At 41.4% G+C, this 70579-nt stretch overlaps 4 protein-coding genes across 6 annotated transcripts; 3 read left to right on the top strand and 1 right to left on the bottom strand.

The window, feature by feature from the left end:
- The first annotated feature begins 558 nt into the window (after positions 1-558).
- Positions 559-13804, top strand: slc22a17 (solute carrier family 22 member 17). Its single transcript, XM_063912792.1, has 10 exons — positions 559-1026; positions 2185-2714; positions 6601-6704; positions 7925-8079; positions 8303-8468; positions 9022-9146; positions 9700-9805; positions 10003-10226; positions 10976-11087; positions 11758-13804. Exons 2-10 carry the CDS (start codon positions 2241-2243, stop codon positions 12032-12034), a joined length of 1743 nt encoding a protein of 580 aa, XP_063768862.1. The 5' UTR covers positions 559-1026; positions 2185-2240; the 3' UTR covers positions 12035-13804.
- A 5009-nt stretch (positions 13805-18813) lies between these two features.
- On the top strand, positions 18814-28877 carry LOC134884108 (myosin-7-like). The gene is made up of 39 exons (XM_063912772.1): positions 18814-18831; positions 18917-18958; positions 19254-19465; positions 19578-19721; positions 19803-19959; positions 20052-20079; positions 20171-20276; positions 20363-20455; positions 20617-20680; positions 20776-20874; positions 20951-21054; positions 21136-21274; positions 21390-21508; positions 21596-21745; positions 21822-21992; positions 22092-22401; positions 22492-22562; positions 22633-22838; positions 22998-23121; positions 23211-23347; positions 23426-23681; positions 23776-24018; positions 24214-24390; positions 24475-24620; positions 24709-24799; positions 24895-25284; positions 25564-25690; positions 25783-25901; positions 25988-26184; positions 26319-26502; positions 26606-26771; positions 26874-26998; positions 27093-27401; positions 27484-27687; positions 27769-28065; positions 28148-28252; positions 28326-28421; positions 28516-28650; positions 28754-28877. Exons 3-39 carry the CDS (start codon positions 19262-19264, stop codon positions 28772-28774), a joined length of 5814 nt encoding a protein of 1937 aa, XP_063768842.1. The 5' UTR covers positions 18814-18831; positions 18917-18958; positions 19254-19261; the 3' UTR covers positions 28775-28877.
- A 1430-nt stretch (positions 28878-30307) lies between these two features.
- LOC134883825 (uncharacterized) lies at positions 30308-41915 on the bottom strand. Its single transcript, XM_063912262.1, has 6 exons — positions 41635-41915; positions 38862-38968; positions 38591-38762; positions 37027-37075; positions 36082-36324; positions 30308-35972 (listed from the first exon to the last, which is right to left on the bottom strand). The coding sequence occupies exons 1-6, from the start codon at positions 41736-41738 to the stop codon at positions 35943-35945; spliced, it is 705 nt and encodes a 234-aa protein (XP_063768332.1). The 5' UTR covers positions 41739-41915; the 3' UTR covers positions 30308-35942.
- On the top strand, positions 39908-65258 carry LOC134883826 (receptor activity-modifying protein 3-like). 3 transcript variants are annotated; one of them, XM_063912267.1, is made up of 5 exons: positions 39908-41756; positions 43386-43724; positions 57404-57433; positions 57580-57739; positions 62474-65258. In XM_063912267.1, exons 2-5 carry the CDS (start codon positions 43607-43609, stop codon positions 62727-62729), a joined length of 564 nt encoding a protein of 187 aa, XP_063768337.1. In that variant the 5' UTR covers positions 39908-41756; positions 43386-43606; the 3' UTR covers positions 62730-65258. The 3 variants fall into 3 exon arrangements, with proteins under 3 accessions (XP_063768337.1, XP_063768333.1, XP_063768336.1); XM_063912263.1 differs by having other exon boundaries at positions 43354-43724; XM_063912266.1 differs by lacking the exon at positions 39908-41756 and having other exon boundaries at positions 43300-43724.
- The last annotated feature ends 5321 nt before the right edge of the window (positions 65259-70579 follow it).

Genomic DNA, 70579 nt, shown 5'->3' with positions numbered 1-70579 from the left:
ATCCAAATACCATCCTAATGTTTGCTGTTTATTCTTGGACTGGTGCAAAGTGTTGAGTTTGTGGCTTTAGCTAATATAGGTGTGCACTATATTCATATTAAACTTTCTATGCACATTTTACGTTTCTCTATTTTTTCATCATTTTGTCATGCCTTTTGTTTTTTAAATAAATACAAAAACATTGAATAAATATTCAATTGAAGTAAGACAATAATGTACATGGTCGTTTGGTTGAAGTTAGTAATACATACAATACATAATTCTTCATGTTAGCCTATTCACCTAAATTTGTTATATTCTAGCACTCAGACTCGTTTTTGTTTAATGGCTTTTTAATCAAGAATGTAGTTAAATGTTTCCCTATTTTAATGCTTTAAATACACCTTTATTCCATCATAGAGACGAAAATGGTGAATGTAGAGACTTACATTAACCATTTTCATCCCTATGGTCAATAATTACATGAACAAAATAAGCAGAATGTGAAACACCAACTCATAATAAACGATCTTCGGCAGCAGTGAGACGAGGCGACGTCGCTCTGCCGGTTTTGGCCGAGTTTTGTCGAAGTGTGCCGCCAGCTGCTCGTCTCTATAAACAGGCTTCTCCCAATGCAGTTTTCCACCCGCTCTTTGTCCGTGACCGGCTGACCGACGACACGTTCCCCTTTAAGATGATGTCGGAAACAATTATGCCTTATTTAATTATTTGCTGTAATGTCGGCAGGCAGAAGAAATGGACTGAACAGCAGCGTTGACGAGCGACGGTGAGAGGGCAGTAGCATCATCTCATGTGAAAGTGGCTAACAGGAGTCCGGTGTCCTTGCGTGTGTCAAAGGCAGCAGCGGTGTGTATTAGAGGCTACGACACTTCTCCGAGGCGGACATGTATTACCATATGACAGACCAGGCGGAGGAGACACGGTGACTGCGGTGAAAGTACTCCCCTTTACCCCGCAATGTGTTGGGCGCTTGGAAGAGACAACGGACAGTAGCATTTTGGCTCACATTTGACAACACTTCAAAGGGTATGTAACAGTATGCGTCTGTTCTTAAGACAGGCAGACCCTGCATGTGTTTGGAGCTGGTGTTAGTCTTGTCAAAGCTGGTTCGAGTCCCCTCCACTCCCTATGATTTTAATGTAATTCCCCTCACACTGCCTCTTTCTCTTCATGTTTGTACTTCACAGAGGCCAGCCAGCGCCTGGGTGTTAATTCCTCCCACGTCCCTTGTCACCCCATCGTGTAAAAGCTCTTATGTAACCCATTGGGATTCCTTTTTTTTTGTTTTGTTGCAAGACTTCCTGGCCCTTTGCAAGGCAACAACACTGGCTGATAGAGGAGCACCATGTGCACCGACAGAGGAAAGCACAGGCTGTTCACATTCCTGCCCTCAACCGGGAACACTGCTATAATACAGAGAGGGAAGGGCTCCCTCTTCCCTGAAAACACCCATCACTTCAGGGGTTTTCTCTAACCACAAACCTTTTTAACTATACATGTCCACTTCTGTCTCCTCATGTTCCTATAAAGGCTACTGACTGTGATAGCAACACTTGACAGCACACACCCTCTTTAGTGGAGTCAGCTTTGATTTCTTAAAAAGCTGAAAACCAAATAGCTAGAGTTTTAGAAACGGTATTTAAACATCATTGGTTCTGACATAGGGCTACAGCCAGCCTTGAATATACTCATCATCTCAGCTCTTTTATTTAGTCTGAAATTGGGTCACACATTCCAGTGGTTACATGAGAAGTGTTCAGGTATGACCTCATAACCCCAGTGCTAAATTTACTCTCTGTGGATGCACAGAATTGGATTAAATAAACAACCTCCTCCTGTGTGGCACATTGTGCTTCTGTTCAGTAGAAGTGTGTGGACAGATATTTGCTCAGTTTTTAAAATAGTGTAGTCTCACTGTGAAAGGACTCCAGTGTGTCCCCTCTTAGTCTGCAAGTGTGGGCCAGAACGCTGCCTTACTGTGAACTTTCACATCAGTGTCGCTCCTCAAGTGACGTGCAACACTTGGTCCAGCAGACACATGGGTTTACACACCCTAGCATCTTAGCAATGCCATTATGTCACTAGTACTGTAAGTGAGCATGATACAGGGACTCTACATTGGGAGCAGCATATTCTGTTGTTTAATCTATAAAGTAAACCTGTGTTCTTCTTCTTTCCTCACAGTTTTTCCACGTCTCTCTACCTGAGGACCAACCGTCTCTCCCTGTTAACAACCAACGATGACATCCCCAGACTCTCCCCCTCTCGTCTCCCCATCCCCATGTCCTGCTCCCCCTCCATCCCTACCTTCCTCCCCTGTTCCATCCTCCCCAGCCCCATCTTCCTCCTCCCTTCCCGCCCCGCCCTCCCTGCCTCCCACAGGTGAGGTGATGGTGCTGGCTCTGGGCAGGAAGAAGCAGCGAGTCCTGATTGCTCTCTCCATCCTGCCCAACCTCTTCCTGGCCTTCTTGCTGTCTTCCGACCCGCTCATCACCCTCTCCTCACCCCACCACTGCCACCTACCGGGGCCCTTACCATCTCCCGAGGTGCTGAACGCCTCCCTGCCCTGGGAGAAGGGAGGGAGACCTGGGGACAGCGGGGGGCTGTCTCACTGTAAGCAGTACGTCAACGGCAGCCATTCAGCGGTGGTGGACTGCGAGGTTGGCTGGGACTACAACGTCACGGAAGGGCTGAGGAACAACATCGTTACAGAGGTAAAGCTCTAACCCTGTCATTATGGTCCTAGCATAGTTTACTGTTTTGCCTTTCGGTCCGGGGGGGGGGGGGCTCACATTTTTGTTTATGTATGAATTTAGATCCTTAAAACGCTGAAACAGTAGTTATCCGCGGGAGGGTCTTGCTGAGCATGCAGCCTCCTTTCTTGCAATGCCCTGCTAAACTGAAGCTGTACATTTTTCGGATTAGTCGGACAAAAAGTCTTATGCTGTTGGTTAGTACGGTAGATCCTTGAGCCTTTAATTGCTTCTGTAAGGTTTGTGTGGGGACATGAGTTGTTCTGAAAACTCCTTCCTTTAAAAAAAAAAAAAGTCAGAGATTTGGGTGATCCCTGATACCATTTTCCTACACAAAGCTCCTGTTTGCTGTGATGTGCGTAGTGCCTGCGTGTGAGGTCGTCATATGAGACTGTTGTCAGAAATGAATCCCAGGACAGGATGATGCTGTTGTTCTATACACATCGCTGCTGCACCACAGAAATACTCATGATCAGTCAGCTCCTCACCTCTGCTTCACACTCGCTACATTAGCTGCTTGTTGGAAAACACCTGAATATCCGACTAACCTTTTGTCCTCCATTCGACAAGGCGATAAGGCTGTGAAACCACGTTGAAGAATGCCCGGTGACTCATTCAGAAATGTTTGTTTTCACCTATGTCACTGAGTGGAACCGAAAGGGCCACGAGAGACAGATTTGACTGATTTCTGAAGTTTTTCTTTAATATTTAACTTAAAAAGAACAACGCCTGCTCTTGAGAGTAAGGAAAGATAGAAAGTGTATTTAAATGAATGAACAAATGATCTTAATCTTAAAGGTCGCGCTTCGGAATATGAGTTGCGTCAGTTTTGTACTTTCTGAACCGAAAGAGTGGTCCATAGAAATGTCTCGATTGTGTTTCTGTTAAACTTAGTTCTCTTATTTTAAACAGCAGAAAGGAGGTTGAAGATAAGCTACAGTGGAAGGGTACATATTTAGTCACTATGAAATGATCCTAGCTTTTAATCGCATTTTGTCTCCTAAAAAACAGCAGGAATTTCTTCAGGTTTGAATAATAACCCTGTATATGTTATATTTTCCTCTTACCCGCATAACTAAGCAGTGAAAGCTCTGCAGGAGGACTCCAATTGAGACATGTGTATACAATCTATTCTGGTTTTTACTGGACATCATGTTTCTTAAATATATAATATATTATAGATGTAAGTCTGATTTTCACATTCCTAGCTGTTAAAGTTAATGAAAGAAACCAGCTTCTGTGTACATGTATTAGAATGACCATTATACCGTATGTACTGTAAACAATGGTATAAACACTGCAAGTCAATTCTGTGTTGATGCACTAACGTGTCACTTTGTACACTGCTTGTTTAACTTGCATAGATGGGAGTCAGCATGCATTTCAGCCTATAGCTTAATTCAATAGTAGAGTCCTTGGCTTGCTCTTGTTAATGTCTAGAGCAGAGCCACGGAGGCAGGTCACTGAGTTGAAACTGTGTGTCTGTTTATATTTCTGGTGCCTACTGATGTGGGGACCACACCCAGCCCTATAGTCCGTGGTATTAGGGCAGTTTTCTGGTAATCCACCCACAGCACTGCAGCAAGCTGAGGAGACATAAACACTGCCAAGGGAAGCAAACTGTGCTCTCTTATAGACACGCAGAAAAATAGCATGCTTACAGTCTCGTCCTCCCCTTGTACTGCGTACTGAGCGGCACATGGACACTGTCATATTGTGTCTCTTAAATCAGGTTTAGCTCAGAAAGTATTTTTGCTGTCATAAGGATCTGTTCCTCCGTGCTGAGCTGGCAGTCTCTGAGCAGGAAGCCGGAGGCGCTCTGATCAGCTGCTCCTCCATCAAGAAATACTGTGTCGCTGCACGAGAGGCAAACTCCACTTTGCATCTCCGTGCTGATCCAGGACTGATGCACGGACACTTCCTGTCATCGTTATGCCAATTTACATAATATTGAAAATCAATAAGCAGGACTGCTTTTAATGGCAGTGTTTTAATGGAACACTCATCAGGTTTAACACAACTCCTTCTCAATAGATGTTTTATCCAATAAATTAACTATATTCTATTCTGAATTTAATTGGAATGCAATACGTATTTAACGGTACTATATTTTTCCAAAAACTATGCTGAATGAATTATTGTGTTGTGCAGAAACCCCAGAATTATAATACGCAGTTTAAAGAAAGAAATCTGTTTTATACAATTAAAAAATAGTATACTAATTCAAACATTCCCTCCAATCTCGTGACTCGTATCACAATTGCGTTATCAGTGAAAGATAATCACACTCAGATGGATTTTGCAAAATTGTTAGGCCCTAAAGGGAATGCAAAATTATATATATCATAAGATTTTGTTCCTTTCAAGTGAAAACGTAATGCAGTGTTTCATTTGCTCTGATATAAAACTGTTATTGTCTAGCGTCTGAGTAATGACACATTTAGTGGAAAATAACAACCGAACATGATTTGGCAAAGTCTCGGCTGAGCTTATCTCCCAGCCAAGGTGAGGCCCAGTGAGAAATGTTAAAGGTTGCCATGGTTGCGGGTTTCAGTCCCTCCCAGAGCAACGTTACCTGATGACGACTGAGCGTCACCTGTAGAACCAGTCTGAGGAGTACACCAACCTGTGTGTTTGCATTTCACCTCTTCCTGTTGTGCACTGCATTCCTCCCTGTGAGCACAGGGCTTTGTTTTGCTGCCCTTTACTCGCCCGGTGTGCACTGGCTCCGCGCCTCAGCAATAGGCCCGCTGATATTATGTGACAGGCTTTTATGTTTCTGTGCACGGGCTCCTACAGTATTATGTAAGGCCTTTTTATGACCGGCCCTCTGCTCCCCTCTCTACATCATTAAAATCATTTTGCTGCAGACATTAGCAGAGCTCAGCTGTTAATGCAAATCAGTGAGTCAGCTTAATGTGATTAAAACTTAGAGGGTTTTTTACACACTTTCTGACTTTAAGTGTAGAAGCAGTACAGCCACACAGTTAATGCATGTGATACTGCTAGTACTACTGCTAGTACTACTATTAATTATACTAGTAATACTATTTTTTCATATTTGAGTTGTATATTACTTTGTTATAGTGTCATGGTTCATGGCTTTGTATTGCATCATTCTCTCAGCCTTCTGTGATCCAAGTGAACACATAAATATTGATCAAAGCACAGAGGTATAAGTGCTGTATGAAAGTGTTCTCTTGCTCTATCTCTGTGAAGTTATTGAATCGTAGCAATATATTATGTTGACTAAATGAAAGCCTTGAGCTGAGCTGCCTTTTTGAATCCCAACGATTAATGAAGTTGCTTTGATTTTCCAAAGGCATATTTCTTCATGAGTAATTCAAGCTAACAATACATGTGAATGCTCCGTGGTGTTTTGAAAGAGAGGAAGGCGACACATTACAAACTCTCTTTTGTGAGCAAAGAGCTTCTACTGGTCTTTTCTTCAGGGAGACACAAACACACGTCTTCACAGTTAGGCGCAAATTAAGTGTGAGCTTTCCACTTTTGTGTGTGTTGCTTAATTTGTTGTACAGTCGTCTTTACTTTATTACTTTATTGGTGTTTGGTGTAAAAAAGTAAAGTGTAAAGTGAGTGGTTATGCTTCTCAATCAATGTTTTTCTGTCATTGACACACAGAACATACAGTTGGTTTGGCACCTCACCTTGCACCTTAGTCTTTACACTCACTGCATTCTTAATACATGATCATCAGAAATGTTGGTAGAAAGCCCATGCTTGGAAAGGAAAATAATGTGCGGCATGATTTCCTCATGACTTAATGTGTGTGTGTGTGTGTGTGTGTGTGTGTGTGTGTGTGTGTGTGTGTGTGTGTGGGGTCCAGTGGGATCTGGTGTGTGGTCAGTACTGGCTGGTCCCAGTGGAAGAGGTGTGCTTCATCCTGGGCATCCTGACTGGCTGTCTTGGCCTGGGCTATGCCGCTGACAGGTAATGCACACACACACACACACACACACACACACACACACACACACACACACACACACACACACACACACACACACACACACACACACACACTGACATGTTCCAATATAGTTTATTCTGCAGACATCTGTGCTGTTTAATCCCTTTGTTCCTCAATCTGTAATCACTTCTCTTTATGTAGCAGTTTCAGTACCTTACAACACACAGACACATGAACACAGTACAGTACAGAGTCCAGTCTGCAGAATGAAAATAAGATAGCTTTAGTACCAAGAGGCCCAGTTGTCATTTCCTAAAGATAAGCAAGATAAACCACAGAATGGATCTCCATCACCTTTTACTATACATGAGCATGAGATAGTGCCTTCATGAATGTGCAGTGCATTATAATGCTAGCTTTAGGGCATAGTGCACGGCAGTCTGCGTTAGTCACAGCCTCTGATAATTGTCATAATGGCTCCAGCCTGAGCCTGCTGTGTTGTCAGATTGAACATCGCAAGGGGGAAGCAGCAGTTTTTAGGGGGAATTGTGAGGGAGAGGATGCCAGTTTAATCAGCTAACAGCCTTCATCAATTTGCTGACCAATTGAGCTTAGCGTCTGTTTGTGAAGACTGGTGAATTACTGCTGCCTCCTGGTGCAAAGGAGAAAAGGGGACAGTGGTAATCTGCAGGCTGGATATAAAGTGCTGCACCTGCATGGAGCGGGAAAATGGCTAATCATCACATTTACTTATCAGCAAGTGAGCTGAGGTGAAAATGCCTTTTCATATATTGTTATTTATCGTTCTTTTTTTTGTGATTGCAACATCTGTTCCCAAAGTCTTGACGATACACTTAGGTGATGTTACACATTTAAATCTTAAAATTGTATTAAGTCAAAAATGAGAGGCTGTCTATATTACATAAATGTAGGAAGGTGGTTCAGTTCTAACAGTGTTTCTTATCTATTATATTCGCAGTAGACTGTTGTCCTATGTTCTGTTCTCCACGCTCTTGCTGTTAATATTTAAGCATGGGAAGTGTTTTTGCTCTTGCGTAATCAGCACTTACAAGATCATTTATTGCTGTTGCAAATCTCGGTTCTATGTTTTTACCTAAATTTGGATTTTTATGAATTGCTCTTTTTATTATGCAAATTACTTTCAAATAGCAATATGCGTATTGAATGAATCCACAAGTATCAGATGTCTTTGTTAAAAGTGTGTGTCCTTTCCCTGCAGGCTGGGCCGGTCTAAGACTCTGCTGGCCTCTCTTACCCTGTCGGTGGTGTTCGGGGTGCTGGTGTGTGTCTCTCCGAACCCCTCCATCTTCATCGTCATGCGTTTCTGTTTGGCGGCAGCTAGTGCTGGAGTCTACCTCATTCTGTACATTACACGTGAGTGTTTCAACATTTTATTCATTGTTAGTGGAGAAATCACACAAATAAAAGTACAGTTTGTAACATCTGAGTAAGTTAAGTTGTGTTCTTACAATTTACAAACCTAAACCAAACAGCTTTTATTCAGAGCCTGTTGTGTGGGAGAGGAGAAAACCTTTTTGGATAATTTGACTTAAAGTGAACTGACATTAGGTCAGTAATGATGTGGTGTGACGTTCAGGTCTGGAGCTGTGTGAGCCGTCTCTCAGGCTGCTGGTCACCATGCTGGCCGGCCTGATGACTGTTGCTGGAGAGCTGCTGCTGCTGGCCGTCGCCCTGGGCTGCCAGTCCTGGAGGGGCCTGCTGGGGGCCGGCGCCGCCCCCCTCACACTCTTCCTCAGTTACGGGTACGAGTAGCTGCGTAGGATTATTTGTTTGTAAGCTTCCTGTGAAATTCGTAGCTTTTTGATCATCAGTACTTTCCTTTCACGTTTCAATGTTCTTCTCGTCTGCGTACCTGTATATGGACACATGTTTTATTTCCCTGTGAAACTGGGGAGACAGGAGAGTGAAGGAACCTGATAGTCTTTTGATGAAGTGTCCTGATGCCAGCTGACTGGCTGAAAGCTCTGTAGGATGGTATTGATTCCAATGCTCTCGTCACACTGAAGCTTTCAGTTCATGTCAGAATGCATTAGGAGCACTTTGTTTAAGGTCCCTGGTCCCTCTAGGACATCTGTAACAAGATTAGCCTTCAAAGCAAATTTATTAGAGCTTAAAGTATGATTACTAGCAGTAGATTGCAGGTTTGGAAATAAAGCTGGATTAAGAAGGAATTCTGCTAATGTGCAACCTACATTTGTTTTCCATGGAGCAAGAAGCAAATGTGGGTTATAAAGCTGGTGAAAGGTCAGCAGAGGTCAAAGCGTGAGCCGCTCATATGTTTTGTCTCTTCTGCAGCATTCCTGGGGTGTTTCCAGAGTCTCCTCGCTGGCTCCTTCTGTCAGAGAGATCTGCAGACATGAACTCCTTCACCGACAGGAGAAACTCCAACCGGGACCTGAGGGACGACGAGAGCTTCACAGGTGTGTGTGTGTGTGTGTGTGAAGAGTTTAGATTCGTATTCTCCTCCACAGAAAGAAAGCAGCTTACATTTTCCTGCATCACTGCTGGGTTCAGTTTAGGAAGTGTGCGTTATTTATACGTTACTTGATGCAGTGCATATCAAAAACCATGAACCTATCACACACGGCACTAACAGAGCAGGTAATGATGCTCAGTTACAATTCATGATTTATTAAAGACACATGGAGTTAGAATAAGGCATAAGGCCCTGCAGACACAATGATCTGAGGTGGACTTTCACTGGGCCATGAGATACATTTGGGGACATTGGTTTTACTTGCCCCCATAGTTCACCGCTACAAGTAATGTCAACAGATGCAAACTATTTCACTATTATTAACAACCTCTGTTTGACAAGTAGAGATTACCACACTGGTTTAACTCATGTCCTCTTGTACATGTTTCTCTGAACATAAATGAACACTGACAGTGAGCTATTGATTCAAAGAGAATCCAGGTCAGGTCATTATTCTCTGTCTGTTGTTGTAAATGACTCCTGTTTTACTGCCGCAGAGCTGGACTCAGAGCCGGCCCACTCCTCACGCCCCCACCTGTCCTACCCCGAGCTCTTCCACAGCAGGAACATCTGGAAGAACCTGTGTGTGCTGGGCTTCACCTCGTAAGTCATCCCACACTCGTGACAGTAATTTAGCAGCGCTGCAGTTTCCACTTTAGTTTGCGTTGCACTTTTATAAGAGGAACTGCTCTCCTATTTCATCCTCAAAGTGTTTTGACTGATTATTACCCCTTTTCTATAAATAACTCCTCATAAACAATGACAGCTTATTCTTTGTTTCTCCTTCCTTCCTCCTTCAGATTCATCTCTCACGGCATCAGTCACTGCTACAGCTCTTTCCGAGGCGACGTCAGAGGCACGGCCCCCAGCTTCTACTGGACGTACCTGCTGTCCGTGTGCGCGGGGGGCGGCGCCTGGCTGTTGCTCTGGGCGACGGTAGACAGGTGCGGTCGCCGTGGCATCCTGCTCCTCGCCATGACAATGACGGGGCTGGCCTCTTTGATCCTCCTGGGACTCATGGAGTGTAAGCAGGCTTTAGTCGCAGGACATTGTTTTTGCCAATAAACCTGGAGACGGATGAAGAGAACTATTAATAGTCTGTATGACACCATGATGCAACATCAACACGGACAAATATTTAAGAAAGCAACATCTAGAGTGTAGATAGAGTGTTTCAGTCTATCCCGGGACTCTCTGATGTAGCTGTACAGGACATGGTTAGGGTGACAAAGTGACTTCCTCTTATCCTAATTGGAATGAAGGTAAAAGTTAGCTTGATAGATGTGGTCATTTAAGATCTTCTAACCTGTTGGGTTTCATGCATTATGAAACTGATCCAAAGCAAACCGGTCAGATCTGTTCATGGAAAATTATGTTCCAGTTGCTTTGTCTTTCCTCAGCATGATGTCCAAACCCTCTCACAGTTGCCTGTCTCAGTCTCCTCCTTGTGGCTGAACATGAGTATGACACCCAGTTTATGTAGGACACTGCAGTGGCAGCAATGTCAAAGCTGTGTCAGGTGCTGAGCTTTAATCATGCATCAAATGCTGGGGGGGGGGGGTGAAGCACTGGGTGGTGGTGTATTTCGGGTCACCTCTTTTCACCGCTTTCTGTGTCTACTGTTAATTACAGCAGTCTGGAAGTTGTAGAGAATATTTTCAGAGTTGTAAATCAGTTCATATCAACAGGGCAGCGTGATGTATCTTCAATAGTGCTGCACTTCAACTAGGTAGTCCCCAGCCGCTGATGCTTGTCCTTCCTCCTCCCTTTTAGATCTGAGTGAGACGGCCATCACAGTCTTCTCAGTGCTGGGTCTCTTCTCCTCCCAGGCCACCGCCTCCCTCTGCATCCTCTTCACTGCAGAGATCATGCCCACTGTCATCAGGTAACACCGCTACACTGATTTTAAAAGTTACAACACTCTCCTTGTTATTTAGTTTAGTAAAAATATCTGATAAGGAGTGTTTGTTCTGGTTAAAAATGAGCCTGCTCAACCGATTCATGCTGAATGAATCAAGACATGAAAAATGCAGTACATTTCCATCACCGTATCTATTAGTAATGAAGAGACGTTTTAAGACATCTGAGAAACGTCTTCATTGACAGGGGTCACTTTCTGACAGCTTAGCTCATCATCTTTTGGAACAGAGGAAACGCCTGTTCAGGGAATTTCCACTAGTTCATTTTCTTTAAGCCATACTTGAATATTTCAATATACATATTTCATTTCTTCCAGAGGTTTGATAAGAAATTCGATATCCTTCTTATGTCTGTCTGCCAAATATGAGGTTACAGCTAGGAGGTGGTTAGCTTAGCTTAGCATAAAGTCTGGAAACGGCTAGCCTTGCGTTGTCCAAAGACATGCTTAAACTGAAGATTTGCATTTCTCAAAATATTGAACTATTCTTTTAAAGAAATACACAAGAGGGCAACAATACACATGTTTAAACTCCGTATGACCATGTTTTAAGCCGTTACAAGACAAATCATCCACCTAGATGTTAACCATGAGTTTGTGTGTGCGTGTGTGTGTGTGTGCGTGTGCGCGTGTGCAGGGGCAGTGGTGTGGGCATAGTGCTGGCTCTGGGCTGCGTGGGCCGCCTCAGCTCCCCGCTCATGGACCTGAGGAACCACTACGGGTACTTCCTGCACCATGTGGTTTACTCCTCCCTGGCCCTGCTGGCCGTGCTGTCCATCCTGCTGCTGCCCGAGAGCAAAAGGAAGCCTCTGCCGCAGTCCCTGGGAGACGGGGAGCAGTACAGGCGCCCCCCGCTGGGCAGGAGGAGGAGGGACAATGTGCCGCTGCTAGCCACCCCCAACCCAGAGACCTAAAACACTCCTTAGGAAGAGTTGGACGGATCAAAATCACCCACTCTGCAGCTAGAACATTCACATCCATCATGCAGAGGAGGAGAGAGCTGCACAGATGATTGGACAATGAAGGACGGTGATCAGACTCTAAGCTTCCTAACATACTTTCCTCAAGTCATTCCATGCGGTTGGGTCAAGCTGCCATTTCTTCTTCACCATTCTCCTCTTCCTGCCATTCACATGTGTAGACCTCACAGCGACACATGCAGGGAAGTGTCCATCCTCATCTCCATGTGCACACCAGCATACACTGCTGCATCTGTGCGTCTGTCGTAGAGATGTTAGCTGCTTGATCAGGCGCTCCAGACCAGAGGGCGCTCGGAGAGTAGTCGCTAATTATTCCTAGCATTTGAAGTAGAACGTTTTTTGTCGTGTTTGATATGTACGACAACACTAGAAGTGCTCGAAGGTGTGAAGAGTCAGCTTTGTGTACTTTCCTGTGACACCTGCGGTAAACTCTCCCATGTGGTTCTCCCAACAGGGATGGATAGCAGTTCTCCAACATATGTTGTTTGAGTGTTGGTGCCTTGTAAATACTCTAGACCTAGTTTCTTTAACTTGTAGGGCATATGAGTTAAAGCAGACCCTGTAGCTGGAAACTGTACAGTACACTGTACAGGGAAGAAGCGGTGCAGAGGACTTTGAAACCTTTTTTAAAGATGGTGGTTCATTCGACCAAAATCTTGAAATTTAAGGGACAGTTGTATGAACCAACTATAATCCATTTTGGCATAATGGTGAAAAACCTACACAAAAAGGCCTTAAAAAAACAAAAGAGTTCATGTTCAAACTGTGTAAACCAATGTTCTGATCTGGCCTGGAGCCGGCGATATTTATGTCTTATTTATGTTATTAATCTTAATCAGTAAATGATTCAGAGGCCTAGCATTTCTAAGTATTAAGATAAAGATTGTTAAATTGGGCTGGCTGCAAACTGTCACAACATTCCTCTCTGCATGTTCGGGAGCACTGAAGGGCTTTTTTCTGTATCTCCTCAGAAGCTAATAGTTATTTAATACCTCTCTAGGTGACCAGCTGTAAGAGAATAGACGGGTATGAACAGTAGAAGTTTAAATATGACTTCTGTAACCAGGCACATTTATTGTACTGTATGTCAGCACTAAAATGTGTACGTTTTGAAAGAGGTCATCGGTTATCTTGCCTGAATGTTTATCGATGCTGGAGAAAAGGCCTGGTGATTATGCTCAATGGGAGCTGAAGAGGGCCCCAGAGATCCCCATAACCCCGACTCCTCAATCACGCACCGAGGGAATACTTTTGAATGCTTTTTTATTTTTGAGTGTGCTGGCTGATATTTAGTTACATCATGACGGAGAATTACCAAGGCATGGCAATTTCAGTGCTTCACAAACAAATCCCAATGTATGCTTGGGTAAATCCTTCCCTGGGTGCGTGCTTTTTAGAGAAGCGGGAGTCATTTGGACTCTGACGTTGGGGACTCACTAAAATAATTATGAAGGACACTTTAGCTGATGGCTTCTTCCTCCGTCAGCCTTTGTCAGTTTTCTTCCCCTCTTTGTATGTTGCACTCGATAAGTCCTAACACGTATGAACTGATATTTATTATCACTCTGTTTTACTTGGCTCGAGTAGTATTATGTCTGACACCACTGATGACCTGTTAAATGATGTGTTATGCAGTTAACTATATAACCTAATTTAATGTAAAATAAAACTGGTTGAATAAACGAGACATGGGCATTCTTTGGACCAGAGTTGTATGATATGCTTGATACTTAACTGACATTATTTCCAGTTCATTCCTCTTGTGTGTTCCCTCTTCCCCCTGCTTGATCTTGACTCCTCCCACTAGGCACTAAGCAGGTGAGCTGTTCCCTCTAGGTGTAAGGGGGCACGGCCTGGGGAACAAAGGGGGAGGGACTTGTTTTGGAGGGAGTTTTGAGACCGGAAAGAGGGAACCCTGGCAACTTGACAGAGTGAATTGAGAAGAATTTAGCTTACTAGGTATGGTGTTACCTCAATGTACTTAAGGAACACTGAGACAAGTGAACTCTGAGGACTGAGCAGCAAACCCTCATCTCGACTGCCGGTGAGTTCCATTTATTCATTTTGGTGTTTTCTTCTTTTTCCAATGCTCTGTTTTGCTGCCGGCCTGACTAATTGATGATATAAGAAAAAAAGAGATATGGCACAAGCTGAAAACTAAAATCATTATCAGGTGAGTATAAAAAACATCAAATGTATCAGGAAGGAAATCCATATTTCAAAACAGGCAGGCAGCAAGTTAAAAGCACACACTTTGATAAATGGGAAGGCCATCAGTGGAAATAGTCTGGTTTAATCCTGCAGAGCTAATGAATTGGAAACAGGTGTGTGGGAAGGTAAGTCTGCAGGTCTGATGAGTGTGGGTGGGAGGTGTCAGGTGAACAATAAGCCAGAGTCTGAGAGCATCTGGTGGAGGGTTTGAGGAACGTCTGGGGATTTAGACATTTGTAAGAAATTGGTATTGTTTAAATCGAGTTCATCATGTAACATTTAAAGAAGTATTTTTCCTTTAATTGCAGAAATGTGTAATTATTGCTATAATTGAAAGTTATTGTACATTTCTTTAAATCGTTTTTTGTTCTTTTTAATCCTTGTTTTATTTTGTGGTCCCTTTTTATCTTACGATTGATTTGATGTGACTGTGTTTATGTAAGCTCAGCACCAAGGCATTGACTACTGGCATTTCCAGCAGTGTGATGGCATTACTAAATGATAGAGGAACAGTACCGGTTAAAACCACAAGATGGAGATGAAGAACACAGCACAATACTCACCTGTTATTCCCGAGGAACGTTTTGTCGCACACTGAAATGCTTCTGTGTGTTTTTAAGAAAACTCTGCTTGGGGAACCAATGTAGGATCAGTTGAGCATGTAGATTAACTTACACGAGCTGGACATGTGCAAACCAATTTTTCTGAACCGTAGGCCTACTGGAAATCAGAGTTATAAAGTGAGGAGTGGTTGACAAAGGACTCGGATCTCTTATTCAAACAGCCTATTTGCCACAAAAGAAGGGCATCTAGAGCACGGAATGAACTATTCATAAGCATGTTTTCAGGAGTGTTATAAACTCCTGAAACTGCGAACGTTTTTCCATTCAGACATCTCTGTGCACAAGTGGCCGCTGATGTCAGCATGCCGTCTGTCTTTGTCTGCAGACATGGCAGCAGAGCAGGAGAGACATTGTGACGAGTGCAAGACAGCTGAGAATGAGCCTCTCAACACAGACTGGTATGTTCCATCCTGATAGAAAGAACAATGCCCTCAAGGTTAGAGGGCTCCTCTCTGAGCACGAGGTGCAGATCTGTGAAAGTTAGAGAGCAGGGCAAGATGGGTCATCATACTTTCTCCAGTCACATAAGAGCCCATCAACACCTTGTAGAGGGGCTGAACACTTTCCCCGAAGGCACTTGACCTTTACTTGCCGAAGCAATAAATCCAAGACCCCAGCACTGAGCTCAGGACCTTGTTATTTACATTGCAAGTGCTTGTTAGAATTCAGAAGCAGGCGTGAAGTGCCATGTGCCAGTTCAATGAATGCACTCTTTCTTTTTCCTAATACATGAGCAATACAATACACGAGTGGCTTTAGGATGCCAGACTGAAACATCTTTACATGCATGGATTGCTTTGTGTTTAACGCTAATTTTAAATGTTGGAAACTTCACTCACTGGCCTACAATGTTCGACAAAATACGGTACAGAGAAAACCTGATAATTCCAGATGATATGTACTGATTGTGTTTGCGCAAACTTAATCACCATTATTTCATCGGTTTCTCCACCAACATCTTTCTCTTTCAATTTTTTTTTAGGAACCCATTGGAGACAGACAACCCAAGACTAAATTTCCCAACACCCCTCTTCCAGTTTCAACAAATCATCATACATCGCTCCTCAGCTTGTCCAATAAACTGTTAAATTAATCACACAAGGTGTTGCTTTTCAATGAGCGAGTATGTGGGGAGCAGTTGAAAAGACGGATCAGAGAACAAGACCATGTCTGAGGCTAACTCTTCTATAACAGCTGAGGAATGACAGGGTTAGCTTGGTGAAAGCTAATTGGACTCCTCAGGGTTAGGGTCTGAGGCATGGGGCATCAAGTGTTGAAAAGATCTTCAATATAGAGGTCTTGGAAGAGGTTAATGTCGTCTCCGATGTCTGAGACACGTTTCCACTTTGTAGACGGCTTAACACCTCGCATCGTGCACAAATAGCTGGGTTGATCCTTGTGTTTACTCTAACCACTTGTGAATTCAGAAGATTTACACGTTGAGTTTAGGCTGTCTCCGTTCGGCTCCCAAATTGCTGGACATTAGATGTAAGGATGATAAGCGCACATGATGTCAATAGAGGGCAGTAGATTGTGTTTGGCACCAACATGGATTAATTTCTTATTCACTTTTAAATGTTTTAATTGGAAAATAAAATCAACTTTCTTAAATTGTATTTAATAGCACACACACACACACACACACACACACACACACACACACACACACACACACACACACACACACACACACACAATAGTAATGTCATTGCTGTGTGACAAAGGTCAGCGCTTCCGCCTGAGCTCAGTAGAAGTAATCCCAAAACAATTTCACAGGTTTATCTTTGTCCTCAAGGGTAAATAGAAGGAAACAATGTCAGACCAACAAGAAGGAGTGTAGAGTTCCAGTTTGAGGTAGCAGCGAGTGCCAACGTAGGGTGGTGACCTGATCGTAGAACAACAGCTGCAACTGTCACAATGTTCTCACTGAGCCTTTATTGTTCAAACCTAACCGCACTTAAGAGAAACTCAAGTATGACTGATGCAGAGGCTATTATTGTTTCTAAGTTTCTCTGATTGTTGAACACATCTTTTCTTTGGTTGACATTACTGCCCACGTCCAAAATGGAATCTATATCTGTTGAAGACGCAGCGCTGTTTTATATCTGTTATGTTGGGGGTGTGTAAGAATGAGATGGAGCCAGTAAATGTGATTCTAAGTTTGATACAAAGTGACTCACGGGGTCTTTGCAATCTGCTTCAGTGTGCCAAAGAAGGTTGTTATGGCTTGGGTAGTGTCATGTGGTTATCTCTGAGCTCCACGACAGCAGGAAAGAATGGGCCCTAAACGCCTCTCAGTATGGGTTGTACCTTAAGTGTTTTTACTTTCCGTCTCAGGAGTAACAAAACAGAAGAAACATATCAGCATTTACTGCTCTTGCACTTTCATAAGGTTTGTTGTATTTTGAGAGACTGTGGATTTTCTGAAAATGTGTCTTTTAGGGTTTGGTTGTACCAAGCCCCACGCTCACAGCCTCAAACCATAGTCCGATTATTGACATCATGGTTGCTACATAAACTTGGTACACAGCTTTTGATCCATCGCTGTTTCTTCGTTTCCAGTCTACATATTAAGCTAAGTTTTTTACTTTTGAACATGTGGCACGTGAGGGCGGTATCAATCGATCCTTTTAACTCTCAGGAAGAAAACATATTCAGTCTTTAAACTGTTTGAACACAGGCCTTTTTCCTAATGGCCCAATCTGAGATAATGCCACTCGATCCAAACTCTATTAATCACATAAAGATGATTACAATACAAAACAATACAACCCCCCCCTATGTCACATATGTCTGTTAACCACCTGCCATATCCTTCTAATTCCCATGTTGACAAACACACCAGGGCCCCTGCTGCATTTAAGAAGGCTCGTGGGGCTGTGATGACAGCAGTAGGACGCGGGCAGCTGGGAATGACAGCCAGCGTGTCCCTTGACGTGCTGAGGGATGGTACGCTGGTTGCAGACAAGCACCTGTCAAGACCTCCGAGGTCTGAAGTTGAAAGTGTTAATCTGTTTAAGTCAACGTGGCCCCAGTGCTTCTTGAGGAGGTCTTCAGGTGGTCCACTCAATAGCAGTCATTGAAGGATCTGCTCTGTTAATGGGACAGTTGTGAGAAGCCCCTTGTCATTGATAATGTGTTAAGGTGTTTGTGGTGGGGGGGGTGATAAGTGTGCTGTATGACCCTTGTATTTAAATACAGTATGGTCACTGAAACCTTTGAGAGCAGGCAGCTGTCATACCTAATCTTTTATTAAAGATGAAGGAAGGTCAGCTGAGGTCCCCTGGGAGGCCAGCTAGGCGACCACCCGGAGAAGGAATCCAAGAGAAAAATTCACAAGTTTATCTTTGTCCTCCAGGATAATAGAAGACAGACAATGACACGGTGTGTAGACACACAGACAATGCCTATTGTCATGGAGGCAAAATGGGCGATGGTCCTTTGTTCTTAAATATTCATAAGAAAGTGTTGAAAAGGTTTGGTGAAGCTATTTTATTGTCATCATTATAAACAAATCATATTTCTCTTGAGGAGCAGACAGGATCAGATCCACATACATAGTTCTGGCAAACAAATGTGGTTTAATATAATGAAAAGTAACAAACACATGGATAAGTTTTGTAATTTACTGGCTTTTCAGTCTCTTTAAGGAGAGAACTGAAATAGATGCTGATCAAAGTCAGCTCTTACATTTCAATCCACTTGCCAATGGTTACTTGCCAGTTATTTGTCTCCACAGCTTTAATCTCCAAATACAGATCTTTCTTTTTTTAATTAGCGTCCTTTGTTTCACTGCTCGTCCCTGATTGGTTGGCTGGGTGTTGATGCTCTGCCTCCAGGATGGATATAAAGAGGGGATCAGAAAGCGGGATAAGTTCGGGAACTTGGCAACTGCAGGTAAGTCCACAGACAAGTTATAACTCAACTATTATGTCACATATTGTACATACTACGTTAATATTTCAGTTGTTTCTTTTTCCAGAGACACACCAATTCAATCAACAGTAAAAGGAAAAGGAAACAGGTAAACAGTCAATGTGGTTAACTTTTCAAAATAACTTTTCTCTGAATAATGCTTACTTGAAAAAATAAATCCCAGTTCACAGTCTTGATTATCATAGTTCATAGGAACACTGTTTTCTTATTTTAGGAATTTTTACAAAACTGCCTGGATATTCTCTACAATAATATAGAAATGCATTCAATCACCAACCCTAACTTACAACACATTTCTTTATAAGTCATACACAGATTGTTTATGTTGTACAACAACTACCAAAGGGACCATGCAACCAAAAATAAAATGTGTTGGTTCACAGCCTTCAAGATGGCAGCCGACGCCCTGATGGCAGAGTTTGGGGCTGCTGCTTCCTTCCTGAGAAAGTCAGATAGGGAGCGTCTGGAGGCCCAAACCCGAGTCTTTGACATAAAGAAGGAATGTTTTGTGCCTGACCCTGAAGTGGAGTACGTTAAAGCCCTAGTCACTCTAAGAGATGGTAACAAAGTCACCGTTGAAACTGAGTTTGGAAAAGTAAGTATATTGATACTGACAAACTGAGGTGGGAGAGTGGTTGTTTCATTGTGAACTTGATGAGTTTTTTGACAGTTTAAAGTGAAATATTCCCTGTGGTAAATGATTTCAGACTGTAGTCCATAAGGAGGAAGATATTAACCCTCAGAACCCGCCAAAGTTTGATAAAATTGAAGACATGGCGATGTTCACCTTCCTCCATGAACCTGCTGTGCTGTTCAACCTCAAAGAGCGTTACGCAGCATGGATGATCTACGTGAGTTTGACAGCCGATCTTCTACTGCATGAAATCTTAATCCAATAAATAATGAGGGGTTTTATCTGTCTTTGTCCACAGACCTACTCAGGGCTGTTCTGTGTGACTGTCAACCCCTACAAGTGGCTGCCAGTCTACGATCAGCAGGTGGTCAACGCCTACAGAGGGAAGAAGAGGAGTGAAGCTCCTCCTCACATCTACTCCATCTCTGACAATGCCTACCAGTACATGTTGTCAGGTATGTCAGGCTCTTTGTAATGCAATGCTTTGTAATCTCTGACACCATCCTAGCATGTTAAAAAGGACTGAACATTGTTGTAAATCTTGCAGACAGAGAAAACCAGTCTGTCCTTATCACGTGAGTATTTCATAAGTGATTCCCTTTTGAGTACTGTTTATGTTTTGGTCTTCATGACATGTTTAGTTCACACGTCTGTTTTCTTCTGCAGCGGAGAATCTGGTGCAGGAAAGACTGTGAACACCAAGAGAGTCATCCAGTACTTTGCCAGCATCGCAGCTGTTGCTGGCAAGAAGGATGCTGCTCAGGAGAAAAAGGTTGGTTTGATTTGGAACATTATGAAAAGCGTTATACATTTATTCTTTATTTTATACCTACATTTTTGCATCTATTAAATCTGCAGGGCACCCTGGAAGATCAAATCATCCAGGCCAACCCTGCTCTGGAGGCCTTTGGCAATGCCAAGACCATCAGAAATGACAACTCCTCCAGATTTGTGAGTTTCCTTATTCAGATTTGATTAAAGATGCTCTGATTTTCATATTGTGCCCAACAGTGCCCCAAACTCAAATATCCTCCCTGCTGGGGTAGTAACACATCTAGGACCTTATCTTTTAAGTAAGATTTTTTTAATGGTTCAATCTGATTTTCTCACAGGGTAAATTCATCCGAATCCACTTTGGTATCAGTGGAAAGTTGTCTTCTGCTGACATTGAGACATGTAAGCAATGTGACATAAACATCTCCATTGTGCAGCACACAGCCCTGGAAGAATGTTGTCTATATCACATCATCTCATTATGTATTTTTTGCCAGATCTACTGGAGAAATCTCGTGTCACTTATCAGCTCAAGGCTGAAAGAGACTACCACATCTTCTACCAGATTCTGTCCCAGAAGAAACCAGAACTGCTGGGTGAGTCCTCGATAAACCGTGTATTTGAACGTATAGAAACGCCACAAGCTTGGACTCAAACTGTTTTCTTTAACAGAAATGCTGCTAATCACCAACAACCCCTATGACTACGCCTTCATCTCCCAAGGAGAGACTACCGTAGCCTCCATTGATGATGCAGATGAGCTGATAGCTACTGATGTAAATGATACGTAGTGTTTGTTAAAAGCTCCACATGTAAAGTTTCACAACCATTTACAAGTTACATTTTTGTTGTTTAAGGATGCTTTTGATGTCCTGGGCTTTACCCAAGAAGAGAAGAACGGCATCTACAAAATGACTGGTGCTGTCATGCATTTTGGAAACATGAAATTTAAACAGAAGCAGAGGGAGGAGCAAGCAGAGGCTGATGGCACAGAGGGTAAAGGACCTTTAGTTTACTTTTATTCTCCTAAAACAAGAATGTAACTACCAGAAAGTCGTGCCTTTTTGCCACAAAATGACGTTGATTTTCCCTGTGACGAAATCCATTCCAGATACGGACAAAGTTGCATATCTGATGGGCTTGAACTCTGCTGACCTCATCAAGGGCCTCTGTCACCCAAGAGTGAAAGTAGGCAATGAGTGGGTCACCAAAGGTCAAAATGTGCAGCAAGTGAGTTGACAATGCAAGCAATTAATCAGCGCTTTAAAACAAAGAATGTGACATTTACATTTGAATGGATTTTATGCAATTATTTAGGTGAACTATTCTATTGGAGCACTGGCCAAGTCAGTGTACGAGAAAATGTTCCTGTGGATGGTGGTGAGAATCAACCAATCTCTGGAGACAAAGCAACCCCGCCAGTACTTCATCGGTGTACTGGACATTGCTGGATTTGAGATCTTTGATGTGAGTATAAAAGGTTATATGGACTTGTAAGGATAGAAATACTTTTCTAACGTCTGTCTTTCAATGCTCTTCCTAGTTCAACACCTTTGAGCAACTGTGCATCAACTACACTAATGAGAAGCTGCAGCAGTTCTTCAACCATCACATGTTTGTGCTGGAACAAGAAGAGTACAAGAAGGAGGGCATTGTGTGGGAGTTCATTGACTTTGGTATGGACTTGGCAGCCTGCATTGAACTCATTGAGAAGGTTGGTGCTGAAATAAACTTCAGAATTTATGAAACAAATGTAAGTTATACTTTTTGACTGGTTTACATGCAAATCATTCTAATTGATTCCTTACCCCAGCCCATGGGTATCATGTCCATCCTTGAAGAGGAGTGCATGTTTCCCAAAGCCAGTGACGCAACATTTAAAGCCAAGCTGTATGACAACCATCTGGGTAAAAGTCCAAACTTCCAGAAGCCCAGGGCAGTGAAGGGGAAAGCAGAGGCTCATTTCTCCCTTGTTCACTATGCTGGTACTGTTGATTACAACATCGCTAACTGGCTGGTGAAGAACAAGGACCCGCTGAATGAGACGGTGGTGGGATTGTTTCAGAAGTCCAACCTGAAGTTACTGGGTATCCTGTTTGCTGGGTATGCAAGTGCAGATTCAGGTAAGAGATCTTAAACATCATTCCTTCTCTAGAACATCAACGAGGAAGAAAATTAGACTTACCTTTTATACGATTTCCATACAACCATAGATACAGGAGGCAAAGGAAAGGGAGGAAAGAAGAAAGGCTCTTCCTTCCAGACTGTATCTGCACTGCACAGGGTAAAACATGTGGTATATATGCCTAATTTGGTTTGTGGGACCTTTTAATATGTATTGTCTTGATTTACAGGAGAACTTGAACAAACTGATGACCAATCTCAGGTCAACTCACCCCCACTTTGTGCGCTGCATCATCCCCAATGAGACCAAGACTCCGGGGGCGATGGAGAATCCTCTGGTCATGCACCAGTTGCGCTGTAACGGTGTGCTGGAAGGCATCAGGATCTGCAGGAAGGGATTCCCTAACAGGATCCAGTATGGAGACTTCAAACAAAGGCAATGATTTCGCCTTTTTCTTTCACAAATCTTTTAGTTCACATGGACATCAGTTCTGTAACCTAGGGTCATTTTGGTTCGCAGCATGGGATATATAATTCAATTGTTCATTTGCAAGCATATTTAGTCATTGTAATAATATTGGTCGTATTGTTTCAGATATCGCATACTCAACCCTAACGCTATCCCTGACGGACAGTTCATTGACAATAAGAAAGGAGCAGAGAAACTTTTGGGCTCTTTGGATATTGACCATGAGCAGTATAGGCTGGGACACACAAAGGTTGGTTCTGTTTACCAAGAGGAGGATTTAATGTTAGTATAACTAATTGTTTAAGGGAAATGTCAAGATAAATGTTCTGTGAATTTCAGGTATTCTTTAAAGCCGGTTTGCTTGGTCTTCTTGAGGAGATGAGGGATGATCGTCTCTCTCTCATTATCACCGGCATTCAAGCGAGATCCAGAGGAGTACTCGCTAGAATTGAGTTCCAGAAAATTATGGAGCGCAGGTTGGTGCTTAACTTTTAACACTTACTGTAATCAGACAAGGTGAAAAAAGTATTGACGCTCACAGATGTGGTCTCCAGGGAAGCCATACTGGTGGTCCAGTGGAACGTGCGAGCCTTCATGAGCGTCAAGAATTGGCCCTGGATGAAGATGTACTTCAAGATCAAACCTCTGCTGAAATCAGCTGAGACCGAGAAGGAGATGGCAAACATGAAGGAGGAGTTCATGAAGCTCAAAGAGGCTTACGCTAAATCTGAGGCCCGCAAGAAAGAGCTTGAGGAAAAGATGGTCACCCTTCTCCAAGAGAAGAACGACCTGCAGCTCCACGTTCAAACTGTAAGATCAGTCATTCATTTTTCATTAAACGTACAGAGTTGTACTTATAAAAACGTGAATGAATAACAACATTTGTAAAATCTGATGTCTATAGGAACAAGACAATCTCTCAGATGCTGAGGAGCGCTGTGAGGGTCTGATCAAGAGTAAGATCCAGCTTGAGGCCAAAGGCAAAGAGCTGACAGAGAGGCTGGAAGATGAAGAGGAGATGAATTCAGAGCTGACTGCTAAGAAGAGAAAGCTGGAGGACGAGTGTTCAGAACTCAAGAAGGACATAGATGATCTGGAGCTGACTCTGGCTAAAGTGGAAAAGGAAAAGCATGCCACAGAGAACAAGGTAATGTCAGCCACATACAATTATACCTAGGCTGCAGTTTTAGTGCCTTTTTAAGTTCTGTTTTGGTTTTATAGTGAACAACTTTACTCTTTAAAATCAGTCAGTCATCAGGCAGGTTTGAGGACCAGATACATGTATTTGTTAATCATGTTTCTATATTCCTGATTCTTAATCAGCTGTGATCTGTTTTCTAAGGTTAAAAACATGACTGAGGAGATGGCAGCTTTGGATGAAATCATTGCTAAGTTGACCAAAGAGAAGAAAGCTCTTCAGGAGGCTCATCAGCAAACGCTGGACGACCTGCAGTGTGAGGAGGACAAGGTCAACTCTCTGACCAAGGCCAAAACCAAGCTGGAACAGCAAGTCGATGACGTGAGTACCGTAGTATTTGTGACTAAATCTCAAGTTGTGGAGCAATGATATGTGGGAAATGTTCGAATTGATGTTATATGTTAGCTTGAAGGATCATTGGAGCAAGAGAAGAAAGTCAGGATGGATCTGGAAAGAGCCAAGAGAAAACTGGAAGGGGACTTAAAGTTAACCCAAGAAAATTTGATGGATCTGGAGAATGACAAGCAGCAGCTGGAGGAAAAACTCAAAAAGTATAACTTATCTTTTATAATCTCACACTCAATGCCCAGTGTGCAACAAAGGCTGATTACTAACATGAACCCTTTATCCTTTTTGTAGGAAAGACTTTGAAATCAGCCAGTATTTAGGTAAGATTGAGGATGAACAGGCCATGGGGGCTCAACTCCAGAAGAAACTGAAGGAGTTACAGGTAACTGCACAATTAAAGCTTATTGGTTGTGGTTATTCTCCTTAAAAATGTGACTTCCAACTCCAAATTTTAAACACATGATGATTTTTTTAAAGGCTCGCATTGAAGAGCTTGAGGAAGAACTGGAGTCGGAGCGAGCCGCTAGAGCCAAGGTGGAGAAACAGAGGTCTGACCTGGCCAGAGAGCTGGAGGAGATCAGTGAGAGGCTGGAGGAGGCCGGAGGAGCCACTTCTGCCCAGATCGAGATGAACAAGAAGAGGGAGGCTGAGTTTCAGAAGATGCGCAGAGACCTCGAAGAGGCAACTCTGCAGCATGAGGCTACTACTGCTACCCTCAGAAAGAAAAACGCGGACAGCGTGGCTGACCTGGGAGAGCAGATTGACAACCTGCAGAGAGTCAAACAGAAGCTGGAGAAAGAGAAAAGTGAGCTCAGACTGGAGCTGGATGATGTGGTGTCCAACGTGGAGCAGATTGCCAAATTAAAGGTAAAACAAAGCAACACAAATGAAAAGCATGCTTCTCCTTTTGGGGATTATGCAGAATTCCCCAAGTGTTGTCCCTCTCATGTCTGTTGTGGTTAATATGAAGCTACTGGTTAACTTGGATTAGCACAGTCAAGATGTTATCTTTGGGTAAACCCAGGTTAGCTGATAGCAATATTATGCTAAGCTAAGACCACTTGTTACTGGCTTAATGAAACAGAAAACTCTATTGGGTTGTAGATGTTGTACGAGTTGCTTAATAATATGACTTGCTTTACTCAGACCAACCTGGAGAAAATGTGTCGCACCCTGGAGGATCAGATGACTGAATACAAGACGAAATCAGAGGAAGGCCAACGCATCATTAATGACCTCACCATGCAAAAAGCAAAGCTTCAAACTGAAACTGGTAATCATTTAAAAAACACACACAATTATGTGGCGTTTCTACTGTTAGATTATGTTTAGGAAATAAAGATATACCACCTTTTTATTTTACAGGTGAGTTAACCAGGCAGCTGGAAGAGAAGAGTGCTTTTGTATCTCAGCTGACCAGAGGAAAGCAGTCTTCGACTCAGCAGATTGAAGACCTCAAGAGACAGCTGGAGGAGGAAGTCAAGGTAGCTGTTTAACTACTTGTATAGAATGTAGGGCATAATCAGTGCTAGAAAAATGACGTGACCTTATGTTTTTTTTTAAATCAAAGGCAAAGAATGCACTTGCCCATGCAGTGCAGTCTGCTCGCCATGACTGTGATTTATTGAGGGAGCAGTATGAGGAGGAGCAGGAGGCCAAAGGTGAGCTCCAACGCAGTTTGTCCAAGGCAAACTCTGAGGTGGCTCAGTGGAGGACCAAGTACGAAACGGATGCCATCCAGAGAACTGAGGAGCTGGAAGAAGCTAAGTAAGGATCCAGTTGATTATTAGCATATCATATTGATCCATCTTAGGACAGTTCCAACACTTCTACCTACTTATTTAATTTTATCAGTCATCTAATGTAATCTAATAGTTAGATTTTTGCATTTGTGCTTTTAGGAAAAAGCTGACTCAACGCTTACAGGATGCGGAAGAATCTGTTGAAGCTAGTAATGCTAAATGTTCCTCCCTGGAGAAAACCAAACACAGGCTTCAGGGTGAGATAGAAGATCTCATGGTGGATGTGGAGAGATCTAATGCTGCTGCTGCAGCTCTGGACAAGAAGCAAAGAAACTTTGACAAGGTAAATACACATAAAATAACATCCTGAAGTAAACTCTCCTACACAATAAAGCATAAATGTACAGATGAATAACAGGGCCTTTTTTCATTTGCAATTTTATCAGGTCCTGGCTGAGTGGAAGCAGAAGTATGAGGAGTGCCAGACAGAGCTGGAAGGTTCCCAGAAAGAGGCTCGTTCTCTCAGCACTGAGATGTTCAAACTGAAGAACTCTTATGAAGAATCTCTGGATCATCTGGAGACCATGAAAAGAGAAAACAAGAATCTCCAAGGTTTGAAGATATAATTGTACTTGATTCATATTTTAACATACACTTAAATACATTGGACTGGGTACCTAGGATAGTCAAATGAATGTATTTGAACAAAAACAGAGGAAATTTCGGACATGACTGAGCAACTTGGTGAGGGAGGAAAGACCATCCATGAGCTGGAGAAGAATCGCAAACAGCTGGAGCAGGAGAAGGCTGAGATACAATCTGCTTTAGAGGAAGCAGAGGTAAACAAAACCATTTTCTTTTTAATGTTCACTTCTCTGGAATAACCTCTCTGAGGCTTTGAAACACAAACTGTGATTTGGTGTTTTTTAACAGAGTTCCCTCGAGCATGAGGAGAGTAAGATCCTCCGAGCGCAGCTTGAGTTCAACCAGGTGAAGGCTGAATTTGAGCGGAAGCTGGCTGAGAAGGAGGAGGAGATGGAGCAGTCCAAGCGCAACAGTCAGAGAGCGGTGGACACTCTGCAGAGCTCGCTGGATGCTGAGACTCGCAGCAGGAACGAGGCTCTCAGGATAAAAAAGAAGATGGAGGGAGACCTCAATGAGATGGAGATCCAGCTGAGCCTGGCCAACAGGCAGGCAGCAGAGGCTCAGAAGCAGCTCAAAGCAATCCATTCTCACCTCAAGGTACAGAAGAGACGTTACATGCTGTCTTTCTTCTATTAATTATTGGAATAAAGGATTAAAAGATGTTCAAAAATCTTTTCAGGATGCGCAGCTGCAGCTGGATGATTCTCTCCGGGTCAATGATGATCTGAAGGAGAACATTGCTATTGTGGAGAGACGTAGCAACCTGCAGCAGGCCGAGCTTGATGAGCTGAGGTCCTTGGTGGAGCAGACGGAGAGAGGACGTAAACTGGCTGAGCAGGAGCTGCTGGATGTCAGCGAGAGAGTTCAGCTGCTGTACTCTCAGGTATGTCAAACATCACGTCACGGGTATACCCATGTTGCATACTAGCTTTTGCTAAAAGTAAACATGTATGATTCTGTGCAGAACACCAGCCTGCTGAACCAGAAGAAGAAGCTTGAATGTGACACTGCTCAGCTTCAGAATGAGGTAGAGGAGGCAGTGCAGGAGTGCAGAAATGCTGAGGAGAAGGCCAAGAAGGCCATTACTGATGCTGCTATGATGGCAGAGGAGCTGAAGAAGGAACAGGACACCAGCTCTCACCTGGAGCGTATGAAGAAGAACATGGAGCAAACCATCAAAGACCTGCAGCACCGTCTGGATGAAGCGGAGCAAATCGCCATGAAAGGTGGCAAGAAGCAGATCCAGAAACTGGAGGCCAGAGTGAGTATCTCTAACTTCCCCTGTGTTGCCTCACATTACCAGTGTACAGTACAATGAATCATCAATGTCTGTTCGTTTAAAGGTGAGAGAGTTGGAAAATGAGGTGGATATGGAGCAAAAGAGGAGCAGTGACTCAGTGAAAGGTATCCGCAAGTACGAGAGGCGCATCAAAGAGCTCACCTACCAGGTACAGTGATAAACATTCACCTAAAAATGAAGCTATGCTTTAATAGGCAATAACGTATGTAATTATTTAACAGGCGGATGAGGACAAAAAGAATCTGAGCCGTCTGCAGGACTTGGTGGATAAACTGCAACTGAAGGTTAAATCTTACAAGAGAACTGCAGAAGAGGCTGTAAGCAAAGACACTACACCTTCCCCTACTGATATATGGTCTATTTGCCTCTTTATGAAACAATACAAGTCAACATGCACTCATCTTTATTCAGGAGGAGCATGCCAATGGAAATCTGGGCAAGTTGCGCAAGTTACAGCATGAGTTTGAGGAAGCAGAGGAGCGAGCCGACATCGCAGAGACTCAGGTCAACAAGCTGAGGGCTAAGAGCCGTGACATTGGTGTTAAGGTCAGTGATCACTGTGCAATATATAGAACTGCATTTTGAAATAATGCAGTTGCAGCTGAGTACATGAAATGAGTTGGCATCTAAAATGTTTTTCTTTGCACAGAAAGCACACGATGAAGAGTGAAGCCTTCAACAGGATCTTCAAAAACATGGTTTGAGTGTAGATTTAGTTTCTTTATTCTCCATGCAACATGAGTGGGATAAAGAATAAATGAATGCAAAACGTTGTTTGTATTTTCTGTCTTTGAAACAGCTTTTAAAAGGAGATAGGTGAGTCTGCACTAAAAAGAAAAAAATGAAAGCCCTCTGAGGGAGTCTTTGTCATAAACTGAATGCAGCACCTCCCAACAACCAAACAAGAGTTGCTTTTGTAAGAGCCGCTTTTCATGTTTTGACAAGAGAAGTGAAAAGTTCAATCGTGCTCCTAACAGCTGCGAGTGGTTGAGAGCTGCTTACAGTTTCTGAATATAATCAAGCTGCTGACAAAATGGTGGATCAGTTGATCCAAACAGTGTGTTTTTTAAGGTTCATTGCAAACACACACACGACTATTGAACCAAACAAATGAAAATGTAAACAAGCAACTGAGATGACTTACTCTCAGCCACCACTAGATGGTCAAAGAGCTCCAATAACAAGAATGTATGTATCCATAATAAAGGACAACACCAGTTTTGAACAGCCAGTGCATATTACTAGGTAACAGTTATTATTGCAAGTCTGCTAAATTTGTATTTGGAAGAATGATTTGTCCTACCTTTTATAGGTAAGAATTGAACACCTAAACAACATATATTTATAGGGGCCTGACATTCACTGAGTAAATAAGTCAAGTATATCCGGCTGCATTCCCGTAGACCAAACTAATAGCCTATCTGTTTGTTTCATCTTTGGGAAATCAGCCGGCAAAGCCCTTAAATATCCCTGGTTGAGTTCTCTATCACTGTACAAGGTAAACTCACCGTCAACCTCTCATCAGCTCAGTGCCATGAAATATTTTTTACATAGAGAACCCAGGTTTTTGGATGAGGCTGCTGGTGGGAGGTAGTGTTGCACTTTTCCTATAAGGACACGGAATAGAAAAAACAGGCTCAAAATCATTGTTACTATGACACATAATGACAAGCAGCCAGGCCTTTCCCAGTTGATGTCATGGCTAATAACACGAAGCAGATTGCGTTGTTGCACTGTGAACGTTTCTCTGGTACAAATCATGCAGGGAAGAGATAAACAACGACGCAAATTACACTGCCAGCAAGCATAGAAATATAGCAACAACTGTACAAATCCACCCAGTCTGGATGTTTTACCCCACCATCACCATAACAGTTTGTGTTGTCACAGCTAAGGGGAACTCCCTCTTGTATAATGTGAAACTGTTGAAGCCCCACCTATAGCAGGCACTTTTTTAAAGTAGATAGCAAGGCAAAGCATTGTGATTAATAATTTCATCAAAAACCTGCAGAATGGAATGTGGCATTGGGCACCTAATCTTCTGTTGGACATGCAAATAAGCGGCATACCTTTTCACTTACGATTACATGTAAATACTAAGGAAGAACACCATATTTGTTAAAGTTATATAATGTAACATAAAGCAGCAAGTCAAATTACTCAGCTAAAACCCTAAAACACATACAGTAGATCAAAAAAAGAGTCACTGTTTGAAACACATTTATTTATAAAATAGATATATTAAGACTGCCAATGTGCAAAAATAAGCAAGCATTGAATAATGTTTCACATCAAATGTTAACATTCAGTAGAATTACATATAAAAAACCCATATTTTTCAAAACAACACTTAGGAAAAGAATCTGCTTTAACCTTTCATGTGTTGATTGCTCTATATACCAGCTCAGGGACTGCAAATGGACATTATCTCAAAGCTTAATCTGGCATAAATCATCATGTTTTATACATGTCCTTATTTAATAAAGACAACTAATAATAACTTATATTTATTTCAATCTCTGAACATAGAAAAATATCATGGAATGTCATATTTAGAACATTTATCCACATTACCTCAGCACTTGTTAAGTAGCAGGGTGAAATGCAAACCTAAAGATAGGACTAGGTAAAAACTACAACCGTAGACAATAGTTTGATCATTAAAACAACCACATAGATGTAAATCCCTCACTGATACCATGCAACTGTCAAAACTACACATGTTAAACAATGCAGATTACAGATCTGCAGTCGTATACAGTATACTGTACATACATTATAATCTTTAAAACAATGCTGATAATATCATGCTTGCCCCTCTAAGGTCTTTTGGACTTGACGGTAACCACCACTTTAAAGAAAAAAGAAGCAAATCATGCTGGCAAAAAACTGTCCCAGAAAACAGGAGACAAGCAACGGAGGTGACCTTAAAGGACAGATGTTAGCCTCACTTCGGGTTTAAGAGATTTGAGAGAAGGGACGGTTAAAAGCAAATGGCTGTCTTTACAGTTCTGTCTCTTTCTCTTTTTCTTCGTCTTCACCAGTTTCTAAGTAATATTCATCATCTGTCGTTGTGTCTGAACTGCTGTCTGTAGACTCCTCAAAAGTGCTAAGGCTGGTTTCATAACCTCTGGAGAGCCGAAGCCCTTTGGAGGACTGGCTGTCCACTTGCATTAATGCCCCTGACGAGCTAGGATAGGTAGGGGAGGAAAGGCTGGGAGGCTGGGACATGCGTCTGGACACTGGTGATAGCGGTGGGGTTGGAGGAGGGGTTGGAGGACCCTCTGTATTCCATGCAAAGTGACAATTGTTCATGCTCGGGCTCCAGAGGCGAGCTTGCTTTGCAGTTGTGGTTTTTGCAGATGGAGAAACTGGGACTTCTGAACTCCAATTTGCCAAGCGCCGTGTCAGTGATCGAGGAAGAGATCTCGACCTCATTTTACCGGGGTCGCTGGTCAAATATGACTTTCGACAGTCCTTACTGGGTTGGCATTCTTTTTCTGTGGTCCAATCTGGATGAACAGACCACTGATCCAGGTCCTTACCGTTGTCTTCACAAGTCAATGCAGATTCAGAGAGGTCACCGACACTCATGTACCTGGATCCGGTTGAGATGCGACCAGGTCCCGATGGTCTACTGGACAGTACTGAACTCACAGAAAATGACCTCCCAGGCTCAATGCCATACTTTAAGTCTGCATAGGAGGATGCTGAGCCTTCCTTGTCCTGTCCTGGACCTGCACTTGGAGGACCAGTGGATGCCCGGCTTCTTCTTGAACCCCCCAGGCTAAATCCCTCTCCTTGCTCACATGGGGACGGTGTGTCTCTACGGCGCTGTAGCTTTGGGCTAAAAAAGACATTGTCATCTGAAACATCCTGTGAGGCAAATGGGGAGACCGGCGAAAGCGAAGCGAAGGGGGAGAAGGGGCTCCTGGGGCTGGATGCAGGCCTACTTAACTGAGTATGATAGTCATTAGAGGCGTTAGGGCTCCTGCAAGAGAGGAACTGGTTTGTTGGTTTAGAATCTGTCCCGCTGCCTTTATTAAAGTCCAACTGGACTGGTAGGCTCTGGTTTGAAAATTGAGGTTTGTTTTGAATTTGGATGTGTTCTGCAAAAGCATGTTGCTCCTTTTGGTCAGTTTCTGGATTTGGTTGGTTTGAACAAATGCAAAGGTCCCCTCCTGCCATTATGTTCCCAGGACCTGAGGGTGGTATGAGAGTGTATCTGTTTTGTGTCCATCTATTCATTCCCTCTGTTCCCTTTTCATTGTCCCCCAGCAGCATATCTTTCTCCTGCTCTTGCAGCACTAGCCTTGGGGTACTGTGATCAGTGATATCACTGACGTCGCTTGATCCACTAACAGAAGGTGTTTGGGAAGCTCTCTTCCATTTCCATGGAAACAATGCATCATCATCAGACAGTCTGGTGCTGAATTTTTGTTTCAGTTTGCTAAAGACCTGGTCCATTTTGTTATTAGTCTTGCTGGCCCTCTCCGACTCTGATCTTTGCAAACTGTTCGGTGTGCTGACACTTTTATTAAGTGCAAACCGACTTCTCTTTGGGCTTTGTTCGTTGTTGCTCTCCATTGAAAAAAATCTGCTCTTACCCAATACATTGTCCTTTGTTCTCCTGTTTGAGCTTTCACCAGGGGGCTGACTCTCTGTTGAGCTGCTATCACTGGAGCTCATAGGTGAAGGGTTACGCTGTTCTCTTTTACCTTCCTTACTCTGGCTTCTGTGTGAATGTCGACTCAACTTGGTCTCCACATAAACTGCAGTATTTTGCACAGGGTTAGGTGTGGTGTTCGGTGGGGCAGTAACAGCTCTATCTACTTTAGATTTAACACTGTAAACCAGTGTTTCTGTTACACATGGTAAAGAGGAGTTGAGTCCATCATCAAATCTGCTGTCAACAAGTAATATCTGACCATCTTGGCTGCTGTTTTTGCTACGATTGATACGTTGATACGTCTCTGAAACCCCACCCTTTGTACCTCCTTGGGTTGCAGTTTGGTTTTGGAAATGCAAGGATAGGGCCTGGGGTTGTCTGACAGGTGACAGAGGGGGTTTAGACGTAGGAAAGGTCATGGCTGCAAGGGGATCAGTCTGCATAGAAAGTTGTGGGGTAACATTTGACTGACACTTCTGAAAGAGGGGGGATCTGGGTATTATAGTCTTAGTTTCTCCCTGTGTTGACCTGGAGGACATGAGACTGGAGTACGGTGGGGAACTATATCGAAGTTTATAACCGCTTGAAAAGTCAGGAGGGAGGGAGAGAGGAGCAGAAGAACGGCAATGAACTGTGCCAGACTCCACAGATAGTGTCCTCTCAGGTCTAGGTGTGGTTGAGTCCTGTCTTCCTGGGTCAAACATCATACTGTCACTAGGACTTTGTTTAGACCTCTCTTGCTCTCTGGATCCTGAATCAGCAGAGTCAGAAGATAAGGATCGATACTTCCCACCTTTCACCATCAGTATGCTGGAGGTCTTTGGGGTAGGGGAGTAAAGGGGAGATGTGTTTGTTGTTGACCTTAAAAAAGAAAAGATGGATGAATTTTTGAGGCCTTGTGGTGAGCTAGAGGCAGTTTGAGGGCTTTTGGGGACTTGAGATGGTTCCGGCTTTTTGCCAGTGTTGGGCTTAGGATCCTTCAGATCCACTGAGTCCTCCCATGTCACTCGTCTCACTCTCTTCCCTTCCCCACGGGGGCGCAGTTTCTTTGGGTCACTTTCTGGGCTGCTTAAGAATTCCCTTCCCTCTTTAGAACTAGAAGTGTCTGAGAAGCTGGGGCTGGTATTAAAAGGGGTGGCAGGGGGGGTTAAGAGAGAAGAAACAGTGATGATGGGAGAAGATGTAATAGCAGGAGGGACAATAGGAGTAAGGACAGAGGGGCTGGGGGCAGCTCTGGCTGCAGGATGGCTGCAAGTGGTAAAAGGAAAGCTGGTGGAAACAGTTGATACAGGAATGCAGTTTGTTTTAGTATTAGCACTGCCTGTGGGAAACAGGCTGGACACAGTTTCAGGTTGGAGAGGCTTGTGAACGAAAGCATAACGTCTTTCAAAGCCAAGAGGTGTGGCATTTGCTGTGTTGGGGAATTTAGGAGGTTGGGAAGAGCCTGTGTATGACATGCTAATGTTGGTCTGTGAACCGACTGGATCCGATTGGAAAGAGGAAATGGTTTTAGTGTTTGGGGTTAGGGAAAGACCCAAAGTAGTTTTAGATGTAAGCTCTTGACTACTGAGAATGTTGGTCGTAGTATGAGGAAGAGGTGGTTTGTTAAACATTTGAGAGTTCTTGTTCTGTGAAGATGTGGGGGTGGTGTTAGTTTTGGATGTACGATGATTATTATTGAATTTGCTGCTGCTCTCAGTGGGTGCAGTTGAGCTCTTGGCTTCTAGCAAAGTAGCTGGTAACTGAGTTACATCTGTTGTAAATACTCTTTTATTTACATCATGCCTGATGAGATCGATAGGGTGACTCAGTGGTGAGTTAACTGTAGGTCTGCTCATTTTAGAAGTAGTCACAACATCGGGCAAACTCTGAGGCTTTTGTGGTTCTCTGTTGTCCAAATTGGAACCATATTGCGGTTTGTGAAGTCTGCCTGACTCACCCTCAGGTGAATCCCCAGCATTTCTTTGTTTGAGATTGGGAGTTCTTTCCTGTGTCATCATAACAAGGTTCATGTTACCTTTACGAACTGACTCTCTTGTGGTATTGTTGAATCTGTTGTTGAGAATTTGACTACTAAATCTTCTGTTGTCAATTGGACTTGTAGAGGCCAAGTCTTTATTATTATTATTGCAGGGTGGAACCAAGTGTGTGTCGGGTTTTTCATCATTGACAGCCAGAGGGGAACTGCCGTCCTGGGTAACTTGTTTCCACCAGGAAGTGGATGTTAGGGTGGTCCTTCTTGGAAGGGAAGGTTTTTTTAAGAGAGCAGATGGGTCATATTGAGAAGGTCTCAGTGAAGAGGAAGAGCTCTCTGGGAATACATTTGTACTTTGGTCTGAACCCCTGTAGTTCTCCCGCATCTCTGATGGTACTTTACTTGGATATTCTGTGTACTGGGTCCTGTTCATTGTTTGAGGTTGTTGGGAGAAGGGTGTGTTTTCCATGTCTTTATCCATGAATGAAGGTGAAAAGAAATGCGTTTCAAATGTGTTCCTTTCCCTTTGATTGGAGGAAGATGGGGAAATGATGTTCCCCCTTTCATTTGTCCTATAAGAAATGGAAGATGGAAAGAGGAGGGAATTTGATCTCTCTTGCCCATTATTGTTGAAGCTTTGAGAATGGTGCGGTGAGAATACTTTTCCATCTCGATCACTTGGCGAACTGCTCTGGGGCGAAGAATCTGCATTAGAGTTCCTGCCATTAGAGTAAGTTCTTCTTAATGACAGAAGCATGCTGCTGGTTGTTGGTTTTGAACTTAAAGATGACAGTCCTAGTTGATGACCAGTTTGTTGATTCATCCTTTGTTCATTTTGGTCAAGGGAGAGGGGAGACAATGGAGATAATGCTCTGGGTACAGGGCTTACAGCACTTGGGTCCATTTTTCTATTGCCTATCCTTTCAGAGTTTACATCCAAAGAGACAGTATGAATCATTTTCCTTTTGGATTCATAGTCGAGGCTTGCAGGTCCACTCTTGGTTGACCAGCCCACTGTGTTTCTCCTGGGACCCAGAAATGGCACTCTTGATTGGGCTTGTGATCTTGCTGACAAAGGCCTGTCCACAGTGTCTTGAAAACGTTCATGTGCACGGTTTGCCGCAGTGTTTGTCACGTCCTGTAAATTCCCATGGCCTTCAAAATGGCCAGGTCCTTCAGGTCTTTTGGTCCGTCTTAGTCGGGCACTCCAGTGTGGGGCAAGAACTGTTACCACAGTGGAAGACAACATTGTTCTATTAGTGTTTGATAGTTCCACAAAATCAGTATGTTTATCAAGCTTTGCCTGGTCTTTTAAATCCTCTTCTAACTCAACTGCTAAAGTGTTAGTCCTTGGTTGTGGCCCACATGTAATGTGTAAGCCATTAAACCCTTGAGGTCCTGACTCCCCATTGGAGACACTTTGAGTTGTACTCAAGTCCCTGGGAGCATCCAATTCATTGCAAGCAACTGTAATAGCCTTTTCCCTCTTCTTGGCTGGAAATGGTATCCTTTCAGATGATGCAGATCCACAGGCTGTCTTTATAGAGGTGTCTGGTGGTGATGTTGTCCTATTAATCTGTTGGAACATAAAGAATTACTGCAAGTCAGATATTATACACCATTTTATCTTTCACTATATCTACTATTTAACCATCTGGAATCTTAATCATACATATTCACATCATTACATATTTACATCTCACAATTCAGACACAGAACAGTTATGTCTAGCTGTATCACTAAAGCCAAGCGCTCATCATACGTTCATTTCGTATCATATCTATGCAAGTGACTTCCATGCTTAAGCAGCAAACTCTTTGCCATTTACAGTTGGTGTGCAACAGTGGCACGCTATCTGAGTTGTATATTGTATAGTGTGCTGGCAGAGGTCAGAGCTTTGCTAAGGCTTTAGTTCCCATGGTGTAACTATTTAAGCGATTCAGGTCTTGACTAACAGGTTACTTTGAAAGAGGTGAGATTTCTAAGAGCACACACACACCCTATTGCTTATAACACTTAAAATAATAATCAGTCTGAGGTTTTCAAGAATACACAATGGCATTAATTATGTTTTGAAGTTTTCAAATAATAATGCACAATAAAATAATTACTTCATGTGGATTTTAATGACATTCAGAGGCTTTACACTTATTGTTGAATAACTGGGAGGAAAATGTGCAATTTGATATTTGTTTTAGATGCTACTCTTTAATGTAGTGGCTCAAACATAAACATTTCAATATGAATTATTATTATAAACGTTGTTGGTAATTCTTACCAGATACAGGTTGCTGTTCTCAGTCTCAGCCCTCTGCGTTTCAGTTAAACTGGCAGAACAGGAGAGAGAGAAGACAGGAAAACCATTAGGCATGCTAGTTAGGATTACACCTGTCACCTATTTTTAGTGTAGATTAGACATCAGTTACGATATGCTTCACAGGTTCATGTTAACCTACTTGTGAACAGACGTGTTATGTACATAAAAAAGGAAGGCCGCAAGGAAAATATGACCAAGCAGTTCATCCAGCGAGGTGACAGGAGTTTTTCTATCCTTCGTCTTGTAAACTACCCAGTTGTACATTTACAGAGTAAGATATTCGCAGTGATGTGTAATGGATGTTTGAGAATTGTAAAATGTTGGACTTTAATGTTGTGAATCTTGCACATGATATTTAGAGTTGGCAAGAGACCTTGATTTGTTATATAAGGTTTCACACAGCAAGACCAGCTTCATCCGACCAGCTTAGAACACAACCACCGATATACCTAACAGCAAATGCGAGTGAAATATCCGAGCAATAAAAGGTATAATATCTCTCTTCATTTGAACACACCCAGTCGTCCTGTGCTCTACTTTAATGTTTTGGTGTGAAATATTTGAGGCACAAGACACATTTGCCACAGCGATGCTGATGAACAGGATGGTCAGCATTCCCGTCCTCAATCCCTCTCTTTACTAACCGTTTTCTCACAGTAACCTGTGAACTTCAGTCACACCTCTAAAGCATTTATGATAGCACTTTTAAAGTATTTTCATTTCCAACATGATAGCACAAGCATCAAACATGGGCGTGCTGTACACAGAAGATTACAGTTAATAAAAGATATCTATAAAAGGTCATGTTGGATGGTATGAAAGTAGGCAGGTGGCTAGCAAGCAACTCAGAGGTGTGTTCTCTCTTGAACCAATAAAGCAAAGTCGATCAATTCCTTTTGTGGATAGGGATATTGTAATCTCCGGCACACATTGTCATGCAAATATGTTAAAGGGGGACTTTTTTCACCATACATAATGTAAAACACACATATTATGTCATATCTGATTACTTCTAAAGAAAAGTTCAATATTTCCCCTAAAATCCTGACTTAATTTGCATATCTGACTTGAGGAAGTACAACCATGCAAAAAAAATCTGCCCAGGGGTAAATCATTTGAGAAAGGAATGTTAGGAAGATGAAAAGAGAAAGGCTTCTTTTCTTCCTGTCCGGGATACCAGGGCATGTCATGTATAGTTACAAACTGCACAAGTGCGTACGTACTGTTCACTCACAGGCAAACACACATAAGCGCATGTCAGACCTACTTTTACGGGTCACATTATTAGGTGCACTTCCTTCTTTGCACACAGAGCTGACCCTTTCACCCAGTGTTTCACAACCTTGCTCAGACATGGTTCAGTTGTTCAGTTACTGATAACTAAAACCAAGAGACTTAGTGACTCATTGGATTCAGTGAGCCATTTGTTGGGAAGGTTTAAGGACTTATTAAAGATCAGAAACCGATAATAATAAGGACCTAATGCCATGAGTGCTCGTCCCAAAGTAACGCTTTTCTTGCTCACCTTTGCAGACAGGGGGCGATTTCCTTCTTGTGGTTTAGCTGTGGATTCCTGGAGAATCTGAATAGGAGGCAGGAGGTGAATTTAGGTTCAATGGGCTTCTGGCTCTGGACCTTTGATTCACCACAGTGAGCAGCCTCTTCCTCTTTGTGCCTGTCCACTTTTAATATAAGTGCTGTAATAGATTCCAAATAGGAGATTATGTTCTGGTCACTGCTGTACATGACAAAGTCCAGACATTTTACTTATTTAATGTTGTGTGTGTGCAAGTCACCTTTGAGGGTTGCTTCCTGTCTGATGGCTGTTTGATGACACTGCTGTCCAGTTGCGGTTTCATCATCACGATAGTTCTGTTGCTTGAATGTTTCATCCTGCTGTTCTCTAAGGCATAAAACAGAGAATTTGATGGAATTAATTTACACAAATTCTGGCTCTTGATTCACTACTAAAGACATTAAATTATACGAAAGATTGGCTGGTTGCAGCCCTTATATCACCTGCCACAGAACAGCCTCATAATGAAGCTGCTGAAGGGAATGATAAACTATTTAAATGTATGCTGAAGGGTAATCAAAGGAAAATGAAACAGCTATGCTTCCCTCATCTTATCAGCGATACAGCTCTGGAGTGATAAGCAGGAGTTATGTAATAATTCCTCTCTGCTCAGTCCACACTTTCTCTTACAACCAGAGCCCACTCACACAGTCACTAAAACATGCACATGCACATTTGCTGCTGCCCAACGCTGAACCCACGCTAGGGTGCCAACTGCTGAGCACGATGATGACACCCCAACAAGATTAGATGGTTATCTAAATATAAATGTACGTGTCACTGCAACCTTTGTTTGCTATGGATAACAAATTAAATGAAAGCAATATTTTGTAAGGTACATTTCAGGAGATCTGGTCCAGCAGTGTAGTACATATTATATACCATTTAGATTTGTATTTCTTGTCCTTTCTTGATAATTACCATGTCTGCCTCTTCCTATCCACCTTGCTTTCAGGGCCGACTCATTGGCCTAATTAGAACTTAATGTCTGTGAGGATATTATAAAAGCCTAACATGACAAGACATGAGAGAGAAACAGGGAGGGATATAGGGAGGGAGTTCTTCTTGCTCTTCAACAGCAACTTCAGTGCCAAGGCCAACATGCCTTCGATTTGGATGGTACTGTGTGTTTTTATCCTACCCTTCCCTGAGGCAACACAGCAAATGAAATCACACCCAATATTAGAGCTTGGACATCTGAACGTGTCATTGATAGGCATTTGATGATGGAGCATGAGAAGCTGTTGTTTAGTTGTACAAGTAACACTGTAGTCATGGCTAATGATACAAAGGCTCTATGGTCATGTGATCCCTCTTTTTTGTTCTGTTTGAGCTCAATATGAGCCGTGTCTGAAGGGACATTTTAGTTGCTATGTCTCTCTATTTCCTAGCATTTCATTTGGCTATATTTGACAGATTATTTGATAAAGAACACAATTGCTGGCTCGCAGCCCTACTTTAGGGGAGTAATTGTTAAAGTGAAAGTACTTAGTGACCTCTTACCCTGTGTTGACAAACCATATGAGCTTCAACATCAATGCTGTAGACATAGCGTGCATGTTATCTGGTGTCTGTGATCTCTGTTTCAGTTTGTATTGATAGTGTAAGTCCATATGAATAACTGTTATGTTTGTTAAGCCCTGCACCATTACTCAGTGTGTCTCATACGAGTATGTTGGTGTATTCTTCCCTTGAGGTCCGCACCGCTGTGGGTGTGTGCCCATATCTGCCAGCTAAAACTTACATAACTGCATGGATACCGCCTGAACTCAAATGTGGGTGTGTACTCGACACTGCATTTAATGTTCAAAGAACCGCAAATGATTTACACCCTAAAGTTCTTCTAAAGATGTACCCAAAGACAATTTAATGACTTAATAACAAAAGGTTGCCAGGACAAAGTTAGACATGTTGTGTTTGCTGCCACACCTCAGTGTCTGTCAGCTTTCCAAGGGAGCTGTTTATCTTTGAGGGTACGGATGGGTATACGGTAGATTTAGCTTGAGAGGGTATTAGCAGGAGGATGTGCAGATAATCAACTGAGGTTGGGCTCTAAACATGCACAGACAGCAGCAGTGTGTACCCATAGAGGTAACTCTAGTGCATGCCTGGGTGTGCAAGTATGAGCTCGCCTGTTAAAAAACTAAAAACTAAAATACATCAACTTGTTGTACAATATCTGGATTACAGAGTTAGTTTAGTGTATGGCAAATGCACACACCAATGCAAATAAAGGCCCAGGTAGGCTTTGCATGCTAGATATAACAGAGGACAGAGTACATAAAAGGTTCATAGATGATTCATAATACAAAACAGCTACAGTCAGTTAATAACCAATCTAGATGTCTAAGATCTGCTTCATTATTTAGTATATTTCAAAAGGTTTACTAGAGCCCAGATTCGTGTAGGAGTTAGAAGCATGTCACACCAAACCTTATTCAAAAATCTGTCAACTCAAATCATCTTAACGTAGACCAACATTTACCATAACACAAGTTCAATACGACCAATTAACAGGTATTCTACACATCCATAACACGTGTTTAGTCCAAAATAGCGGTAAAAACATAATTTAGTCAAAATTTGACTTTCCTCCCAAGTTATTCCCGTTTCCGTTTGCTGTCAAACATGATATGGTGGACAGTGTTGAGCCACGAACCAGGTGTAAAATGATAAATTAAGGGAAAGCTTAATGCCGAATTAAATAAAATGCGTTAATGGATAGTGAGAACTTTTTTTTATCGACTATGGAAGACGTTTATTTTCCCGGACACGAGTTTAAGCATAAACCTGCAGATTTATAGCCGGAGTTTGGTGGAGTTTTTCCCTGTACAAGAGAACTGCTCGCAGCGCGGTTCCAAACTCACCAGTGAGCGAACAGAGGGGTAACAAGTGCTTTTCCACATTTAAAAGGCCAATCCGAAGCACAATAAAAACATGATAATTACAAACTAATTGGTAAAATACCCTTTAAAGACATGTTTTTCTTCTACCTTGCAGTTGCAGTCGGTGTTCCTCTGGCTGTTCGGTACTGAGACGTATCTTTCTCTCCTCCTACAACTCTGAGCTCCAACTCTCCTGCGTCACTTGTTGACATCCTACTTTAACCAGTTCAGTAAGTTTTCACTTTTCATGAAAACAATTAGTGAAATTCATCTTACACATGTTGTGGTGTTTTGGCTAAATGACAGCAGGCTACGTGACCCTCAAACAAGCAGTTGATGTCAACCATGTCACAGTGCGGTTGAAAGTTCAACACCTCCTGACAGGTAAGCGGAACAAGTGCGACAATATAATCACTATTGGCTCCGTCCCTTTCAGTCCCCCCCCCCCCTCCTTGGTAATTTCCTTTTCAGGAAACTTAAGCTCCTTGGTGATGCTGCCAACAAAAAAAAAAAATCATTGTAGTGATGGTTGGTTTGGACATAAATACAGACTCAAGCTGTGATCCAACATGTCACTGTATTTGCACCTTTGTTCTCTTAACATCCCCAAATGCATATTTCAGAAAGCAGATTTAATGTCATAATGTCATTTTTAGCTACACACTATAGGCATGCACGCAAAAAGTGAATCCAAGAAATATAATAAAATATAGCCTTTTTTAAATTGTTGTTCAAAAACTCCTAAAACCTCACTTTCCTCCCCAGTGCATAGGGATTATGTGAGGTCTGTGTGACATTTTAAGGCATTTTAAGGCATATTTAAAGTGTTGCATAATTTCAGAAAACCCTGCTGGAAGTTTTGTTCCTCAGAATTAAAACTTCATTCCAATTGCTGTGGTTGTTTGTTTTATCCACAGTTTTGGTTAGTTGTCTGCAGGAAGAACAGTGCCCTCTTTCTGTTCTGACTTTAACTTTTATTTTTGCCGGCAAAATTGAATTTTGTACTTTAACTTGTTAAACGAATTAAGTCCAATTTCCTTAAAGCTGAAAGGAAATGTGATACATGTTTCCAAGTCTGGCTAACTCCATTATTATACTTTGGACGTCTTAATAAAATCCAGTGGGTATCTTCCAATGTGACTCCATTTTTGTACATAACAGCCTCTTTGTGTTTCCCTGAACAGTGTCTCCTTGTTGAGCTGCAGGGGGGCAGTAAAACAGAGAGGGGACTCTGTACTGAAAATACTTGGAAGATGCCTTCAGATACAAATGAAAGAGATTACAGAGGCATTCACATTCAGAGTTTAAAGCACCTGAGCTGAATTATTTCATGGTTGTCATTGCTGCTGTCTGAAATATGTGCAATTCCAAAAGAACCCACAAGAGGTCAGTGTTGCTTTACACAAGAAAAATGAAAACGCATCCACCAGTGACTCAGTGCTGCACTTTAATCCAGATTATCATTAATCATAATAACGTCATAATAATACCATAGTTATAATGCAATATATGTTTTACTTTAATGTCCTTATTACTTAAAGGTCTATAGCCTTATTTACAATGAGATGTGTGTATGCCTAAACTAATATGACATAAACACATTTAGATGTGTGTGCAAATGCCTGTTATAATAAGAAAAGAAGGGACTGCAAATCTTACTCTCAAATATGTATGTATTGATGGATTCTCTTTAGGTATTCTGCATAAAGTATAACCTATCCTCGTTTTTCAATATCACATTTCAATATTTTGATTTCATGTTGGGAATATAAGGATCCAATCTGCGCAGTTACTGAGGAAACATAATCCAGTGTCAATGCTCTGTAGGAACCCTGTCATCCTCCCCCCTCCTCCCACAGAGGATGCAGGACAGTGTGGACCTGACTCCAGACGCCAGAGAGAAGTGGCCGTGATCATCACGAGGACAGTCAGAAATCACGCTCTGGGATCAGATTTATTCTTGTTGGTTTTATTCCGGCTTTTTCCCTACCAATCCTTCACTTATTCCCCTTGACTCGGGACAGCATGACGGAGCTTGGACTTGCACAATTTGGATTATTTAAATGATGGTTCGCTTCAAATGCACATTTCCACGGAGCTGCAGCTGACGTTTCATTCAAAGTCCGACTGGATTTCAAACAGCGTGATGGATACAAATGAGTTCACAGTACTGAAACTTTTTGTTGTTGGGATTTTAGGTGAGTGTGTTTTATATTTATTTAGTATTATTGTTTTGCATATCGCATGGTAACGATAAAAAAAACTGGATAGTGTGTTATTACGGGTTGAAATATCTTAGCATCACCTGGTTTTTGAGGAGTTTATTCCCTCTAATGAACACAATCAGATATTGAACACGTCAGTCTATAATTCCATTGCCATGCTTTCTTATCATGTGTTCATGAGTGTGTCAAGTTGCAAAGTGCAAGTAATAAGAATTGTGAGAAGTCCCAGGGGGAATCTATCACACCACATGCAGCGAATGAATATATTGCTTTATGGCACCATGCCCCTTTGGACAGACCTGACCTATATTGTTGCTAATGGATATTTCTCGATCTGGCTGATTAGCTGGTGATTAAATAATTGTATCATGTTTAATGGCTCGCGAATCCAGTTGTGAAACATTATTGAGCAGCTTTGTGATTAAAATGCTTGTGTGGAAGTGTCCTGCTCTGCTTGAGTGATGCTGGGCATTGATTGAAATTAGTCAAAGCATGAATCCAGAGAATCTGCTGCTGTGAGCCCTGATATCTATAACTGTAGTAGCAGTGTAAGCAGACTAAATGCTGTACTATGACTCACTGGTGAAGAGGAGTTCAGATATTGAGCTGATGTGCAGCACAGTGACTTTCTGGCTGGTTAAGTAGACTGAGTGCTCTCAGTGAGCTGATGATGAGCTGATATTGGTGCCACCTGGTCTCAAGCTGATTGAAATTGCCTGTCTTCCTCCCATGGGGATACATGAGCCAGGCGATATAGGAAACTTGGGTATTTATTTACCTTGAGCGCCTCAGAAAGGCAGGTCGACCTTGAAGTGGTTAAATCAGAATCAAAGCAACTTCATTAGCCAATAACATGTGCACACTCAAGGAATATGAATTTTGATTTGCATTTATCGAAATGTACATACACAGAAATAGACGTAAGGTCAACACAAAAAAGATCAGATAACAAATAGGCAGGACTACTATGCCATTAGTAGGTGGATATACAAATACATATATAGGAAAAGCATGAATGACAAACAACGGTCGAGTCGGCTCGTGTTGACATCTACATTATGTAACAGGACTTTTAATATATTTCAATATCTCAATATATTGCATTATATTGCTGTAAACAAGTCAAGTGTTCTTCAGGCCACGTAGGCTATCCAAAATAAATACATATTTATTAGTATTCATATTTATATAGTATAAATACATGTAAAAAAAACAGGCAATTTCAACACAATTCAGGAAGTCCGTTGGTCATCTTAAAGAGAAATTCTTATGGTAGTTAGTGAGATGGGGTCCATGTCCGGTCACGACCTTCAGCCTGGACTCCCATGAGTTTCTGCAATGTAACAGCTGTGGCCCCACAGCAATGTACGGCCAAGCAGAAAACTAGCTTAGATGGACCTTTTATGACTTAAAGCATGTTTTATGCTCAGTTGCTGGACCAGCTAGTGTAATGGAAACAGGAAGAAAAGACTCGGATTAATCTATGAATTGTGAGTCCACAAATGACAAATCTCACTGCAGCTGCTGCTGTCAAAGCAATTATTCCCATGTTGTGAAGACATGCAGCAATGGTTTCCCGTGACAGCTCTTGTCTTGACTCAAAGAGTTACCCATCAAGACCCCCGTTGGGAAGAACAAAGGTGGAGGCCAGATGCAGCCTGTTCAAAGACAAACAAATTGTTCTGATTTGTTAGTTGAGCATAAGATCCCATCTGCACCGCAGCAAAACACTGATTCCCACTGACTGTGAAGCATCTGCTTATCCTAATAAACAGCTACACTCTCACAGAATAGGAAAGGCTTTGGGGTTCTCCAGTTCTATCTGAAAAAACATCCCGGTGAATTACTATAGTTAAAAGCTATTCATAGACGAGATATTGTGTTTGTGGATCTCAGTTCAACGCACGAGGCTGATGTCCATATGCTGGGATTTCTCCTTACACATGGATGTTGTTACACCTGCATATTCCTGTAGAGAAATGCTTTCAAGCTCAGTAATCGAGCCAAATCATCTGTGTGTTAGATAAAGAGTGTGAGCTGAGGCTTTCATTAGGAGAAGGGCATTGTGTCTGGTTTTGCCAAAGTCCCTTTCATTTGTTCAGACTAAAGGATCATTCTTATTGTCTCCAAATTCCACAAAAAGACCAAATATTATCCACTCTTTTTCTAGGCAAGTGTGTGATATTGTGATTCTCCCACTGTATCTCACCTGCAGTGGAAGCATGTTAAGAGCATTATTAATCTTTCAGTTGCCGTTAAAGATTCACCAGAAGGGTTTGTCTCCTCGCTCATCCTGCTCCTATCACAGCCTAATGCTGAAGGCTTGCTGACTCTCAGTCCCAGTGTGTGAATCTGGCTGAGCACCATATGGTCGGCAGATTGCAGAGGCGTTTTATACTTCATAGATGCACCTATTAACTCAACGCTTATGCATCTGACCATTAATTATTTAAAGGTTCCAGTAAAAAAAGGGTACTAAAGCTGCAGTGTTTATCCATCAGTCTGGATTAGATCTCATCTCACCTGGTCTTCACTATGGAATTGCAAACATGTGCAAATCTAAATGAATTAGCTTGTTAGTTGGACAATACAAACATTTGAATATGTCCAGTGCTGTCAGGAATTATGATTGACACACGTTTTCGATACCATACTTTAATTTCTCAGTTTTGTTAGTAAGAAACTCCCCTTAATACGCAAGGATGAAGCTCCTCTTTACATATCCTCAGTCATCAATGTGTTGACGTCATGCTCAAATAGACAGAGGAAGAAAAACCATATCTCATTATCTGCTATAATTTGCAGGAGACGTCATTCACTGGTACATGAACATGTTCCTAAAAGGAGGAAGCAAGAGGGCAGAGATGGAGGAGGAGGGTGGTTATTTGACTCGAGGTCTGACAACGATGTGCTTTTCTGCCAAATGAACTTCCCATTTCATAGAACAGAATAAGTGGTAATGAGCACTATTCAACTCAGCATTGAATTATAGGTGTAACTGATGACTGAAATGATAGATTGAGATTAGCTAATGATGACCTCAGAGGGCCACATGTCGTGACATCGAGACAGATCTGGGTTCACGTTGAGTTGTTGAGATTTATTGGGTAACTGAGAAGAGCTCTTTGTTAACATGTTCTCCCCACAGGCAAAGCGTGCAATAGTCTGCGACAGCTGTAAGAAGTTGTAAAAGCATTACAAGGATTATTTGTAAAGCTCACTGGCAGGGTTCATGGTGCTACTGGGGGTGTGGAGTTAGAAAGTATGTAATCTGCTCTACATCTCAGCGTGAAGCTACCTGCTCAAGGCTAGTCACAGCACTAGGGACGTTTTTTGTAACACTTTGGTGGCTTGGTTGTATTTTGTCAATCGGTCAATAGGTGACACCAGGGTGAATACCTCCACTTGTTATTTACCGTCTATAGATGAGTCTGGTTTTGGTCATGCTAGCTTGGCTGTCTGTTGTGCGTTCTTACGTTAAGCTAACAGTTAGCTGTTATTATTGTTTGGTTATTACAGACCAGTCGATTCAGGTTTTCTGATTCCACTAAATACAGAAGATGAGACAGCTGGAAGGTTTAAAAGTTATTTTAAATGACCTTTTTCACATAATTGTGATGAATAATGGAAGTAAAAGTAACGTATTATGTTTCTGGTTGAGTAATTTCTCACATCACCTTAATAATTCATTGCATATTTCAGGTAGGCTAACCTAACCAATTTACCTTATAATGAGTACACCTACAGCAGGGAAGACAGTTTATTGATTCACCTATAGCCCTTTTACTGGTAGGAGAGCGACATCAATATAACACACGTCGGATTTGGATTTCGTTCATTTTCTAATTAATATGGTGGTGAGCAAATTGCCCGATTCTTCCCAGAAGTCGAGTTTACTCTAGTGTGGGACTAGGATTGCAACAAAAATGTCAATGAAGGTCTTAGATTTATTAATGCCCTTTTAGCGCTCTTGTTTGGCCTCACAGTCTTTTGACCCAGTGTTACAATTTTAATGTATGACTCGTCACATTGTCTCGGTTTCGGCATACTAATAATTCTCACTGTCGGCCTGTCTCCCTCTCTGCCTCCTCTGCTGTCGTTATTCTTTCGCCTTTCTGTTTCTCAGGCAGAATGATGAACAGCATGTTGGCACTGTCCTGACCGGCTCCAAGGCAGAGGCCATTGGCACTGCTGGTCAACAACTGACAGAAATACACCTTTTTGTGCTCAGTTCTTTTTTTATGCAATCAGTTTTTCCAAGGAAAATTGTTATTGGATAATTCAGCCCGCTCTCATTCCCAGGGCGTCAAATACAGAGATTTTTAAAATGATGCCAAGGGGTCCTGACCAAGCCTCTCTATGTGAGGAGTGGGGAATAAAAATGGGTTAGGAAATTATCTGTGAGAGGATTTCAGCATCGCTATTCGTTTTGTATCAGAACTCATCCGTCTCATTATCCATGTGGCTGTCTATTGGTATTTCCATTACGTCGGTGATGAGATTTTGGCCCGAGTCGGAGTGGTAACACATTCATCTGCTGTTCTTTGGCTTTTATCACACAGATTGTGCCAAGGGACTGTAATTAATGGCCAGAACATGTTGACATATTTATTGCTGACTAGCTGTGTGTGTGACTGAACCACTCACAAGTGTTTACTGCCAAAGGATGCATAGAAATTTCAGGGGTCCTTGCATTTGTCATTGAGCCCAGTCCCAATTTATCAGAGAATAAAAAGTGACCCATTTCCACTGAACCTCTTGTCTCTTTGTAGCCACGCAACTGTGTCTCCTGTCAAAAGCATTTAGTGTTTTTAAGCCTAATAATTCAAGCTTTCACAATTTTATTCCAACCAACAAATGTTTGCTTTTTATTGGAGGCAATCATTCCACTGGAGCTCCTTTTTGTGGTTTGTCAGAGACGGGGTGAAACAGTGGAGCTTTAGGCCATTTCTGGTTTCTATGTTTTTGAATTATAAATTTGTCTAGAGTTGAAGAGAAGTGCACAGGGACTGCTGATGAAAGCCCGAATTGTGTTGCATCTCTAATGCAGTTTTTCCGGTTAATCATCTTTGCTCACGAAGAATGATGTGGAATTTATATGTGTGCTGATTCCGCCATGTTTTATAATCACATCCGTGCTCTTTATCTGTCACCAACAGCCTTCTCTGTGCATCTGTGTGAGCTTGCAACTGTTTATGCTTATGTGAACACACTTTTTAAAACATTTTTGATGACCCTATTCCATTTAAATGCCACAGACACATTGTTCAGGAGAGCAGCAGCTGCAGTGCTTGCACAAACAAGCCGTGATAGCTCATTGACAGATGGGTTCTCTCCACAGGAGCTTATTCTGCTGAAGCTTTGCTGTAATTTTCCTCTCCACATGGTAAATGGACTGCATTTATATAGAGCCGCTATCCCACGTGCCCTCAGAGCCGTATGTTCACCCACAACATGCTGTCGAAGCAACATCCCTGCAATCATGAGCTGACCTGCTCCATCACCTGTCCTATACATGTAACTGTGTAACAGGTTTGAAAAAAATTGCAATTCTCTTCGGAAAGTCCCACTTAATGAATTCTCTCTTCTCCGCCACTGGCATTTCATTTCTGTCTCTCTCCGTCATGGTCATGTAGTACTCCGACTCACCCCTCCCTACTCTTCCTGCTTTTGTTTGCCAAGCACCCCTCTGTCTTGAACATCTGTGTCATTCTCCACTCTCCTCTTCCTCTCCCTCTTCCTTGACCCCTGGTTCCCCCCCACATGGAAGACCCTACTTTGACAGCCTGGATGCTTGCGCTCCGACCTGAAAGAAGTGAATGTCCTCCTGGGTGTATCTTGTACTCCAATAGTTAAATATTAATTATAGTTGAATTTTATTCATGACATGCCACTTTTGGGTTTTGAGTGAATCAGTGGCAAAGTGCACTCAACCATAAGATTGATATATTATGCTGTAAGTGCAGTACCATCCTTCCGGATTTACCTTTTTTAAATCCCAGTCCTTCTCTCATTCAGTGTCCTTCACAGAGTTTATTCATTCATTTCTGTTTGCCTCACCTGGCACATCCGCTGCAGGCTGAATAATAATCATTCATCAGTCAATAGCTGTGGCATGCACTCTGAACCCCGGAGGCTCGTGATTTTGAATAGGAACTGATCAGGTGGTTTTTCTAATCTCCGTTGGAACCTTTTGTCTAAATAAAATAGCTTCAGAACTAAGAGAGCAAAGAGCATTTAAAGTATTCAATCTTAGCCTTGGCATTTTCTGAATTGTGGGGCAATGCTCAGATAATAAATGGAAACAGCAGGTTAAAGGGCCCTTATCATTTTCATTTTCAGGTTTCATGTTGGTATTTTGTGCTTCTACTGTGACAAAAGGTCTTTATCTTTCTCAGACTGTGCTCGGGCTCTGTTATGATTGGTCAACCACTTAGAGATGTCCCGCCCCTTAGCCTTATCACGTATAATGTGTTTTAGAAACGCCAGTGTTCCATAGTGATGTCACTATGTTGCAAAGAAGACAAAGCAGTCCAATGGAGGCATTTCAGGCAAGGGGGGAGGGGTGTGTGGGAGAGATACTCCCTCTCTGGGGACTTTGGGATTTCAATATTTGCAGACCGTTTGCACAAAAACCTACATATCAGACTAAAGGGAAAACCCCAAACAGCGCAATAGGGCTCTCTACCAACTTGTATTGTTGTATTATAAATGAGTGCAGGGACCAGTAATACAAAATGTCTACTCAAATAACTTAATATTAGTTCAACATCCACCATTTTCATGCTATTGTACAGAGAACTATCACATGTTAAGACACTACATTGGCAGAAGAAGGTGATCCATATTGATATTTATCCACCAGTGAACAGGCACAGATCTGCTCCCTGAAACTCACAATAAAATAAAGGGATGCCCTGTGACTCAGGGTGACCTGAACAGGTCAGTGTTTCTATCACAACAACATCCTCTCCTTGTATTTCTGTCAGATGAGGCTGCCGTGGTAGCGTCTGGTCACGACCTCCTTCTCCAAGGTCATTCACTTTACAGATAACTGGGATGAGGGACAGTCTTTCCTTGTCTGTCTGTGGAAGGGTTATTACTGCTGGAGGATCGATGCACTGAGTAAACCAATTCTGTAGCTCCTTCTTTTGGCCTGTTTAATTCCTGTCCAACTTTGATCATAAAGCTGCTATTTATTTCAATATTATTTACACTTTGGTTATTCAATGAATAAAATAAGACTAGAGAGGACTGGCAGTCTTTTGTATTGCTTCAGAGCACAGAAGTAATGGAAAATCCCTGCCTACACATTGGCATCCTTTTCAGTCAAAGGGAAAATAAATTAGCACAAGGAGGGGAGGGGGGTGGGGGGATAAGCAGCAACATCCTCTGTGAAGAATGTGGGAAACTACCAGTTATCCCATTTTATTTATTCATCATTCTTAATTTAATTAAAGTAATGAAATGAAAGGCTCTCAATTAATTTAACCACGGTAATGTTGTTACTCTTCAGAATGTCAAATTGTGTTTCATCCGCTGGTTCCCTGTGTGCCCACATCGGACTCTTTATTACCTGACATTCATTTAAGAGCTGATTCTACTCGCTGCAGTTGAAGGGCTTTCTATTCATCTGTGGGGGAGTGAGAATATTTCTCAAAAGCAAGCTGTCTGTCTCAGGTGACCTCAGTCTGGTAACCTTAGTAAGTGTTTGAGAAGTTGCTTCATTCAGATTCAGAAATAATAAGAAAGGAGAAATACCTGTCACGCATTGAACATTGAATATCAGGCATAAAATATTCCTTATTATTTAGATTTGTTTTGTATAATTTCTGTTAAACAACAGCTTAACAACTCCACAAACGTCTTATCTGATCTATATTCTAACCTGAGGTAACCGTTCTATGTCTTTGCGGCCATGAAAACAACATACACACTTCCCTTTGAAGGGGTGTGTTCTCATCTGGCTTGTTTCAGTTGTTTTTCTGCAGATGCTGGACACAGTAATGAGGAAGGTGAGGGTGTTATTCATGAGTGCTGAGTGTTTGCAGATTAAAATGAGCCTCACATTTACTCAAATCATCTCATTCAGAACAGGTTCTAAATTGGCGATGGATTGTAAAAGTACTGTGCAGCTGTGGTTTTTATTTTGTCCAAGGCTCTCGACACATTTGAACATGTCACCATGCATTTCTCTCCCCCTTCACTATCCCTCCCCCTCTGCGTAGAAAGACAGAGTAGAAAAAGGGGGCAGCAGGAAGAGAAAGTTACAAATTGACGCCTGATTTATTGTCCTTCTTTATTTTTTCAGATTAGATTTAAAACAGAGACAGGCTAATGCTGTAGGCACAGAAACAGATGAGGTAAAACCTTCATATCCTGTTTGAGATGCATTATTCCCTGTTAGAGCCTCTCCAATTAAATCTGACCATTATTACGAACCCTCCTCTTTCTGTACTGATGATAATGTTGAGAAAATGAGGTGGAGGTAGTTAAACAAGCACTGACACTCATGCATTGGCTTTCAATATGTTTGGGACCTCGTAGGCAGTTTCTCTGCTTTCCTTCCTTTCCCTTTTCTTCTCATCTATATTTATCTTGACAGCGTAACAGACCAGTGGATGACAGCATGCCAGCTGAGCAGGTACTCGACTGGCAGCCTGTCAACCAGCATGTAACAGATTTAAATAAATTGATTTAGTTTCCTTCTAGTGGAAAAATAGCTCTGCTTGGCTGACATAATTCACAAGATTTATGCTGTTATAATTTAGTGCTACGGCTACATTTCAGATGACGGGTGTAGTTGAAATATTGGCTTGGTAGAATCAACAAGTATTTATCTGTCTGAGAACTTTTTTGATGGATTTCTGTTGGCAGCCTAAAGGAAGTAAATAATTGAAGCCTGTCAGCGTCTTGCTAATTTTACCCCCCCACACGCAGAGAATATAATGAATATCCTGCAGACGGGTAAGTCTTTCCTTCCTTCCACTAAGGGACAAAATTACACTTAATAATGCCAGTTTTAATAATGATGTTTCTTTAAAAGAGTCAGCTGCTACTTTAGAAATACTCCTTTTAGATTATTCTGGAATTAAAGCATCCTTTTGACAACACAAAAGTCATGCACACTTGGTTCAAAGACAGAGAAACTCTCATTGAATAAGCCTATTAAAATGGTAATTTGGCTATGATGTTAACAACACCTTGATGCTGACATGCTAGCAGTTTCCCCATAATCTAAACTGATGGGGTTACATCATGAAAAGCTCGGCTCGATCTAAGACCGGCACCGCCCTCGGTGGCCACGAAAAGAATCATTAGCATAACTTTGAACCTCATCGAAGGGGAACCTGATGAAAAATAAGTGAAAGGGTAAAATGATCAATCCACATGATGATGATGAGGAGAGGTTTAATGATTGTATAGTACCCAGAGATGAAGTTGCAGTTCTTAATGAGAGGCTGTTTAACATACATTTTCTAAGTGGTGTAAGGGCTATAGCAGGAACACAGACATCAGTCATCGGTCTCTCACAGTTCTACTTGTGCAATTAGAAAACGGCTTTCACATAGAGTTACTGCTAATTGACTTTTGTAGTTTTGTAAATGTAAAATGAAGACATTGCTGCAATCTGCAACTCTCAGCCTGTAAGTGTTCATGGTAGTAGACACAGCTACACATAAATTGCTTTGGAGCTTTTTATCCCCTCTGCAGAGGCATCTAATGGAAACTGTGGAAGGCTGTTACTGGCAATTTGTCGTTGAACATCCCTACTGGTGAGCTCTGTGCATCTATACACCACATCAACAGACAATACAATATGCTCTATGTACATTTTCTTAAAGTTGAACTACTTTACTGTTTTGGTTTTAAGGCCATCAGAATGTTTTCTTGTGACAAAGACCAAAATGAAGCTGTAATGATACAAACAAACAACAAGATATTGATAATGTGGGAAGCACACTTTGCTTTATTGCAGAGAGCTAAATGGGAAGACTAATTCTGTTCTCATGAAGCCATAGCCAACAGCAGTTTAGCTTAGCTTAGCTTAGTAAACAGGAAACCGTTAGCTGTTAGCTTTCAAGAACATAAGTAAGCCTTGTAGCACTAATCAACAAGTTATTTTAATGATGTTTGTTTCTTCATAAAACATAAATACTCACCTAACGTGCAACCAGACTTGATAATAGGAGGATTTATTGCTCAGAAGCTAGCCTCTCTGTGTTAATGCAGCTTTATATTTGACTGAGAATCAAAGTTCTTGTCTATCTCTTCGCAAATAAGCGTAGTATCATATTTTCCTAAAAGTCAAATTATTCATCTGTGTCTGTCTGGTGTGTAAATGGACAATTGTTTCCTCACACATTAGCCAAACCGATTTACAAGGTGATAATGTCAATGCTGTGTTCATGCCTTGTTCCAGTTGCCAAAAAGATAGCAGGAAATATTGCTTTGAAATATAGCTTTGGTAACAACTGAGAAATTGTATCTGTTATCTAAATCCAGACTGCTATTCATTTCAGCACGCACCGCAAGATGAGAGATCCACCAAGCTGTTATAATTTGTACTCTGGCAATAATCAATTTATAACTGTAAAACCAAATCTCTCACATACACACACACTCAAGCTGAAGCCAAATATGTTTGTTTTCCCTCAGTTCACAGAGCGGAAAGACAAGATGTAGTTTCAAACTTCCCCCCACGATTGTGCAGAGATCATGCTGAAGGGAATCCTGCTGCTAGCTTATTTTCATCAGTGACTCCATCCTGCTTGGGATTAATAACTACTATTAATAACTTAGAAGACAAGCCTCCTAGGCTGGTCTTTTTTTGTCAACAGCCTATGAAAAGAAAAAGTACAGAAGCCATTTGTTTCTAACAAAGCAGAGTCCACCTGGATATGAGCCTCTTTCTTGTTTCAGAATTAGGACTGCATTTTTGAAATCCTCCAAACTGATTGAAAGTCAAATGTGATCACATAACATCGTCTCGAACTAGACAACCTTTCTTATAACGTTTCTCGAACTAAAAGACCTTTCTTATAATGTTGCTGCAGAGCAGTGCTTTCCTAAGTGCTTGTCAAAAGAGTACATGTGGGATATTTGGTTCTGCTGATTATTGCCTCACAGGAGCTTATGTAGTCAAGATGTATTTATGTTGGCTGTTATGAGATGTTATTTTTGGCCCAGCTTGCATGATGCTTATTATCAAGAGAAATGCAATGCAAAAATAGTCCTGTGCAAACCAAACGGCTGAAAGACAAGCTATGAAGTTGGAAAACTCTCAAACTCATTTTCCATTAAATTGGATTTGATGTATTGATTAGCAGACAAGAATGACATTTTGTGGGGATCTTGAGAAATGACTTTCTGTCTCTTTGTGTCTGAAGAGAAGAAAAGAATTGTATTTAATGTCTTGAGATAACAATACAGAAATAAAAGAGTTTTGATTGACGTTTAACTGGGGAGTTTTAGACAGTGCCCTTAGCTGTCTCACTATCCCCTCTAAAAGAACAACGATGACTTGTCAGGACTCCCGATCAGAGCCCCTTTTATGTTCTGAAACAGCTTGTCTGAGAAGTCACTGTCATCTTTTAAAGTCTCTTATAGAAAAGCTTTTACTAGCTTCGTCATATTTGAGATTTAACAGTAGATTCTGTGATTGTCCTTCCTTAAAATGTTACATGTTTTGCTAAAGTTTCCTGAGACTTTTTGACTTTTTAGCCACTCACTAAAACACACTTACATTTGAGTAGTGATTAATAAGATATAAAGTATGAAATACTGAAATTTAGAGATAGCAAGTCTAACTGTTTCCCCTTGTTTCCAGTCTTCACTAAGCTAGCTTTAGCTTTATATTTAACACACAGAAAGTATGTAAGGTACCAATCCACTTATTTAACTCTTAACCCTTCTGTTATACTCGTGTTTCTGTAAAAGTCCAAATATCCCTGAGTCAATGTGACCCAGTGCATGTTTAATTATCCAAAAATGGTCAGAAACCCCAAATCCTGTTTCTTTTGTTTGTACATTGTTTGTACCTCTTATATTAATTCAATCACTATTTAGTGCAACTATGTTATTCACCTCTCACAGATCATTGTTCCATTAGGATAATTCACTCGTTTTTCACAAAAAGTACACATTCATTCACATTTTTCTAGATATAAAATACATTAGTTTTGCACAAGATAAAATGTTTAAAATGGTTTTTTAAATGTTCAAACTTTTTTTTCCATCAGGTGATGTTGATGAATAGAGATGAGACACCTCTTCTGTTCAGGGTCAAATTGACCCGTTACACTATTCTTCTGATCATCTGTTAAACCACGGTGAAACCACACAAATCCAATAAAAGTATAGCTAACTTGAAAACAGGTTGAAATCTACTCAAATATTGTTCTGTCTAAAATACGTAGACGAACACGCAAGGTACATTAAACTGATCCCCTCACAAACGCTCCATGTCGAAACATCCTCACAAGCTCAAACAGGGAGGTCTCTATATTTAGCACGCTAACTTAGTAACAGTGTTTGTCCCACGGGGCATCTATCAGACGGATTCCCCACTTTGTAAGTGTGACACTTCAAAGGGAGATACACCTTCCTGTGCAGCAGCATGTTTAGCTTCTGTTATCTATAACACTCTGTTGTGGTAAAAAAGGAGCTGCTGTGTGCACATGGATGGGAATAAAAGCTAGGTGGGGAAAAAAGGAGTTTGTGTGATGGATGCCCTTTTGTGTGGAGGAGTATCATTGGGATATCAATTTTTTACTCTCGCTCAATCTCTGTTTTTCTCTTTCCTACTTTTTCTCTCTATCTCTCTGCTAGACGTTCATTGAAAGACTGAAAATAATGATGTTTTGTTTCATTTATTCATGAAAATGTGTACTTAAATGGATTCTAAACAGAACGTTCAGATGGTCTTCATTCTTATGTGTCACTTATAGCCTCCTCTACCTAATTGAAACAAAAGACAGTTGTGTATGAATCCTGCTCTTCTTGGCTGTTGGCTATCTGTAGTCCAAACACACCATCACTTTTCAAATGAAAGTGCAAGCGATATGCTCTTTTTATTCCTCTGTGACATCGAGAGGCTGATGGGAATCGTTTTGCCGCTAGTTGAAAATGCAATGGATCTCAGGCAATAATAGCGTTTGGGAAACTTGCAAACCTAGCTAAGCCAAGTGATGTTCCATCCAGCAGATCTGTGTGTTTACCTTGGTATTGTTCTTAAGGTGCTGGTTCCCTTTAGTAAGACACATTTCTCTGGAACTATCTGACATCTCACCATGGCTGTTATCTCTTCTGGGATAACTGCATGAATTGTGATCAGTTTATCCACCTGGAAGTAGGTTGTAACAAAGAGAACGTGTTGATTAAATGAAATTATAGCAAACATAGTATACATTATATAGTTGATCACAATAAAAGCTCTATTGTAATCAGCAACGCTTTGAATGAGCAATGTGAGGTTTGAATTAGGAGTAACTTAATGCAAGAGACTGAGTTAAGATGCAAGCAAAGGATTTTGTTTTATGATACATTAATAAGTTTGTGGTTATCGGACGATCATCTCATTTACTTGTTAATTAACATGAGTGAACCCAGCTGTTCCTAAATTAATTCTTATTTTGTTTTTGTTTTTACAGTCAATGCCTGGATGATAAGAGGGTTGTCAGGTAAGATATCCATCCATCCATCCATCCATCCATCTTTGTCATGTCTCATTTCAGTTACGGTCATCTCTATTTATCAGAGTTACCACACACAAAGGAGGATATGTGACCTATAAATGCTCTTCTTCTTCTTCTTCCTGTCCTCTCAGCCACTGACGGTTTCAACATAGAGCCCACTCCCCTCCGTCCGAGGAAAGCCTGCAATGAGTCCCGTCTGCAGTGGGAGGTGGAGGTCTGTGGAGAGGACTTCAAGCGGAGCATGGGTCACATAGATCCACAATACTGGTGTAACCTCACACACTTCATCAGGTACAACCATATTTCATACATGTATATACTGTGTTGTTTAGGTGCAAGCAAAACTATTTAGTAAATCAATCAAATGATGAAGCTGTGAAAATGTTCATGATCAAGGTATAAAGGAATAGGTGCAGTGGAAATAGACAGGGAGTTTCAACAGTCAGACAATCAAATTCAGAATTGCATTGGACCATATTGCATGTTTTTCTTGAAGAGATAGAAGCTGTGTGTAGACAATTGAAGGGGAATATTAATTTGGTGTTTGTGTAGTTCTAAATCAAATTTGGCCATTGTGCAACTGATGAAATGGTACGCAGATATTGAGTATTTAAATTAAAATCGTGTGTTTTCTGTTAAGATTGTTTTGCCTTATGCTGCTTTGGCTGTTAACATTTACTGTTAGTTTCGAAAGTCTGAATATCTAATGATTTTAAAAATGAACCTCAGAATATGGCCTTTTTCTGATTGTCCTCATTGTTTCTGCCCACTGTAAAGACTGAGTTAGCAGCGGTGTGTGTGATGTCCTATGAAAAGGAGGGTGGTATGACACGTTTGGCAAATGATGTCAATTGTTGATGAATCAGTATATCAGAATAGTTCCTTAATATATATTTGCTTCCCTTTGCATCTATGCATTTGTCGCACCACATGTAATGGCACAATTCATTTAGACAAACACCCACACACACAGAATCAGCTCAGTGATAATTGCATTTTGAGGCATTTCTCACTGCCTGTAACCCGATTTTATTATATTCCCAAACTGGATTAAGAGCGGCAACACCTCCTTCATCTTCTCGTGCAGATGTCTGCTCTGCAGCGTGGGAATAACTGCACCTGTTTAATTCATTCTTAAAATAGGTTAGGGTGGCCTTATTATTGAGACACCAAAATTGTCCCGCAATGGAGAAAAAAGCACTGTTCCTTTTATAGAGAGTGAACTGCTGCTGGTGAGATTAGTCGACAGTTATCCGCTTTTACAAACAGGAAGTTTAAGGGCTAATTAAACTGTCTCTTTACATTAATCGACCAGTACAGCTTATTAAGAATTACTGCCGAGAAAATGTGTCAGCCAGTAGAAAGCCATGAAATATATGTGACATCTGGACTCTGAAACGTCGCCTGTATTTTAAAGCTCTTATCTTTATCCCTCATCTTTTCTCAAGAACTTTTGTCTTCTTGTCTGATTGCTCTATTTTTAAAGTATAAGCTAAGGGGATGTCATCCTACAGGTGGAATAAACACTTGGTTGATAGAAAAGTGTTATTCATCTCAGCCTCAAGCAGCTGGCTGGTTGTCTGTGGGTGGTAGAACAGCTGGAGCTTTGATTCCCAAAACCAGTTCTGTTTTCTAAGAAGCATCTGAGACTTGACCACCCATGTGTATCTATCTCTATCAACTCATTCCTTCCACTCACCTCTGACCTCTCTCTTTTAACTATAAAGGCACAAGGGGAGGGGGAGTTTCTTGTGTACAGATACACATGGGAGCTCAAAATTGACGTCAAAGTCATCTGTGTCACAGATTCGGGGAAAATTTGAACGATTCTGGGAAAACAGCCACCTGCTTTCCCAATCCGTCATGCTTCTGCTGTTTTTCTTTTTACGCCATTATTTATCTCTGGGGAATGTCAGAACTACATGCAGATTTCAAGAAACACAGTTTTTTATGACACTTTCACGCATCAATTTTTTTCAGAGATTCCGAATTAACGGCAGTTTGAAATGTGAGATAAAAGAACAGACACTTTAAGATAACATCAACCACGTCGATCATATGTACAGTATGTCAGCCAAACATGAGCCAGCTACCACAAAGACAACACTGCTTTCTTGAGTTCTGGGAACATCCCGGAACAACCTCAGGGCACTCCATAAAAACAAAGATTGTTTCATAGCCAAAATGGAGTGGGAAACACAGCATGTCTTTCCAGGAACTCTGCCTGCATACGTCCACATTTTTATGACAGGAATTATTCATTTGGGTGAATTTGTGTATGATACTTCATTTACATGACTGGAGGATACATGGACTTTCTCTGAAGCAGCTTACTTTAGAGCCTGGAAGAAAATGATAAGAAGGCGTGAGAGAAAGGGAGAGAGAGCGAAGGGGAGAGTGATGAGAAGGCTGGAGCGAGGGGCCTCGTGTTTGAACGAGATTGACCCCTGCAAGGCTTCCTCTCATTGACAAATGAGCCGTGCCTCTCTGCAGTGATAGGCCAAACACTGGGCCAACATGACAGTGAAATAAACAGTGTAAACAGACCACAGCGGGTACATTCAACACACTTCAATCACTTACAGTACCTCTAATAACATATTGATGTTCTGCCCTGTGTGGTTAACAGCTTCAGGAGCAGCTTTAATATTGGAGGAGGAACAGCAGTGTTGGTCTATTCGGACCTTTTTATATTACACATGTTCACTATCAGGAGTTATCTTCAGCCCCTGGGCCGACCAGATGCTGCTTTAAAGGCATCAGAGCTTTTTGCTGCTGCAACTAATGACAACTAATTGATCATTTAGAAGAGCAAGCCTCATTTTAAGTGGGTTATGTGGACCGCACCACTGGCAGTTACTATCAACTGTAAGCGGCCTGCCATGGAGGGAGAGGACATTTAATGATTAAAAAGATATAATGATGCACTGTTTGGCACAAATATATCACCAACAAAAGGTCAAGTAGGGTTAGTTACTATAGTCCCAACACATCTTTGCCTCATTCTTTTGAATTTCACAACAGGACAGTTTGTAATAACATTAATCTGATTAACTGGTGAGCACAGCTACCAGTCAGACGGTAAAACTGGGTGAAATGGATGCTTATATAAAATGGATGTGAGCAGCATTCCAATAGCAGCCAGTCATAATGCATATTTGGATGTGCGTCATTTATATTTCCATTAAGATGCAGTTTATCAGCCTTTGAACACATGTGGTTATCTTTCCTTCCAGAGCTACAAACCCCCCAGGGCAGTGTTATTTGTGTGGGAATCACTATGGATTTCCGTGAGGCATTATGGAATGACATTCTGAGGACACCTTTTGCTCATATTAGACACTAACCGTTATAAAAAAGATAGGCTTATTTTCATTATGTAGCCAGAAACTGCCAGTCCATGTATGCATGCACAAATATGCTATATCTGAGGCAAAGATTAAGCCTGTTCTGTGTACGTGTTAGCTGTTATGTTATATAATGCTTTGTATATGATGTGGATGAAAACCTGTTAGCTGTTGTGTATTACATCTGGGAAATGACTTCAAAAGTCTGTTACTCCCTACAGTCTTGCATGCTGCATCTTGATCATTTCTTTAAAGTATTTCTTTCCATCCTTTTATTTTCTCCACTCCTCAAACACTCCCTTTGCTGTATTTTCTTAAGTTCTCGGCAGTGGCATAAATCACTTTTTTTAGAAACGATTTGATATGATTATCCATAGGGGATCTAAAAAACGCAATTTCAACCTCAATCCAAACATTCTTTTGAAGTTTCCACATGAACATTAGAGTTTCCGCTGGTTTATTAATATACTATTGCTGAGTTCAGATTTCACAGGAAGCTTTTTCTCAGCAAAACACTTTTGTTATCACTGGCCTGTTGTGCCTCCTTCCCCCATCGCACTATACTATATATCTTTACATCAGCATACACACAATACATACGTCCCCGTGCAGCAGGGCTTATTTGATTTGCAGCACTTAAGCAACTGTCTTTCAAAAACAATGGCTACAGCTTGATGTCAAAGCCTTGGAGTACAGAGGGGCGGCAGCATAAAAATGTCCATATATTATGTCATAAGTAAAGTGGTGGATGAATATAGAATTTTACATTACGTCTAATGTTTATGTGTGTGCATTTTCTTTTCAGTTATAACAACAGGCAGTACTTGTTGCCCGTTATACCCTTTGTTTTGTCTCTCAGGCTGCATACAGGAGTCTGATCAATGGAGCTTGTTGGTTTTTGTTTATAGCTCCTGGAATGTTTCTCCTAATCAACTCATTTATTGTAGAACATTTGTATAAAACATATGTCAAAAAAGTCTAATTCTGGTCTGAATCCAATTTTCAACAAATATGTTGCTGCCCTTTTAGGCTTTGTAAGGCTGCACAACGATAACAGGCATTTTACCAGCCGGGCCTTCTTTGTATCTTTTATATCTCATACATTCTAGAGCTTTACATCCAAATGTAGGATTTGGACCCATTGGGGGCGTATGGAGACAATACAACTGTTTCTCCATTCAATGTTCTGCTGGTGAGAATACATGAGAAACAAATCTGGACCTAAAGGACGGAGGATTCAGGAAAGAGGGATTAAGGCTGGCTGAATGGATTCATCAAAGCAGAGCTTTAAGCCTGGAATCTCCATGAAGGCCCTGAACGCTAGTTGAAATGGAGAAGAGTAGTGGGCCAAATCGAAGTAAAAAGCAGAATAAGGCCTTGCACGATGATGGATTACTTACCAAACTATCAATGCTTTGATCAATTCAAGCTCAACCATAGTAGGGGTTTAAAAGGCTGTGTGACCTTCAGAGAACCTGTGGTTTAATAAGAGAGATTCACTTAATAGATGGGTAACTGTCCACCTCTACCATTATATGCAAATCAGTAGTTTCATCCCTTGAACTGTGTCCATTTAAGTACCCTAAAAGTAGAAAAGTCTTGATGCTCCAGGAATACCTAAAATAGAAGTGGTGATTTTAATCTTTTCCCTCTCTCTTCCTTCCGTGTTTCTCCCCAGTGAGTACAACCTCTTCACCCTCTGCACAGAGGAAAAGTCCCAAATCGTCAGCTGCTACTGGCCCAACCCGCTGGTAGAGAGATACATCATTCGTATACACAAGCACTTTTTCTCCAACTGCACCTTGGAGCAGGTGGTATTAGTGGACCCGCCGGACAACACGCTAACCATCCTCATCCTAGTACCAGTTTTCCTCACATTGGCCATGATCGCCCTGGTGGTCTGGTGCAGCAAGAGGAGTGATATCCTGGCCTAAGACATGAGGAAATGGATGGAGACGAATGACAGAATTCAAGGTCCCAACGTTCTCTATGAAAACATTTCTGTTAGAAGGAATGCACAGAGTTTTTTGGAGATTGCTTCAGTTGGTCAAATTACCCCATAAACCACCTGAACTTCCTGTGGAAACAAGGAAATCAGACAAAGGCAACGCTAAATTGTATTTTCTTGAGTTTGTTCACGGTTCTGACATTGGCATACTGTCACTCAACATGTTCATCAAATGTGTAAATTCTTAACTGTTTTTTTTTGTGGAAATACTTTCATTTGTTCTGTAAAAATGTAGGAGCTTGATCAGAGCTAGGTATAAAGGTTGGTTATGGAGGGAATATACGCCACTGTAAAATAATATAGTTTCGCTTTGGTTTAAGATAAAAATGTCTTAAACAAAGTGAGCTTTAAAAGTCGATCTTGTTACATTTGTATAAAGCCATATTAGCTGTTGTTGTTTCCGTTCTTGAGCGAAGCTAACCAGCTGCTAATAGTACCTTCTTTTATTTGAGCATACAGACATCAGAGGAGTATCAATCTCCTTTAAGAAGCGAGTAAACCCATTTCCTGGTTGCTGAACTATCCCTTTAGGACACAGTGGACTTAGGTCGTTTGACAACACTTATTGGGTAAATTGACCAGCAGGATCGAATAAATCTGTGTGTATTCTTCAAAGCTCATGCATCCGGACCGTTGACCTCGGGGATTCTCGTCAAAGCACTGAACCGTTGCTGAAGGCCAAAGTATCCACCAATCGTGAGAGGTAAGTCTAAACTGGTCAGAAATTAGATTCCCAGAGGACACCGTTTGTTAAATATTTTAACATGATACTGTATGATTGGATAAAAAAGAAGCCAAATATGGACTTTATATTGATTCTGCAAGTGTGTTAGTTGCTGAATAAAATGCCACTACTGGAAGAGGATACACTGGTGTGCAACCCTAAGACAAGGCAACACTATGATTCATATATTTGGGGAATTTCTTGTGTTATTACCTGAGCCTTGACTGCTTTGTCAGATACTGTTGAATAAAATACCAAGAGGGATTCTCAATGGAAACAGAACTATGGACTGAAATTGAGACCTCACACTGTACAGTTTTGCTTTCTGTTTGTGCTGTCTACTGTATCTGCATTTCCTCCCAAGTGAGAAGTACACACTGATGCTTTGAAGTGAATTCCTTTAGAGAAAAGGCTTCAGTTAATGTACACACTTCGTCGGTTCTTTGAACTGCGGTCATCAACAACCACGAGGCAAACTAAACCAAGCTTTTTTATTTTTCTTCCAAAGCATAAAGCGTCAATGCCTGTTGTCTACGGAAACTGATTAAATCTGTCGTACAATAACTGGTTGCTCTGCTATTCTTTGTGATGCAATGTTTCTTAGCTTATGTCTGTGAATCAATGTATAGGAGTGTTCTTCACAATCAAATGCATTTATTTATTTTGTAATTCACAACGCTTGTAAACCATTTGTAAACCATGGGAAAACATTGTTAATTTATATGTTCTGTTGCATTTTTTTATTTTAAATACAATGTCCATCACTGAAATTTGAGATATTTCTATAATCTATGTAAACAAAACAATGCCACTTGCAACTTTTGGCCTCCTCTCTTTGTATTTCACCAAACACTCCGATATGATGTGATATAATACAACAAAACTTAACAATTTAGATGTATTCATATAGTTTCACAGCACAGGAACATTTAAACAGGGCACTGGTTTTGAGATTTTGCCAGTAGAGGAAGTAAAATGCCTTTCATAAAATCAAATCCCAATTTGACATTGTGTATGGTTGCCATCTTCCCCCAGGTGTGGCCATTTAATGTATTTACGATCGCTTACATTGCTACCAGTGGAGTTCCCAATCTGGATTCAGGCGGCCTCCCGGAGTTTTTAATGTAGCATTGTTTTTGCGTACCCTACCATTGAAAGAGCTTTAGGAATTAGGTGTTTCCACAATGAGACCAAACTGCTCACAAATCAAACCTGCATATCCAAACCCTTTCACAGCGTGTGAATGTAAGTGTCTGTGTAAGATTAAAAGGAAAGTGGCTTTCATCAACGTGTAAATATTATACTTTGAAGATCTGCTCACTGAATTATTTAACTTATATTATATACAAGGCAATTATTAACCCAAGATCAATCCCAGACACTCTAAGTCCCAGTTTGCATTTTGATCTGTAGTCCAAATGAAGGAACACTGGCTCTGTTTAACCACAAGTGCTGACACATCCAATTTCTGATGTATCCAATCTGCATGGTGCCAAAGGAGCGTGAAATTAAACTTGTCTCAACTTTATTAAGCTATACTTATTCACTTCTGTGTTCACATTTAAAATGACAGTACGTTTACAGAACGATCATGAAATTTCAAAGGCACTGCTGGTGATAGGTGGCTTCAGTTATTCTGTCGGACTAGAAGTTATCACTGCTATGAACTGGATTAAGGCAAAGCAAATCAATGAAAAAACTTTGTGTTGAATAAACTTCAGCTTCTTTGTACCACTTGTCTTCATTGAAGGTACGTACTCCTGTGCAAACTGAGAGTCAGTGATTACAAAATGGAGAACGATTGTGTAGCTTATTAGCTGCATTCAGCTACTTTTATTTATGTGGTTTACTAACCTGCCTTCCTTTAGTCAACCCTCTGCTGGAGGAAACAATGCTCTCCAAAAACGAATGTGGTTTTACACAACAATACAGGAGTTATAGTACAGATATGCCTGTTAGATAAGCAGCGTTAATCAGATACGTGGATATAACAGCAAAGGACATAGAAAATAGAAAAAGACGATGAATTCATCTGGATTTTGAAAAACCTTGGTAATACAAAGTCAACAATCATATTTGCAAGTTTCCATATCTAAAGAGCGTTTACATCGAGTTTGAATTAAAAAAAATCATCTTTCCTGAAAGATTCTATCCAAAGTGACACTTAATTATCCAGAAAGTCTTGAGAACCAGACAAAACAGGGATTGTTTATGCACTTTCAAGGGTCTTATGTGGTTATGATGAATTGTCTTACAACCATACAGTCCAGAAAACAGGCCTAATCAGAAAAGTGAAACACCTGTGCAGCTGTATCATACGTAGGTGTGTGCAGCCTTTGCAGTATTTAACACTGATACTTAAAAAGATGTTTGGTGTCATCACTTCAAACCTGTATCGTACTCTAACTGACTCTGTATCTTTGGTTTATAAATGATGTCGCTTGCATTTCTCCTTTTCTTAAATGAGGTGGAAAACAAATGTCTCCAGAGAAAATGTGCTGTTCGAATATGCATAGACTTTGTTCAGTCACAACACTTCAGGACACAAACGCCCTGAGAGAGTTTATTCTGTGTGCCTGCATTCAGCCTTTATTGTTCTCCTATGAAGACAACAGTATTATCCCGACCTATGCAAAGAGCCCGACAGCTGAAACCGTGACTGATTTGCTACGCGTCTGTATAAACCTTGAAACAATACAAAGAAAACTCAGCGATGTAGGTTTAAATGTTATCATCGCACCATGTAAATAAACTCTGAGTCAAACAATGCAGTCATCACTGTCAGTGGCTGATGTTCAATGATGTTGACATTGCTGTCGAGGCTCGACTGTGAGACACAAAGCCGGAAAGTCCAACTGAATGACCAAAAAAACAATCACAGTATCATTACAGACCCCACCTAAACAAACAAACGGCAAGATATCTGGCAATATTTATTCAATTTGAAACTGTCCAGGAAGCCAAACAAGGGTTTTGTGTTTCTTTTGAGAGGCAAAACAACAAAGTTTAGAGACACAAACAGAGGAGACAATAGTTCACTCCGCGGTGAGGGGACACATTGCGGTGCAGTTGCCCTCAAGGATGGCCACCTCCATGGCCAGCATCTTGAAAGCAGGAAGGATATTAAAGCTTTTTCCCAGAGTTGACAGAAGAATACAGGGAAGTGGGTTGACCCAGCGGTTTTAACCAAACGCAGTGAAGGAAGTGTGAGAGCAGCTCTGTGGCTCAACTGAGGCTTTACAAAGTTTAAGTCCAAATCTGGCACTTTATTAAAGTTATGTTCTGCTTGCATTGTTATATTGAAACGACTGAATTCTGGCTTCTTTTTTTTCAAATATACACATGCTTAAATGTCAGGAGAGTTATTGGGCCTTGCGGGGACATCAGGACATCAGCAGGTGATTTCCCTGATTAGCGCATCACCACCACCTGAAGGAAATCAGTGAAATCAGCTGGGGGAGTATTTAGTAGAAAAACACCCTGCAGTTTGTTTGCCCTCTGCCACATGAGCCTTCCTTATGGCAGAACTGGTTAACTTAATGATAATAAAAACAATCTTTATCTTTTAATTCCTAGCTTTTGTTATCAGGCTAACCAGAGACTGCACACTGACACACACCAGTGCACAGATATGATAACATTTCAGGTTGCGCCTGACTCGTTTTGAGCATATCTTCACTGATGCATGTTCTAGATATGCTGTATAATAATATACCGTGCAGATAAACTGAGCATTATCAGTGAGGGCGTAGAGAACAGATAAAGGCTAAGCTTGTTTATTTGAAAACACAATGGAAAAGCAAGGCAACTCTTCAGTCTTAAGTATTATGGAAGCGTTGTTGGTGTGTACTCTCGTGGCCTGGTCAAATTTGTATATGCAAAGGGGTTTGGACTGAACACACCCCAGTTCACTTATATATTATACAATTGTGAAAATTGTAATTCCAATTAACAAAAAGAGTCTCACAAGTCCATGTTGTCTGCAGTGTGGAAAAGGTCACATCCAACTTTGCGGGTTTTTAGGGTAACGTGTGGTTAAATGGTTGAAGCTCATGTTTGATATCACATGATGGTGAAAACAGGGGGAATGTATGCAGTCTGTATATATGTTTGAATGGCTGCTACTGTTTTCTCAGCTTCCTCCATAAATTTCACTTTCTTTTCCTGTTGTCTGGATCCCAGCACACACGCTCTCCGCCATGTTTTTAAATGGTTCTATTTTTGACGTAATGTACACAGTGTGACTGATCCCTACAGGGGTCAAGTTGTATGTTGTAGTTTTATAATTAATGGTTAAAGTTTGGCATGTTTGTGTGAGGCCCCCGATTGGGGAAAGGAACTCTCTTGACACACACATAAACACTGTCCACACACACAAATTGGCGAGGACATTTTATTGACTTATAGCAACTTGATGCGGCCCTAACATTGCTAACCCCAAATCGTCAAATCACCACGCCGACCATCAAACGTCTTTACAAGAACAGTGGGCCTTCAAAAGTCAGTTCTCACACTACATACACACACACACACACACACACACACACACACACACACACACACACACACACACACACACACACACACACACACACACACACACACACACACGTACATTTTCCCACAGTAAAAGGCTCTGAAGCACATGACCCAAACAGGACATCCTCTCAATCTTTCACCCTCTTTAGTTCCCACTCTGCCCGTCCACCCCCATAAACCACTCTTTCCCAGTTTTGCACTTTTTTTTCTCTTCTGCTCTGATCGTTGAATGTGCCCTTGTGCTTTCTTTACGTCACTTCAGCATTCGTTGCTAAATGGCCCTACGCAGATTAGCCAATAGCGTAATCTCCCCTTCCCAGTGACATCTTTTCACTGCCCGTTCTGTCCTTCAGAGCTGCAGTGGCCTCTGATAAAGGTCAGATAACTAAGTAACTGATTGATGTAATGCACCATCGCTAAAACGCTGTAAAAATGAACCCTGTTTTCTTGAGATATGTTGAATTTTATTCAGAAAGCAACAAAGTTTCGGTCCCTGATTACTCCTTCACTTTTCAAATGTTCCCCTAAACAAACTGGCAACGGATTCCATGTATTCTTAGGTTCAGCAAACTAAAATGCTCAAGCCTCAATTAGCACATTTTTTTCACTCGGGGCGACCACAGTTCATGTTTTCTATTAACTACTCCTTTATAATGTTAATTCAAAATCTGCTGCATCACTTGAACAAAAAAAAACCCACAAGGAAACAGGGCTGCCAACACACATAACCACTGTGTTACCAAATGCATTGGATACGACCGCCTCGTAACGCCAGCCCCAGTTCTTGTTCCTCATCAGCAGATCAGACTTATTTTTTTATCCCTTTAATCCCCGTTCCTGCTTTCACCTTTCTCATATATTTCTCCTCCTTGTCCTCCTCCTTTCTCCTTTCCCCCAGTGATCCCTTTGCCCTCCTCGCCCTGTTGCTGGCCAGATCACTGCGCAGCTGGACTCTGTCACTCACACTCTCTATCTCTCACACACACGCACTTTGCTGGAACAGAACAGCTCAATCTAAGAGGCCATTACTGAATGAATTTGTGCCATGTTATAAGCACAGACATGTTTGCAATAATGCATTATGTTTGTGAGTGTCCAAATCCAGATGAGGACACTCTTTGCAACATCTTGCGTCATGTTTTTCCAATGACAGCATTGCATCAGTAACGTGGTGTTAGGACTCCTGGCTCTGTTTCAGAGTTTGTTGGATTCCTTAAACATCTCTCCTTTGAGTTTTTTGCTTTGAGACAACTGTGCAATGACTGTGGGTCAATTTTCAGCCGTCTTTAAGTTAACTTGGTATTATTCCACTGACAAGATGCTGATGGAGGAATAAATGTAACACTAACTCATAGTGACATTCTCTGCTCTGCAATAATCCATAACATATTAATGCAGGATTTATTTTGCAACAAAGGTAAACCTGCTGCAGAAGCTAAATATCTTAATCTTAATCTGTGAAACCCTACAATCATTAAATGAGATGAAAGATGCAATACAATTTTAATGATTCATCATTTGAAAACTGGGTCATTGCTGCAGTGCAGTGAAAATCGGATATGCACGCTGTAGAGAAAGAACACGCTGAAGATAAAGATTATGCTGACTTCCTGTGTGAGAGAAATCTTATTAAGTTCTCTTTCTGACAGATTTACAGGCCGGCAGATGTTTGCAGTTTCCTCATCTTGTTACTTCTTCGCCTTGTTGATGTGACAGTGTAATCATTCAGCTGGTAATACATCCTGTTAGCAGAAGCTTTTATAGATGCTCCTGGGTATCTCTTTAGTAGCAAACCCCTCTGGTGCATGGGAATGATAGGAAACTCAAGCAAGTATGCATCCGTGGCTCTTCACACGTAATTAGCAGACTATGCATCATTAGCATTTGCTATAAAGTGCACTGCTAGACTTTCTGTCCAATTTTCATGCAAAGCCAGCTTAGTGAAATATAAGCTTAGGGTTTACTATTTTGTTTTTATGTGTAAGGCCTTCTTCAGAACAGATAACTCATTTGAGATTTGGGGACATATATTTGTTTACTCTATCTAAGGTGAGCATATTGATACCACTCACTCATATCTGTATGAGAAGCTATAGCAAGCAGCGAAATAACTGTTCAGCATAAAGACAGGAAATTGCTTTTCATCTAAAGGTGATAAAATCCATCTACCGGTACCTCTAAAGATCACTAATTAGCATTTATCGTCATCCCCACAAACTCACAGTGACGACGAGGAAGTCATTATGCCTAGCCAAGAAATACTCATTAAACCTCGATGAATTCATGGAACATTTTGTGTATGTATAGATTTAATATATTACTGGGTGATCTTAAGAAATGCATTTCGGTATTTGACCTTTGGACAGAGTCTGGCTATTTGTTTCCACCAGATTTCCATTTGTTATGCTAAGCTAGGCTAACAGTTTCTTAGCTGTAGCTTCATTTTTAACACAAAGACTAGAAGTGGTATAGGTTCTCATTTCAAACTTGTCAAGAAAACTGTTCAGTGTTTT

This window comes from Eleginops maclovinus, chromosome 21, assembly GCF_036324505.1.
Source record: "Eleginops maclovinus isolate JMC-PN-2008 ecotype Puerto Natales chromosome 21, JC_Emac_rtc_rv5, whole genome shotgun sequence".
Taxonomy (NCBI): Eukaryota; Metazoa; Chordata; class Actinopteri; order Perciformes; family Eleginopidae; genus Eleginops; species Eleginops maclovinus.
This window is presented reverse-complemented; position numbering and strand designations above follow the sequence as displayed.

Bases quoted from the DNA above. Each gene is read 5' to 3' on its own strand.
- LOC134883826 (XM_063912267.1), top strand. From the start codon at position 43,607: ATGCACATTTCCACGGAGCTGCAGCTGACGTTTCATTCAAAGTCCGAC. The intron at 43,725-57,403 runs GTGAGTGTGTTT...TTGTTTTTACAG, and splicing joins TTTTGTTGTTGGGATTTTAG to TCAATGCCTGGATGATAAGA. The intron at 57,740-62,473 runs GTACAACCATAT...GTTTCTCCCCAG, and splicing joins AACCTCACACACTTCATCAG to TGAGTACAACCTCTTCACCC.
- slc22a17 (XM_063912792.1), top strand. From the start codon at position 2,241: ATGACATCCCCAGACTCTCCCCCTCTCGTCTCCCCATCCCCATGTCCT. The intron at 6,705-7,924 runs GTAATGCACACA...CTTTCCCTGCAG, and splicing joins CTGGGCTATGCCGCTGACAG to GCTGGGCCGGTCTAAGACTC. The intron at 9,147-9,699 runs GTGTGTGTGTGT...TTACTGCCGCAG, and splicing joins GGACGACGAGAGCTTCACAG to AGCTGGACTCAGAGCCGGCC.
- LOC134884108 (XM_063912772.1), top strand. From the start codon at position 19,262: ATGGCAGCCGACGCCCTGATGGCAGAGTTTGGGGCTGCTGCTTCCTTC. The intron at 19,960-20,051 runs GTATGTCAGGCT...TAAATCTTGCAG, and splicing joins CTACCAGTACATGTTGTCAG to ACAGAGAAAACCAGTCTGTC. The intron at 28,066-28,147 runs GTGAGTATCTCT...GTTCGTTTAAAG, and splicing joins TCCAGAAACTGGAGGCCAGA to GTGAGAGAGTTGGAAAATGA.
- LOC134883825 (XM_063912262.1), bottom strand. From the start codon at position 41,738: ATGTCAACAAGTGACGCAGGAGAGTTGGAGCTCAGAGTTGTAGGAGGA. The intron at 38,969-41,634 runs GTAGAAGAAAAA...TTTATGCCTTAG, and splicing joins ACACCGACTGCAACTGCAAG to AGAACAGCAGGATGAAACAT. The intron at 38,763-38,861 runs GTGACTTGCACA...AATCTATTACAG, and splicing joins ACAGGAAGCAACCCTCAAAG to CACTTATATTAAAAGTGGAC.